The following is a 72,089-nucleotide window of genomic DNA, read 5'->3' as shown; positions in this document are numbered from 1 at the left end:
ACTTTTGATTGAGCAGATCTGAACACTCTTTCTGTTGAAAATGCAACTGGACATTTGGAGCGCTAAGAGCGTAGTAGTGGAAAAAGGAATATATTCAAATATAAACTACACAGAAGAATTCTGTGAAACTTCTTTCTGATCTGATCATACAGCTAACACAGTTAAACCATACTTTTGATTGAGCAGTTTTGAAACACTCTGTCTGTAGAAAATGCAACTGGACATTAGTAGCGCTAAGTGGGTAATAGTGGAAAAGAGAATATGTTCAAATATAAACTACACAGAAGCATTGTATGAAACTTCTTTCTGTTCTGTGCATTCAACTAACAGAGTTGAACCTTACTTTTGATTGAGCCGTTCTGAAACAGTCTTTCTGTAGAAACTGCAATTGGACATTCTGAGCGCTAAGAGGCCTATATTGGGAAAAAGAATGTCTACAAATAAAAACTACACAGAAGAATTGTGTGAAACTTCTTTCTGTTCTGTTTGTTCAACTAAAAGAGTTGAACCTTAGTTTTGATTGAGCCATTCTGAAACACTCTTTCTGTAGAAAATGCAAGTGGAGATTCGGAGCGCTAAGAGGGTAATAGTGGAAAAAGGAATGTCTCCAAATATAAACTACACAGAATCATTCTGTGAAACTTCTTTCTGATCTGTGCATTCAGCTAACAGAGTTAAACCATACTTTTGATTGAGCAGATCTGAACACTCTTTCTGTAGAAAATGCAACAGGACATTTGGAGCGCTACGAGAGTAGTAGTGGAAAAAGGAATATATTCAAATATAAACTACACAGAAGCATTCTGTGAAACTTCTTTCTGATCTGAGCATTCAGCTAACAGAGTTAAACCATACTTTTGATTGAGCAGTTTTGAAACACTCTGTCTGTAGAAAATGCAACTGGACATTCGTAGCGCTAAGTGGGTAATAGTGGAAAAAAGAATATGTTCAAATATAAACTACACAGAAGCATTGTATGAAACTTCTTTCTGTTCTGTGCATTCAACTAACAGAGTTGAACCTTACTTTTTATTGAGCCTTTCTGAAACACTCTTTCTGTAGAAACTGCAATTGGACATTCTGAGCGCTAAGAGGCCTCTATTGGGAAAAATAATATCTTCAAATAAAAACTACACAGAAGCATTGTTTGAAACTTATTTCTGATATGTTCATTAAGCTAACAGAGTTAAACCATACTTTTGATTGCGCAGTTCTGAACACTCTTTCTGTAGAAAATGCAAGTGGACATTCGGAGCGCTAAGAGGGTAATAGTGGAAAAAGGAATATATTCAAATATAAATTACACAGTAGCATTCTGTGAAAATTCTTTCTGTTCTGTGCATTCAACTAACAGAGTTGAACCTTACTTTTGATTGAGCCGTTCTGAAACACTCTTTCTGTAGAAAGTGCAATTGGACATGCTAAGCGCTAAGAGGCCTACATTGGGAAAAAGAATATCTTCAAATAAAACTACACAGATGCATTCTGTGAAACTTATTTCTGATCTGTAAATTCAGTTAACAGAGATAAAACATATTTTTGATTGAGCAGTTATGAAACACTCTTTTTGTAGAAAATGCAAGTTGAGATTCGGAGCGCTAAGAGGGTAATAGTGGAAAAAGGAATGTCTTCAAATATAAACTACACAGAATCATTCGGTGAAACTTCTTTCTGATCTGTGCATTCAGCTAACAGAGTTAAATCATACTTTTCATTGAGCAGATCTGAACACTCTTTCTGTAGAAAATGCAACTGGACATTTGGAGCGCTAGGAGCGTAGTAGTGGAAAAAGGAATATATTCAAATATAAACTACACAGAAGCATTCTGTGAAACTTCTTTCTGATCTGAGCATTCAGCTAACAGAGTTAAACCATACTTTTGATTGAGCAGTTTTGAAACACTCTGTCTGTAGAAAATGCAACTGGACATTCGTAGCGCTAAGTGGGTAATAGTGGAAAAAAGAATATGTTGAAATATAAACTACACAGAAGCATTGTATGAAACTTCGTTCTGTTCTGTGCATTCAACTAACAGAGTTGAACCTTACTTTTGATTGAGCCTTTCTGAAACACTCTTTCTGTAGAAACTGCAATTGGACATTCTGAGCGCTAAGAGGCCTATATTGGGAAAAAGAATGTCTACAAATAAAAACTACACAGAAGAATTGTGTGAAACTTCTTTCTGTTCTGTTTGTTCAACTAAAAGAGTTGAACCTTAGTTTTGATTGAGCCGTTCTGAAACACTCTTTCTGTAGAAAATGCAAGTGGAGATTCGGAGCGCTAAGAGGGTAATAGTGGAAAAAGGAATGTCTCCAAATATAAACTACACAGAATCATTCTGTGAAACTTCTTTCTGATCTGTGCATTCAGCTAACAGTGTTAAACCATACTTTTGATTGAGCAGATCTGAACACTCTTTCTGTAGAAAATGCAACTGGACATTTGGAGCGCTAAGAGAGTAGTAGTGGAAAAAGGAATACATTCAAATATAAACTACACAGAAGCATTCTGTGAAACTTCTTTCTGATCTGAGCATTCAGCTAACACAGTTAAACCATACTTATGATTGAGCAGTTTTGAAACACTCTGTCTGTAGAAAATGCAACTGGACATTCGTAGCGTTAAGTGGGTAATAGTGGAAAAAGTAATATTTTCAAATATAAACTACACAGAAGCATTGTGTGAAGCTTATTTCTGATATGTTCATTAAGCTAACAGAGTTAAACCATACTTTTGATTGCGCAGTTCTGAACACTCTTTCTGTAGAAAATGCAAGTGGACATTCGGAGTGCTAAGAGGGTAATAGTGGAAAAAGGAATATATTCAAATATAAACTACACAGTAGCATTCTGTGAAAATTCTTTCTGTTCTGTGCATTCAACTAACAGAGTTGAACCTTACTTTTGATTGAGCCGTTCTGAACCACTCTTTCTGTAGAAACTGCAATTGGACATGCTAAGCGCTAAGAGGCCTACATTGGGAAAAAGAATATCTTCAAATAAAAACTACACAGATGCATTCTGTGAAACTTATTTCTGATCTGTAAATTCAGTTAACAGAGATAAAACATATTTTTGATTGAGCAGTTATGAAACACTCTTTTTGTAGAAAATGCAAGTGGAGATTCGGAGCGCTAAGAGGGTAATAGTGGAAAAAGGAATGTCTTCAAATATAAACTACACAGAATCATTCGGTGAAACTTCTTTCTGTTCTGTGCATTCAGCTAACAGAGTTAAACCATACTTTTGATTGAGCAGATCTGAACACTCTTTCTGTTGAAAATGCAACTGGACATTTGGAGCGCTAAGAGCGTAGTAGTGGAAAAAGGAATATATTCAAATATAAACTACACAGAAGCATTCTGTGAAACTTCTTTCTGATCTGAGCATTCAGCTAACAGATTTAAACCATACTTTTGATTGAGCAGTTTTGAAACCCTCTGTCTGTAGAAAATGCAACTGGACATTCGTAGCGCTAAGTGGGTAATAGTGGAAAAAAGAATATGTTCAAATATAAACTACACAGAAGCATTGCATGAAACTTTTTTCTGTTCTGTGCATTCAACTAACAGAGTTGAACCTTACTTTTGATTGAGCCTTTCTGAAACACTCTTTATGTAGAAACTGCAATTGGACATTCTGAGCGCTAAGAGGCCTCTATTGGGAAAAATAATATCTTCAAATAAAAACTACACAGAAGCATTGTGTGAAACTTATTTCTGATATGTTCATTAAGCTAACAGAGTTAAAACATACTTTTGATTGCGCAGTTCTGAACACTCTTTCTGTAGAAAATGCAAGTGGACATTCGGAGCGCTAAGAGGGTAATAGTGGAAAAAGGGATATATTCAAATATAAACTACACAGTAGCATTCTGTGAAAATTCTTTCTGTTCTGTGCATTCAACTAACAGAGTTGAACCTTACTTTTGATTGAGCCGTTCTGAAACACTGTTTCTGTAGAAACTGCAATTGGACATGCTAAGCGCTAAGAGGCCTACATTGGGAAAAAGAATATCTTCAAATAAAAACTACACAGATGCATTCTGTGAAACTTATTTCTGATCTGTAAATTCAGTTAACAGAGATAAAACATATTTTTGATTGAGCAGTTATGAAACACTCTTTTTGTAGAAAATGCAAGTGGAGATTCGGAGCGCTAAGAGGGTAATAGTGGAAAAAGGAATGTCTTCAAATATAAACTACACAGAATCATTCGGTGAAACTTCTTTCTGATCTGTGCATTCAGCTAACAGAGTTAAACCATACTTTTGATTGAGCAGATCTGAACACTCTTTCTGTTGAAAATGCAACTAGACATTTGGAGCGCTAAGAGCGTAGTAGTGGAAAAAGGAATATATTCAAATATAAACTACACAGAAGCATTCTGTGAAACTTCTTTCTGATCTGAGCATTCAGCTAACAGAGTTAAACCATACTTTTGATTGAGCAGTTTTGAAACACTCTGTCTGTAGAAAATGCAACTGGACATTCGTAGCGCTAAGTGGGTAATAGTGGAAAAAAGAATATGTTCAAATATAAACTACACAAAAGCATTGTATGAAACTTCTTTCTGTTCTGTGCATTCAAATAACAGAGTTGAACCTTACTTTTGATTGAGCCGTTCTGAAACACTCTTTCTGTAGAAACTGCAATTGGACATTCTGAGCGCTAAGAGGCCTATATTGGGAAAAAGAATGTCTACAAATAAAAACTACACAGAAGAATTGTGTGAAACTTCTTTCTGTTCTGTTTGTTCAACTAAAAGAGTTGAACCTTAGTTTTGATTGAGTCGTTCTGAAACACTCTTTCTGTAGAAAATGCAAGTGGAGATTCGGAGCGCTAAGAGGGTAATAGTGGAAAAAGGAATGTCTCCAAATATAAACTACACAGAATCATTCTGTGAAACTTCTTTCTGATCTGTGCATTCAGCTAACAGAGTTAAACCATACTTTTGATTGAGCAGATCTGAACACTCTTTCTGTAGAAAATGCAACTGGACATTTGGAGCGCTAAGAGAGTAGTAGTGGAAAAAGGAATATATTCAAATATAAACTACACAGAAGCATTCTGTGAAACTTCTTTCTGATCTGAGCATTCAGCTAACAGAGTTAAACCATACTTTTGATTGAGCAGTTTTGAAACTCTCTGTCTGTAGAAAATGCAACTGGACATTCGTAGCGCTAAGTGGGTAATAGTGGAAAAAAGAATATGTTCAAATATAAACTACAAAGAAGCATTGTATGAAACTTCTTTCTGTTCTGTGCATTCAACTAACAGAGTTGAACCTTACTTTTGATTGAGCCTTTCTGAAACACTCTTTCTGTAGAAACTGCAATTGGACATTCTGAGCGCTAAGAGGCCTATATTGGGAAAAATAATATCTTCAAATAAAAACTACACAGAAGCATTGTGTGAAACTTATTTCTGATATGTTCATTAAGCAAACAGAGTTAAACCATACTTTTGATTGCGCAGTTCTGAACACTCTTTCTGTAGAAAATGCAAGTGGACATTCGGAGCGCTAAGAGGGTAATAGTGGAAAAAGGAATATATACAAATATAAACTACACAGTAGCATTCTGTGAAAATTCTTTCTGTTCTGTGCATTCAACTAACAGAGTTGAACCTTATTTTTGATTGAGCCGTTCTGAAACACTCTTTCTGTAGAAACTGCAATTGGACATGCTAAGCGCTAAGAGGCCTACATTGGGAAAAAGAATATCTTCAAATAAAAATTACACAGATGCATTCTGTGAAACTTATTTCTGATCTGTAAATTCAGTTAACAGAGATAAAACATATTTTTGATTGAGCAGTTATGAAACACTCTTTTCGTAGAAAATGCAAGTGGAGATTCGGAGCGCTAAGAGGGTAATAGTGGTAAAAGGAATGTCTTCAAATATAAACTACACAGAATCATTCGGTGAAACTTCTTTCTGATCTGTGCATTCAGCTAACAGAGTTAAACCATAGTTTTGATTGAGCAGATCTGAACACTCTTTCTGTTGAAAATGCAACTGGACATTTGGAGCGCTAAGAGCGAAGTAGTGGAAAAAGGAATATATTCAAATATAAACTACACAGAAGCATTATGTGAAACTTCTTTCTGATCTGAGCTTACAGCTAACAGAGTTAAACCATACTTTTGATTGAGCAGTTTTGAAACACTCTGTCTGTAGAAAATGCAACTGGACATTCGTAGCGCTAAGTGGGTAATAGTGGAAAAAAGAATATGTTCAAATATAAACTACACAGAAGCATTGTATGAAACTTCTTTCTGTTCTGTGCATTCAACTAACAGAGTTGAACCTTACTTTTGATTGAGCCGTTCTGAAACACTCTTTCTGTAGAAACTGCAATTGGACATTCTGAGCGCTAAGAGGCCTATATTGGGAAAAAGAATGTCTACAAATAAAAACTACACAGAAGAATTTTGTGAAACTTCTTTCTGTTCTGTTTGTTCAACTAAAAGAGTTGAACCTTAGTTTTGATTAAGCCGTTCTGAAACACTCTTTCTGTAGAAAATGCAAGTGGAGATTCGGAGCGCTAAGAGGGTAATAGTGGAAAAAGGAATGTCTCCAAATATAAACTACACAGAATCATTCTGTGAAACTTTTTTCTGATCTCTGCATTCAGCTAACAGAGTTAAACCATACTTTTGATTGAGCAGATCTGAACACTCTTTCTGTAGAAAATGCAACTGGACATTTGGAGCGCTAAGAGAGTAGTAGTGGAAAAAGGAATATATTCAAATATAAACTACACAGAAGCATTCTGTGAAACTTCTTTCTGATCTGAGCATTCAGCTAACAGAGTTAAACCATACATTTGATTGAGCAGTTTTGAAACACTCTGTCTGTAGAAAATGCAACTGGACATTCGTAGTGTTAAGTGGGTAAGAGTGGAAAAAAGTATATGTTAAAATATAAACTACACAGAAGCATTGTATGAAACTTCTTTCTGTTCTGTGCATTCAACCAACAGAGTTGAACCTTATTTTGATTGAGCCGTTCTGAAACACTCTTTCTGTAGAAATTGCAATTGGACATTCTGAGCGCTAAGAGGCCTATATTGGGAAAAAGAATGCCTACAAATAAAAACTAAACAGAAGAATTGTGTGAAACTTCTTTCTGTTCTGTTTGTTCAACTAAAAGAGTTGAACCTTAGTTTTGATTGAGCCGTTCTGAAACACTCTCTCTGTAGAAAATGCAAGTGGAGATTCGGAGCTCTAAGAGGGTAATAGTGGAAAAAGGAATGTCTCCAAATATAAACTACACAGAATCATTCTGTGAAACTTCTTTCTGATCTGTGCATTCAGCTAACAGAGTTAAACCATACTTTGATTGAGCAGATCTGAACACTCTTTCTGTAGAAAATGCAACTGGACATTTGGAGCGCTAAGAGAGTAGTAGTGGAAAAAGGAATATATTCAAATATAAACTACACAGAAGCATTCTGTGAAACTTCTTTCTGATCTGAGCATTCAGCTAACAGAATTAAACAATACTTTTGATTGAGCAGTTTTGAAACACTCTGTCTGTAGAAAATGCAACTGGACATTCGTAGCGCTAAGTGGGTAATAGTGGAAAAAAGAATATGTTCAAATATAAATTACACAGAAGCATTGTATGAAACTTCTTTCTGTTCTCTGCATTCAACTAACAGAGTTGAACCTTACTTTTGATTGAGCCTTTCTGAAACACTCTTTCTGTAGAAACTGCAATTGGACATTCTGAGCGCTAAGAGGACTCTATTGGGAAAAATAATATCTTCAAATAAAAACTACACAGAAGCATTGTGTGAAACTTATTTCTGATATGTTCATTAAGCTAACAGAGTTAAACCATACTTTTGATTGCGCATTTCTGAACACTCTTTCTGTAGAAAATGCAAGTTTACATTCCGAGCGATAAGAGGGTAATAGTGGAAAAAGGAATATATTCAAATATAAACTACACAGTAGCATTCTGTGAAAATTCTTTCTGTTCTCTGCATTCAACTAACAGAGTTGAACCTTACTTTTGATTGAGCCGTTCTGAAACACTCTTTCTGTAGAAACTGCAATTGGACATGCTAAGCGCTAAGAGGCCTACATTGGGAAAAAGAATATCTTCAAATAAAAACTACACAGATGCATTCTGTGAAACTTATTTCTGATCTGTAAATTCAGTTAACAGAGATAAAACATATTTTTGATTGAGCAGTTATGAAACACTCTTTTTCTAGAAAATGCAAGTGGAGATTCGGAGCGCTAAGAGGGTAATAGTGGAAAAAGGAATGTCTTCCAATATAAACTACACAGAATCATTCGGTGAAACTTCTTTCTGATCTGTGCATTCAGCTAACAGAGTTAAACCATACCTTTGATTGAGCAGATCTGAACACTCTTTCTGTGGAAAATGCAACTGGACATTTGGAGCGCTAAGAGCGTAGTAGTGGAAAAAGGAATATATTCAAATATAAACTACACAGAAGCATTCTGTGAAACTTCTTTCTGATCTGAGCATACAGCTAACAGAGTTAAACCATACTTTTGATTGAGCAGTTTTGAAACACTCTGTCTGTAGAAAATGCAACTGGACATTCGTAGCGCTAAGTGGGTAATAGTGGAAAAAAGAATATGTTCAAATATAAACTACACAGAAGCATTGTATGAAACATCTTTCTGTTCTGTGCGTTCAACTAACAGAGTTGAACCTTACTTTTGATTGAGCCGTTCTGAAACACTCTTTCTGTAGAAACTGCAATTGGACATTCTGAGCGCTAAGAGGCCTATATTGGGAAAAAGAATGTCTACAAATAAAAACTACACAGAAGAATTGTGTGAAACTTCTTTCTGTTCTGTTTGTTCAACTAAAAGAGTTGAACCTTAGTTTTGATTGAGCCGTTCTGAAACACTCTCTCTGTAGAAAATGCAAGTGGAGATTCGGAGCGCTAAGAGGGTAATAGTGGAAAAAGAAATGTCTCCAAATATAAACTACACAGAATCATTCTGTGAAACTTCTTTCTGATCTGTGCATTCAGCTAACAGAGTTAAACCATACTTTTGATTGAGGAGATCTGAACACTCTTTCTGTAGAAAATGCAACTGGACATTTGGAGCGCTAAGAGAGTAGTAGTGGAAAATGGAATATATTCAAAAATAAACTACACCGAAGCATTCTGTGAAACTTCTTTCTGATCTGAGCATTCAGCCAACAGAGTTAAACCATACTTTTGATTGAGCAGTTTTGAAACACTCTGTCTGTAGAAAATGCAATTGGACATTCGTAGCGCTAAGTGGGTAATAGTGGAAAAAAGAATATGTTCAAATATTAACTACACAGAAGCATTGTATGAAACTTCTTTCTGTTCTGTGCATTCAACTAACAGAGTTGAACCTTACTTTTGATTGAGCCTTTCTGAAACACTCTTTCTGTAGAAACTGCAATTGGACATTCTGAGCGCTAAGAGGCCTCTATTGGGAAAAATAATATCTTCAAATAAAAACTACACAGAAGCATTGTGTGAAACTTATTTCTGATATGTTCATTAAGCTAACAGAGTTAAACCATACTTTTGATTGCGCAGTTCTGAACACTCTTTCTGTAGAAAATGCAAGTGGACATTCGGAGCGCTAAGAGGGTAATAGTGGAAAAAGGAATATATTCAAATACAAACTACACAGTAGCATTCTGTGAAAATTCTTTCTGTTCTCTGCATTCAACTAACAGAGTTGAACCTTACTTTTGATTGAGCCGTTCTGAAACACTCTTTGTGTAGAAACTGCAATTGGACATGCTAAGCGCTAAGAGGCCTACATTAGGAAAAAGAATATCTTCAAATAAAAACTACACAGATGCATTCTGTGAAACTTATTTCTGATCTGTAAATTCAGTTAACAGAGATAAAACATATTTTTGATTGAGCAGTTATGAAACACTCTTTTTGTAGAAAATGCAAGTGGAGATTCGGAGCGCTAAGAGGGTAATAGTGGAAAAAGGAATGTCTTCAAATATAAACTACACAGAATCATTCGGTGAAACTTCTTTCTGATCTGTGCATTCAGCTAACAGAGTTAAACCATACTTTAGATTGAGCACATCTGAACACTCTTTCTGTTGAAAATGCAACTGGACATTTGGAGCGCTAAGAGCGTAGTAGTGGAAAAAGGAATATATGCAAATATAAACTACACAGAAGCATTCTGTGAAACTTCTTTCTGATCTGAGCATACAGCTAACAGAGTTAAACCATACTTTTGATTGAGCAGTTTGAAACTCTCTGTCTGTAGAAAATGCAACTGGACATTCGTAGCGCAAAGTGGGTAATAGTGGAAAAAAGAATATGTTCAAATATAAACTACACAGAAGCATTGTATGAAACTTCTTTCTGTTCTGTGCATTCAACTAACAGAGTTGAACCTTACTTTTGATTGAGCCGTTCTGAAACACTCTTTCTGTAGAAACTGCAATTGGACATTCTGAGCGCTAAGAGGCCTATATTGGGAAAAAGAATGTCTAAAAATAAAAACTACACAGAAGAATTGTGTGAAACTACTTTCTGTTCTGTTTGTTCAACTAAAAGAGTTGAACCTTAGTTTTGATTGAGCCGTTCTGAAACACTCTTTCTGTAGAAAATGCAAGTGGAGATTCGGAGCGCTAAGAGGGTAATAGTGGAAAAAGGAATGTCTCCAAATATAAACTACACAGAATCATTCTGTGGAACTTCTTTCTGATCTGTGCATTCAGCTAACAGAGTTAAACCATACTTTTGATTCAGCAGTTCTGAACACTATTTCTGTAGAAAATGCAACTGGACATTTGGAGCGCTAAGAGAGTAGTAGTGGAAAAAGGAATATATTCAAATATAAACTACACAGCAGCATTCTGTGAAACTTCTTTCTGATCTGAGCATTCAGCTAACAGAGTTAAACCATACTTATGATTGAGCAGTTTTGAAACACTCTGTCTGTAGAAAATGCAATTGGACATTCGTAGCGCTAAGTGGGTAATAGTGGAAAAAAGAATATGTTCAAATATAAACTACACAGAAGCATTGTATGAAACTTCTTTCTGTTCTGTGCATTCAACTAACAGAGTTGAACCTTACTTTTGATTGAGCCTTTCTGAAACACTCTTTCTGTAGAAACTGCAATTGGACATTCTGAGCGCCAAGAGGCCTCTATTGGGAAAAATAATATCTTCAAATAAAAACTACACAGAAGCATTGTGTGAAACTTATTTCTGATATGTTCATTAAGCTAACAGAGTTAAACCATACTTTTGATTGCGCAGTTCTGAACACTCTTTCTGTAGAAAATGCAAGTGGACATTCGGAGCGCTACGAGGGTAATAGTGGAAAAAGGAATATATTCAAATATAAACTACACAGTAGCATTCTGTGAAAATTCTTTCTGTTCTGTGCATTCAACTAACAGAGTTGAACCTTACTTTTGATTGAGCCGTTCTGAAACACTCTTTCTGTAGAAACTGCAATTGGACATGCTAAGCGCTAAGAGGCCTACATTAGGAAAAAGAATATCTTCAAATAAAAACTACACAGATGCATTCTGTGAAACTAATTTCTGATCTGTAAATTCAGTTAACAGAGATAAAACATATTTTTGATTGAGCAGTTATGAAACACTCTTTTTGTAGAAAATGCAAGTGGAGATTCGGAGCGCTAAGAGGGTAATAGTGGAAAAAGGAATGTCTTCCAATATAAACTACACAGAATCATTCGGTGAAACTTCTTTCTGATCTGTGCATTCAGCTAACAGAGTTAAACCATACTTTTGATTGAGCACATCTGAACACTCTTTCTGTTGAAAATGCAACTGGACATTTGGAGCGCTAAGAGCGTAGTAGTGGAAAAAGGAATATATGCAAATATAAACTACACAGAAGCATTCTGTGAAACTTCTTTCTGATCCGAGCATACAGCTAACAGAGTTAAACCATACTATTGATTGAGCAGTTTTGAAACTCTCTGTCTGTAGAAAATGCAACTGGACATTCGTAGAGCTAAGTGGGTAATAGTGGAAAAAAGAATATGTTCAAATATAAACTACACAGAAGCATTGTATGAAACTTCTTTCTGTTCTGTGCATTCAACTAACAGAGTTGAACCTTCCTTTTGATTGAGCCGTTCTGAAACACTCTTTCTGTAGAAACTGCAATTGGACATTCTGAGCGCTAAGAGGCCTATATTGGGAAAAAGAATGTCTACAAATAAAAACTACACAGAAGAATTGTGTGAAACTACTTTCTGTTCTGTTTGTTCAACTAAAAGAGTTGAACCTTAGTTTTGATTGAGCCGTTCTGAAACACTCTTTCTGTAGAAAATGCAAGTGGAGATTCGGAGCGCTAAGAGGGTAATAGTGGAAAAAGGAATGTCTCCAAATATAAACTACACAGAATCATTCTGTGAAACTTCTTTCTGATCTGTGCATTCAGCTAACAGAGTTAAACCATACTTTTGATTGAGCAGATCTGAACACTCTTTCTGTAGAAAATGCAACTGGACATTTGGAGCGCTAAGAGAGTAGTAGTGGAAAAAGGAATATATTCAAATATAAACTACACAGAAGCATTCTGTGAAACTTCTTTCTGATCTGAGCATTCAGCTAACAGAGTTAAACCATACTTATGATTGAGCAGTTTTGAAACACTCTGTCTGTAGAAAATGCAACTGGACATTCGTAGCGCTAAGTGGGTAATAGTGGAAAAAAGAATATTTTCAAATATAAACTACACAGAAGGATTGTATGAAACTTCTTTCTGTTCTGTGCATTCAACTAACAGAGTTGAACCTTACTTTTGATTGAGCCTTTCTGAAACACTCTTTCTGTAGAAACTGCAATTGGACATTGTGAGCGCTAAGAGGCCTATATTGGGAAAAATAATATCTTCAAATAAAAACTACACAGAAGCATTGTGTGAAACTTATTTCTGATATGTTCATTAAGCTAACAGAGTTAAACCATACTTTTGATTGCGCAGTTCTGAACACTCTTTCTGTAGAAAATGCAAGTGGACATTCGGAGCGCTAAGAGGGTAATAGTGGAAAAAGGAATATATTCAAATGTAAACTACACAGTAGCATTCTGTGAAAATTCTTTCTGTTCTGTGCATTCAACTAACAGAGTTGAACCTTACTTTTGATTGAGCCGTTCTGAAACACTGTTTCTGTAGAAACTGCAATTGGACATGCTAAGCGCTAAGAGGCCTACATTGGGAAAAAGAATATCTTCAAATAAAAACTACACAGATGCATTCTGTGAAACTTATTTCTGATATGTAAATTCAGTTAACAGAGATAAAACATATTTTTGATTGAGCAGTTATGAAACACTCTTTTTGTAGAAAATGCAAGTGGAGATTCGGAGCGCTAAGAGTGTAATAGTGGAAAAAGGAATGTCTTCAAATATAAACTACACAGAATCATTCGGTGAAACTTCTTTCTGATCTGTGCATTCAGCTAACAGAGTTAAACTATACTTTTGATTGAGCAGATCTGAACACTCTTTCTGTTGAAAATGCAACTGGACATTTGGAGCGCTAAGAGCGTAGTAGTGGAAAAAGGAATATATTCAAATATAAACTACACAGAAGCATTCTGTGAAACTTCTTTCTGATCTGAGCATTCAGCTAACAGAGTTAAACCATACTTTTGATTGAGCAGTTTTGAAACACTCTGTCTGTAGAAAATGCAACTGGACATTCGTAGCGCTAAGTGGGTAATAGTGGAAAAAAGAATATGTTCAAATATAAACTACACAGAAGCATTGTATGAAACTTCTTTCTGTTCTGTGCATTCAAATAACAGAGTTGAACCTTACTTTTGATTGAGCCGTTCTGAAACACTCTTTCTGTAGAAACTGCAATTGGACATTCTGAGCGCTAAGAGGCCTATATTGGGAAAAAGAATGTCTACAAATAAAAACTACACAGAAGAATTGTGTGAAACTTCTTTCTGTTCTGTTTGTTCAACTAAAAGAGTTGAACCTTAGTTTTGATTGAGTCGTTCTGAAACACTCTTTCTGTAGAAAATGCAAGTGGAGATTCGGAGCGCTAAGAGGGTAATAGTGGAAAAAGGAATGTCTCCAAATATAAACTACACAGAATCATTCTGTGAAACTTCTTTCTGATCTGTGCATTCAGCTAACAGAGTTAAACCATACTTTTGATTGAGCAGATCTGAACACTCTTTCTGTAGAAAATGCAACTGGACATTTGGAGCGCTAAGAGAGTAGTAGTGGAAAAAGGAATATATTCAAATATAAACTACACAGAAGCATTCTGTGAAACTTCTTTCTGATCTGAGCATTCAGCTAACAGAGTTAAACCATACTTTTGATTGAGCAGTTTTGAAACTCTCTGTCTGTAGAAAATGCAACTGGACATTCGTAGCGCTAAGTGGGTAATAGTGGAAAAAAGAATATGTTCAAATATAAACTACAAAGAAGCATTGTATGAAACTTCTTTCTGTTCTGTGCATTCAACTAACAGAGTTGAACCTTACTTTTGATTGAGCCTTTCTGAAACACTCTTTCTGTAGAAACTGCAATTGGACATTCTGAGCGCTAAGAGGCCTATATTGGGAAAAATAATATCTTCAAATAAAAACTACACAGAAGCATTGTGTGAAACTTATTTCTGATATGTTCATTAAGCAAACAGAGTTAAACCATACTTTTGATTGCGCAGTTCTGAACACTCTTTCTGTAGAAAATGCAAGTGGACATTCGGAGCGCTAAGAGGGTAATAGTGGAAAAAGGAATATATTCAAATATAAACTACACAGTAGCATTCTGTGAAAATTCTTTCTGTTCTGTGCATTCAACTAACAGAGTTGAACCTTACTTTTGATTGAGCCGTTCTGAAACACTCTTTCTGTAGAAACTGCAATTGGACATGCTAAGCGCTAAGAGGCCTATATTGGGAAAAAGAATATCTTCAAATAAAAACTACACAGATGCATTCTGTGAAACTTATTTCTGATCTGTAAATTCAGTTAACAGAGATAAAACATATTTTTGATTGAGCAGTTATGAAACACTCTTTTCGTAGAAAATGCAAGTGGAGATTCGGAGCGCTAAGAGGGTTATAGTGGTAAAAGGAATGTCTCCAAATATAAACTACACAGAATCATTCGGTGAAACTTCTTTCTGATCTGTGCATTCAGCTAACAGAGTTAAACCATAGTTTTGATTGAGCAGATCTGAACACTCTTTCTGTTGAAAATGCAACTGGACATTTGGAGCGCTAAGAGCGTAGTAGTGGAAAAAGGAATATATTCAAATATAAACTACACAGAAGCATTATGTGAAACTTCTTTCTGATCTGAGCTTACAGCTAACAGAGTTAAACCATACTTTTGATTGAGCAGTTTTGAAACACTCTGTCTGTAGAAAATGCAACTGGACATTCGTAGCGCTAAGTGGGTAATAGTGGAAAAAAGAATATGTTCAAATATAAACTACACAGCAGCATTGTATGAAACTTCTTTCTGTTCTGTGCATTCAACTAACAGAGTTGAACCTTACTTTTGATTGAGCCGTTCTGAAACACTCTTTCTGTAGAAACTGCAATTGGACATTCTGAGCGCTAAGAGGCCTATATTGGGAAAAAGAATGTCTACAAATAAAAACTACACAGAAGAATTTTGTGAAAATTCTTTCTGTTCTGTTTGTTCAACTAAAAGAGTTGAACCTTAGTTTTGATTAAGCCGTTCTGAAACACTCTTTCTGTAGAAAATGCAAGTGGAGATTCGGAGCGCTAAGAGGGTAATAGTGGAAAAAGGAATGTCTCCAAATATAAACTACACAGAATCATTCTGTGAAACTTTTTTCTGATCTGTGCATTCAGCTAACAGAGTTAAACCATACTTTTGATTGAGCAGATCTGAACACTCTTTCTGTAGAAAATGCAACTGGACATTTGGAGCGCTAAGAGAGTAGTAGTGGAAAAAGGAATATATTCAAATATAAACTACACAGAAGCATTCTGTGAAACTTCTTTCTGATCTGAGCATTCAGCTAACAGAGTTAAACCATACATTTGATTGAGCAGTTTTGAAACACTCTGTCTGTAGAAAATGCAACTGGACATTCGTAGTGTTAAGTGGGTAATAGTGGAAAAAAGTATATGTTAAAATATAAACTACACAGAAACATTGTATGAAACTTCTTTCTGTTCTGTGCATTCAACCAACAGAGTTGAACCTTATTTTGATTGAGCCGTTCTGAAACACTCTTTCTGTAGAAATTGCAATTGGACATTCTGAGCGCTAAGAGGCCTATATTGGGAAAAAGAATGCCTACAAATAAAAACTAAACAGAAGAATTGTGTGAAACTACTTTCTGTTCTGTTTGTTCAACTAAAAGAGTTGAACCTTAGTTTTGATTGAGCCGTTCTGAAACACTCTCTCTGTAGAAAATGCAAGTGGAGATTCGGAGCGCTAAGAGGGTAATAGTGGAAAAAGGAATGTCTCCAAATATAAACTACACAGAATCATTCTGTGAAACTTCTTTCTGATCTGTGCATTCAGCTAACAGAGTTAAACCATACTTTTGATTGAGCAGATCTGAACACTCTTTCTGTAGAAAATGCAACTGGACATTTGGAGCGCTAAGAGAGTAGTAGTGGAAAAAGGAATATATTCAAATATAAACTACACAGAAGCATTCTGTGAAACTTCTTTCTGATCTGAGCATTCAGCTAACAGAGTTAAACCATACTTATGATTGAGCAGTTTTGAAACACTCTGTCTGTAGAAAATGCAACTGGACATTCGTAGCGCTAAGTGGGTAATATTGGAAAAAAGAATATTTTCAAATATAAACTACACAGAAGGATTGTATGAAACTTCTTTCTGTTCTGTGCATTCAACTAACAGAGTTGAACCTTACTTTTGATTGAGCCTTTCTGAAACACTCTTTCTGTAGAAACTGCAATTGGACATTGTGAGCGCTAAGAGGCCTATATTGGGAAAAATAATATCTTCAAATAAAAACTACACGGAAGCATTGTGTGAAACTTATTTCTGATATGTTCATTAAGCTAACAGAGTTAAACCATACTTTTGATTGCGCAGTTCTGAACACTCTTTCTGTAGAAAATGCAAGTGGACATTCGGAGCGCTAAGAGGGTAATAGTGGAAAAAGGAATATATTCAAATGTAAACTACACAGTAGCATTCTGTGAAAATTCTTTCTGTTCTGTGCATTCAACTAACAGAGTTGAACCTTACTTTTGATTGAGCCGTTCTGAAACACTGTTTCTGTAGAAACTGCAATTGGACATGCTAAGCGCTAAGAGGCCTACATTGGGAAAAAGAATATCTTCAAATAAAAACTACACAGATGCATTCTGTGAAACTTATTTCTGATATGTAAATTCAGTTAACAGAGATAAAACATATTTTTGATTGAGCAGTTATGAAACACTCTTTTTGTAGAAAATGCAAGTGGAGATTCGGAGCGCTAAGAGTGTAATAGTGGAAAAAGGAATGTCTTCAAATATAAACTACACAGAATCATTCGGTGAAACTTCTTTCTGATCTGTGCATTCAGCTAACAGAGTTAAACTATACTTTTGATTGAGCAGATCTGAACACTCTTTCTGTTGAAAATGCAACTGGACATTTGGAGCGCTAAGAGCGTAGTAGTGGAAAAAGGAATATATTCAAATATAAACTACACAGAAGCATTCTGTGAAACTTCTTTCTGATCTGAGCATTCAGCTAACAGAGTTAAACCATACTTTTGATTGAGCAGTTTTGAAACACTCTGTCTGTAGAAAATGCAACTTGACATTCGTAGCGCTAAGTGGGTAATAGTGGAAAAAAGAATATGTTCAAATATAAACTACACAGAAGCATTGTATGAAACTTCTTTCTGTTCTGTGCATTCAAATAACAGAGTTGAACCCTACTTTTGATTGAGCCGTTCTGAAACACTCTTTCTGTAGAAACTGCAATTGGACATTCTGAGCGCTAAGAGGCCTATATTGGGAAAAAGAATGTCTACAAATAAAAACTACACAGAAGAATTGTGTGAAACTTCTTTCTGTTCTGTTTGTTCAACTAAAAGAGTTGAACCTTAGTTTTGATTGAGTCGTTCTGAAACACTCTTTCTGTAGAAAATGCAAGTGGAGATTCGGAGCGCTAAGAGGGTAATAGTGGAAAAAGGAATGTCTCCAAATATAAACTACACAGAATCATTCTGTGAAACTTCTTTCTGATCTGTGCATTCAGCTAACAAAGTTAAACCATACTTTTGATTGAGCAGATCTGAACACTCTTTCTGTAGAAAATGCAACTGGACATTTGGAGCGCTAAGAGAGTAGTAGTGGAAAAAGGAATATATTCAAATATAAACTACACAGAAGCATTCTGTGAAACTTCTTTCTGATCTGAGCATTCAGCTAACAGAGTTAAACCATACTTTTGATTGAGCAGTTTTGAAACTCTCTGTCTGTAGAAAAAGCAACTGGACATTCGTAGCGCTAAGTGGGTAATAGTGGAAAAAAGAATATGTTCAAATATAAACTACAAAGAAGCATTGTATGAAACTTCTTTCTGTTCTGTGCATTCAACTAACAGAGTTGAACCTTACTTTTGATTGAGCCTTTCTGAAACACTCTTTCTGTAGAAACTGCAATTGGACATTCTGAGCGCTAAGAGGCCTATATTGGGAAAAATAATATCTTCAAATAAAAACTACACAGAAGCATTGTGTGAAACTTATTTCTGATATGTTCATTAAGCAAACAGAGTTAAACCATACTTTTGATTGCGCAGCTCTGAACACTCTTTCTGTAGAAAATGCAAGTGGACATTCGGAGCGCTAAGAGGGTAATAGTGGAAAAAGGAATATATTCAAATATAAACTACACAGTAGCATTCTGTGAAAATTCTTTCTGTTCTGTGCATTCAACTAACAGAGTTGAACCTTACTTTTGATTGAGCCGTTCTGAAACACTCTTTCTGTAGAAACTGCAATTGGACATGCTAAGCGCTAAGAGGCCTATATTGGGAAAAAGAATATCTTCAAATAAAAACTACACAGATGCATTCTGTGAAACTTATTTCTGATCTGTAAATTCAGTTAACAGAGATAAAACATATTTTTGATTGAGCAGTTATGAAACACTCTTTTCGTAGAAAATGCAAGTGGAGATTCGGAGCGCTAAGAGGGTTATAGTGGTAAAAGGAATGTCTTCAAATATAAACTACACAGAATCATTCGGTGAAACTTCTTTCTGATCTGTGCATTCAGCTAACAGAGTTAAACCATAGTTTTGATTGAGCAGATCTGAACACTCTTTCTGTTAAAAATGCAACTGGACATTTGGAGCGCTAAGAGCGTAGTAGTGGAAAAAGGAATATATTCAAATATAAACTACACAGAAGCATTATGTGAAACTTCTTTCTGATCTGAGCTTACAGCTAACAGAGTTAAACCATACTTTTGATTGAGCAGTTTTGAAACACTCTGTCTGTAGAAAATGCAACTGGACATTCGTAGCGCTAAGTGGGTAATAGTGGAAAAAAGAATATGTTCAAATATAAACTACACAGCAGCATTGTATGAAACTTCTTTCTGTTCTGTGCATTCAACTAACAGAGTTGAACCTTACTTTTGATTGAGCCGTTCTGAAACACTCTTTCTGTAGAAACTGCAATTGGACATTCTGAGCGCTAAGAGGCCTATATTGGGAAAAAGAATGTCTACAAATAAAAACTACACAGAAGAATTTTGTGAAACTTCTTTCTGTTCTGTTTGTTCAACTAAAAGAGTTGAACCTTAGTTTTGATTAAGCCGTTCTGAAACACTCTTTCTGTAGAAAATTCAAGTGGAGATTCGGAGCGCTAAGAGGGTAATAGTGGAAAAAGGAATGTCTCCAAATATAAACTACACAGAATCATTCTGTGAAACTTTTTTCTGATCTGTGCATTCAGCTAACAGAGTTAAACCATACTTTTGATTGAGCAGATCTGAACACTCTTTCTGTAGAAAATGCAACTGGACATTTGGAGCGCTAAGAGAGTAGTAGTGGAAAAAGGAATATATTCAAATATAAACTACACAGAAGCATTCTGTGAAACTTCTTTCTGATCTGAGCATTCAGCTAACAGAGTTAAACCATACATTTGATTGAGCAGTTTTGAAACACTCTGTCTGTAGAAAATGCAACTGGACATTCGTAGTGTTAAGTGGGTAATAGTGGAAAAAAGTATATGTTAAAATATAAACTACACAGAAGCATTGTATGAAACTTCTTTCTGTTCTGTGCATTCAACCAACAGAGTTGAACCTTATTTTGATTGAGCCGTTCTGAAACACTCTTTCTGTAGAAATTGCAATTGGACATTCTGAGCGCTAAGAGGCCTATATTGGGAAAAACAATGCCTACAAATAAAAACTAAACAGAAGAATTGTGTGAAACTTCTTTCTGTTCTGTTTGTTCAACTAAAAGAGTTGAACCTTAGTTTTGATTGAGCCGTTCTGAAACACTCTCTCTGTAGAAAATGCAAGTGGAGATTCGGAGCGCTAAGAGGGTAATAGTGGAAAAAGGAATGTCTCCAAATATAAACTACACAGAATCATTCTGTGAAACTTCTTTCTGATCTGTGCATTCAGCTAACAGAGTTAAACCATAGTTTTGATTGAGCAGATCTGAACACTCTTTCTGTAGAAAATGCAACTGGACATTTGGAGCGCTAAGAGAGTAGTAGTGGAAAAAGGAATATATTCAAATATAAACTACACAGAAGCATTCTGTGAAACTTCTTTCTGATCTGAGCATTCAGCTAACAGAGTTAAACCATACTTATGATTGAGCAGTTTTGAAACACTCTGTCTGTAGAAAATGCAACTGGACATTCGTAGCGCTAAGTGGGTAATAGTGGAAAAAAGAATATTTTCAAATATAAACTACACAGAAGGATTGTATGAAACTTCTTTCTGTTCTGTGCATTCAACTAACAGAGTTGAACCTTACTTTTGATTGAGCCTTTCTGAAACACTCTTTCTGTTGAAACTGCAATTGGACATTGTGAGCGCTAAGAGGCCTATATTGGGAAAAATAATATCTTCAAATAAAAACTACACGGAAGCATTGTGTGAAACTTATTTCTGATATGTTCATTAAGCTAACAGAGTTAAACCATACTTTTGATTGCGCAGTTCTGAACACTCTTTCTGTAGAAAATGCAAGTGGACATTCGGAGCGATAAGAGGGTAATAGTGGAAAAAGGAATATATTCAAATATAAACTACACAGTAGCATTCTGTGAAAATTCTTTCTGTTCTCTGCATTCAACTAACAGAGTTGAACCTTACTTTTGATTGAGCCGTTCTGAAACACTCTTTCTGTAGAAACTGCAATTGGACATGCTAAGCGCTAAGAGGCCTACATTGGGAAAAAGAATATCTTCAAATAAAAACTACACAGATGCATTCTGTGAAACTTATTTCTGATATGTAAATTCAGTTAACAGAGATAAAACATATTTTTGATTGAGCAGTTATGAAACACTCTTTTTCTAGAAAATGCAAGTGGAGATTCGGAGCGCTAAGAGGGTAATAGTGGAAAAAGGAATGTCTTCCAATATAAACTACACAGAATCATTCGGTGAAACTTCTTTCTGATCTGTGCATTCAGCTAACAGAGTTAAACTATACTTTTGATTGAGCAGATCTGAACACTCTTTCTGTTGAAAATGCAACTGGACATTTGGAGCGCTAAGAGCGTAGTAGTGGAAAAAGGAATATATTCAAATATAAACTACACAGAAGCATTCTGTGAAACTTCTTTCTGATCTGAGCATTCAGCTAACAGAGTTAAACCATACTTTTGATTGAGCAGTTTTGAAACACTCTGTCTGTAGAAAATGCAACTTGACATTCGTAGCGCTAAGTGGGTAATAGTGGAAAAAAGAATATGTTCAAATATAAACTACACAGAAGCATTGTATGAAACTTCTTTCTGTTCTGTGCATTCAAATAACAGAGTTGAACCCTACTTTTGATTGAGCCGTTCTGAAACACTCTTTCTGTAGAAACTGCAATTGGACATTCTGAGCGCTAAGAGGCCTATATTGGGAAAAAGAATGTCTACAAATAAAAACTACACAGAAGAATTGTGTGAAACTTCTTTCTGTTCTGTTTGTTCAACTAAAAGAGTTGAACCTTAGTTTTGATTGAGTCGTTCTGAAACACTCTTTCTGTAGAAAATGCAAGTGGAGATTCGGAGCGCTAAGAGGGTAATAGTGGAAAAAGGAATGTCTCCAAATATAAACTACACAGAATCATTCTGTGAAACTTCTTTCTGATCTGTGCATTCAGCTAACAAAGTTAAACCATACTTTTGATTGAGCAGATCTGAACACTCTTTCTGTAGAAAATGCAACTGGACATTTGGAGCGCTAAGAGAGTAGTAGTGGAAAAAGGAATATATTCAAATATAAACTACACAGAAGCATTCTGTGAAACTTCTTTCTGATCTGAGCATTCAGCTAACAGAGTTAAACCATACTTTTGATTGAGCAGTTTTGAAACTCTCTGTCTGTAGAAAAAGCAACTGGACATTCGTAGCGCTAAGTGGGTAATAGTGGAAAAAAGAATATGTTCAAATATAAACTACAAAGAAGCATTGTATGAAACTTCTTTCTGTTCTGTGCATTCAACTAACAGAGTTGAACCTTACTTTTGATTGAGCCTTTCTGAAACACTCTTTCTGTAGAAACTGCAATTGGACATTCTGAGCGCTAAGAGGCCTATATTGGGAAAAATAATATCTTCAAATAAAAACTACACAGAAGCATTGTGTGAAACTTATTTCTGATATGTTCATTAAGCAAACAGAGTTAAACCATACTTTTGATTGCGCAGCTCTGAACACTCTTTCTGTAGAAAATGCAAGTGGACATTCGGAGCGCTAAGAGGGTAATAGTGGAAAAAGGAATATATTCAAATATAAACTACACAGTAGCATTCTGTGAAAATTCTTTCTGTTCTGTGCATTCAACTAACAGAGTTGAACCTTACTTTTGATTGAGCCGTTCTGAAACACTCTTTCTGTAGAAACTGCAATTGGACATGCTAAGCGCTAAGAGGCCTATATTGGGAAAAAGAATATCTTCAAATAAAAACTACACAGATGCATTCTGTGAAACTTATTTCTGATCTGTAAATTCAGTTAACAGAGATAAAACATATTTTTGATTGAGCAGTTATGAAACACTCTTTTCGTAGAAAATGCAAGTGGAGATTCGGAGCGCTAAGAGGGTTATAGTGGTAAAAGGAATGTCTTCAAATATAAACTACACAGAATCATTCGGTGAAACTTCTTTCTGATCTGTGCATTCAGCTAACAGAGTTAAACCATAGTTTTGATTGAGCAGATCTGAACACTCTTTCTGTTAAAAATGCAACTGGACATTTGGAGCGCTAAGAGCGTAGTAGTGGAAAAAGGAATATATTCAAATATAAACTACACAGAAGCATTATGTGAAACTTCTTTCTGATCTGAGCTTACAGCTAACAGAGTTAAACCATACTTTTGATTGAGCAGTTTTGAAACACTCTGTCTGTAGAAAATGCAACTGGACATTCGTAGCGCTAAGTGGGTAATAGTGGAAAAAAGAATATGTTCAAATATAAACTACACAGCAGCATTGTATGAAACTTCTTTCTGTTCTGTGCATTCAACTAACAGAGTTGAACCTTACTTTTGATTGAGCCGTTCTGAAACACTCTTTCTGTAGAAACTGCAATTGGACATTCTGAGCGCTAAGAGGCCTATATTGGGAAAAAGAATGTCTACAAATAAAAACTACACAGAAGAATTTTGTGAAACTTCTTTCTGTTCTGTTTGTTCAACTAAAAGAGTTGAACCTTAGTTTTGATTAAGCCGTTCTGAAACACTCTTTCTGTAGAAAATTCAAGTGGAGATTCGGAGCGCTAAGAGGGTAATAGTGGAAAAAGGAATGTCTCCAAATATAAACTACACAGAATCATTCTGTGAAACTTTTTTCTGATCTGTGCATTCAGCTAACAGAGTTAAACCATACTTTTGATTGAGCAGATCTGAACACTCTTTCTGTAGAAAATGCAACTGGACATTTGGAGCGCTAAGAGAGTAGTAGTGGAAAAAGGAATATATTCAAATATAAACTACACAGAAGCATTCTGTGAAACTTCTTTCTGATCTGAGCATTCAGCTAACAGAGTTAAACCATACATTTGATTGAGCAGTTTTGAAACACTCTGTCTGTAGAAAATGCAACTGGACATTCGTAGTGTTAAGTGGGTAATAGTGGAAAAAAGTATATGTTAAAATATAAACTACACAGAAGCATTGTATGAAACTTCTTTCTGTTCTGTGCATTCAACCAACAGAGTTGAACCTTATTTTGATTGAGCCGTTCTGAAACACTCTTTCTGTAGAAATTGCAATTGGACATTCTGAGCGCTAAGAGGCCTATATTGGGAAAAACAATGCCTACAAATAAAAACTAAACAGAAGAATTGTGTGAAACTTCTTTCTGTTCTGTTTGTTCAACTAAAAGAGTTGAACCTTAGTTTTGATTGAGCCGTTCTGAAACACTCTCTCTGTAGAAAATGCAAGTGGAGATTCGGAGCGCTAAGAGGGTAATAGTGGAAAAAGGAATGTCTCCAAATATAAACTACACAGAATCATTCTGTGAAACTTCTTTCTGATCTGTGCATTCAGCTAACAGAGTTAAACCATACTTTTGATTGAGCAGATCTGAACACTCTTTCTGTAGAAAATGCAACTGGACATTTGGAGCGCTAAGAGAGTAGTAGTGGAAAAAGGAATATATTCAAATATAAACTACACAGAAGCATTCTGTGAAACTTCTTTCTGATCTGAGCATTCAGCTAACAGAATTAAACAATACTTTTGATTGAGCAGTTTTGAAACACTCTGTCTGTAGAAAATGCAACTGGACATTCGTAGCGCTAAGTGGGTAATAGTGGAAAAAAGAATATGTTCAAATATAAATTACACAGAAGCATTGTATGAAACTTCTTTCTGTTCTCTGCATTCAACTAACAGAGTTGAACCTTACTTTTGATTGAGCCTTTCTGAAACACTCTTTCTGTTGAAACTGCAATTGGACATTCTGAGCGCTAAGAGGCCTCTATTGGGAAAAATAATATCTTCAAATAAAAACTACACAGAAGCATTGTGTGAAACTTATTTCTGATATGTTCATTAAGCTAACAGAGTTAAACCATACTTTTGATTGCGCAGTTCTGAACACTCTTTCTGTAGAAAATGCAAGTGGACATTCCGAGCGATAAGAGGGTAATAGTGGAAAAAGGAATATATTCAAATATAAACTACACAGTAGCATTCTGTGAAAATTCTTTCTGTTCTCTGCATTCAACTAACAGAGTTGAACCTTACTTTTGATTGAGCCGTTCTGAAACACTCTTTCTGTAGAAACTGCAATTGGACATGCTAAGCGCTAAGAGGCCTACATTGGGAAAAAGAATATCTTCAAATAAAAACTACACAGATGCATTCTGTGAAACTTATTTCTGATCTGTAAATTCAGTTAACAGAGATAAAACATATTTTTGATTGAGCAGTTATGAAACACTCTTTTTCTAGAAAATGCAAGTGGAGATTCGGAGCGCTAAGAGGGTAATAGTGGAAAAAGGAATGTCTTCCAATATAAACTACACAGAATCATTCGGTGAAACTTCTTTCTGATCTGTGCATTCAGCTAACAGAGTTAAACTATACTTTTGATTGAGCAGATCTGAACACTCTTTCTGTTGAAAATGCAACTGGACATTTGGAGCGCTAAGAGCGTAGTAGTGGAAAAAGGAATATATTCAAATATAAACTACACAGAAGCATTCTGTGAAACTTCTTTCTGATCTGAGCATTCAGCTAACAGAGTTAAACCATACTTTTGATTGAGCAGTTTTGAAACACTCTGTCTGTAGAAAATGCAACTTGACATTCGTAGCGCTAAGTGGGTAATAGTGGAAAAAAGAATATGTTCAAATATAAACTACACAGAAGCATTGTATGAAACTTCTTTCTGTTCTGTGCATTCAAATAACAGAGTTGAACCCTACTTTTGATTGAGCCGTTCTGAAACACTCTTTCTGTAGAAACTGCAATTGGACATTCTGAGCGCTAAGAGGCCTATATTGGGAAAAAGAATGTCTACAAATAAAAACTACACAGAAGAATTGTGTGAAACTTCTTTCTGTTCTGTTTGTTCAACTAAAAGAGTTGAACCTTAGTTTTGATTGAGTCGTTCTGAAACACTCTTTCTGTAGAAAATGCAAGTGGAGATTCGGAGCGCTAAGAGGGTAATAGTGGAAAAAGGAATGTCTCCAAATATAAACTACACAGAATCATTCTGTGAAACTTCTTTCTGATCTGTGCATTCAGCTAACAAAGTTAAACCATACTTTTGATTGAGCAGATCTGAACACTCTTTCTGTAGAAAATGCAACTGGACATTTGGAGCGCTAAGAGAGTAGTAGTGGAAAAAGGAATATATTCAAATATAAACTACACAGAAGCATTCTGTGAAACTTCTTTCTGATCTGAGCATTCAGCTAACAGAGTTAAACCATACTTTTGATTGAGCAGTTTTGAAACTCTCTGTCTGTAGAAAAAGCAACTGGACATTCGTAGCGCTAAGTGGGTAATAGTGGAAAAAAGAATATGTTCAAATATAAACTACAAAGAAGCATTGTATGAAACTTCTTTCTGTTCTGTGCATTCAACTAACAGAGTTGAACCTTACTTTTGATTGAGCATTTCTGAAACACTCTTTCTGTAGAAACTGCAATTGGACATTCTGAGCGCTAAGAGGCCTATATTGGGAAAAATAATATCTTCAAATAAAAACTACACAGAAGCATTGTGTGAAACTTATTTCTGATATGTTCATTAAGCAAACAGAGTTAAACCATACTTTTGATTGCGCAGCTCTGAACACTCTTTCTGTAGAAAATGCAAGTGGACATTCGGAGCGCTAAGAGGGTAATAATGGAAAAAGGAATATATTCAAATATAAACTACACAGTAGCATTCTGTGAAAATTCTTTCTGTTCTGTGCATTCAACTAACAGAGTTGAACCTTACTTTTGATTGAGCCGTTCTGAAACACTCTTTCTGTAGAAACTGCAATTGGACATGCTAAGCGCTAAGAGGCCTATATTGGGAAAAAGAATATCTTCAAATAAAAACTACACAGATGCATTCTGTGAAACTTATTTCTGATCTGTAAATTCAGTTAACAGAGATAAAACATATTTTTGATTGAGCAGTTATGAAACACTCTTTTCGTAGAAAATGCAAGTGGAGATTCGGAGCGCTAAGAGGGTTATAGTGGTAAAAGGAATGTCTTCAAATATAAACTACACAGAATCATTCGGTGAAACTTCTTTCTGATCTGTGCATTCAGCTAACAGAGTTAAACCATAGTTTTGATTGAGCAGATCTGAACACTCTTTCTGTTAAAAATGCAACTGGACATTTGGAGCGCTAAGAGCGTAGTAGTGGAAAAAGGAATATATTCAAATATAAACTACACAGAAGCATTATGTGAAACTTCTTTCTGATCTGAGCTTACAGCTAACAGAGTTAAACCATACTTTTGATTGAGCAGTTTTGAAACACTCTGTCTGTAGAAAATGCAACTGGACATTCGTAGCGCTAAGTGGGTAATAGTGGAAAAAAGAATATGTTCAAATATAAACTACACAGCAGCATTGTATGAAACTTCTTTCTGTTCTGTGCATTCAACTAACAGAGTTGAACCTTACTTTTGATTGAGCCGTTCTGAAACACTCTTTCTGTAGAAACTGCAATTGGACATTCTGAGCGCTAAGAGGCCTATATTGGGAAAAAGAATGTCTACAAATAAAAACTACACAGAAGAATTTTGTGAAACTTCTTTCTGTTCTGTTTGTTCAACTAAAAGAGTTGAACCTTAGTTTTGATTAAGCCGTTCTGAAACACTCTTTCTGTAGAAAATGCAAGTGGAGATTCGGAGCGCTAAGAGGGTAATAGTGGAAAAAGGAATGTCTCCAAATATAAACTACACAGAATCATTCTGTGAAACTTTTTTCTGATCTGTGCATTCAGCTAACAGAGTTAAACCATACTTTTGATTGAGCAGATCTGAACACTCTTTCTGTAGAAAATGCAACTGGACATTTGGAGCGCTAAGAGAGTAGTAGTGGAAAAAGGAATATATTCAAATATAAACTACACAGAAGCATTCTGTGAAACTTCTTTCTGATCTGAGCATTCAGCTAACAGAGTTAAACCATACATTTGATTGAGCAGTTTTGAAACACTCTGTCTGTAGAAAATGCAACTGGACATTCGTAGTGTTAAGTGGGTAATAGTGGAAAAAAGTATATGTTAAAATATAAACTACACAGAAGCATTGTATGAAACTTCTTTCTGTTCTGTGCATTCAACCAACAGAGTTGAACCTTATTTTGATTGAGCCGTTCTGAAACACTCTTTCTGTAGAAATTGCAATTGGACATTCTGAGCGCTAAGAGGCCTATATTGGGAAAAACAATGCCTACAAATAAAAACTAAACAGAAGAATTGTGTGAAACTTCTTTCTGTTCTGTTTGTTCAACTAAAAGAGTTGAACCTTAGTTTTGATTGAGCCGTTCTGAAACACTCTCTCTGTAGAAAATGCAAGTGGAGATTCGGAGCGCTAAGAGGGTAATAGTGGAAAAAGGAATGTCTCCAAATATAAACTACACAGAATCATTCTGTGAAACTTCTTTCTGATCTGTGCATTCAGCTAACAGAGTTAAACCATACTTTTGATTGAGCAGATCTGAACACTCTTTCTGTAGAAAATGCAACTGGACATTTGGAGCGCTAAGAGAGTAGTAGTGGAAAAAGGAATATATTCAAATATAAACTACACAGAAGCATTCTGTGAAACTTCTTTCTGATCTGAGCATTCAGCTAACAGAATTAAACAATACTTTTGATTGAGCAGTTTTGAAACACTCTGTCTGTAGAAAATGCAACTGGACATTCGTAGCGCTAAGTGGGTAATAGTGGAAAAAAGAATATGTTCAAATATAAATTACACAGAAGCATTGTATGAAACTTCTTTCTGTTCTCTGCATTCAACTAACAGAGTTGAACCTTACTTTTGATTGAGCCTTTCTGAAACACTCTTTCTGTTGAAACTGCAATTGGACATTCTGAGCGCTAAGAGGCCTCTATTGGGAAAAATAATATCTTCAAATAAAAACTACACAGAAGCATTGTGTGAAACTTATTTCTGATATGTTCATTAAGCTAACAGAGTTAAACCATACTTTTGATTGCGCAGTTCTGAACACTCTTTCTGTAGAAAATGCAAGTGGACATTCCGAGCGATAAGAGGGTAATAGTGGAAAAAGGAATATATTCAAATATAAACTACACAGTAGCATTCTGTGAAAATTCTTTCTGTTCTCTGCATTCAACTAACAGAGTTGAACCTTACTTTTGATTGAGCCGTTCTGAAACACTCTTTCTGTAGAAACTGCAATTGGACATGCTAAGCGCTAAGAGGCCTACATTGGGAAAAAGAATATCTTCAAATAAAAACTACACAGATGCATTCTGTGAAACTTATTTCTGATCTGTAAATTCAGTTAACAGAGATAAAACATATTTTTGATTGAGCAGTTATGAAACACTCTTTTTCTAGAAAATGCAAGTGGAGATTCGGAGCGCTAAGAGGGTAATAGTGGAAAAAGGAATGTCTTCCAATATAAACTACACAGAATCATTCGGTGAAACTTCTTTCTGATCTGTGCATTCAGCTAACAGAGTTAAACTATACTTTTGATTGAGCAGATCTGAACACTCTTTCTGTTGAAAATGCAACTGGACATTTGGAGCGCTAAGAGCGTAGTAGTGGAAAAAGGAATATATTCAAATATAAACTACACAGAAGCATTCTGTGAAACTTCTTTCTGATCTGAGCATTCAGCTAACAGAGTTAAACCATACTTTTGATTGAGCAGTTTTGAAACACTCTGTCTGTAGAAAATGCAACTTGACATTCGTAGCGCTAAGTGGGTAATAGTGGAAAAAAGAATATGTTCAAATATAAACTACACAGAAGCATTGTATGAAACTTCTTTCTGTTCTGTGCATTCAAATAACAGAGTTGAACCCTACTTTTGATTGAGCCGTTCTGAAACACTCTTTCTGTAGAAACTGCAATTGGACATTCTGAGCGCTAAGAGGCCTATATTGGGAAAAAGAATGTCTACAAATAAAAACTACACAGAAGAATTGTGTGAAACTTCTTTCTGTTCTGTTTGTTCAACTAAAAGAGTTGAACCTTAGTTTTGATTGAGTCGTTCTGAAACACTCTTTCTGTAGAAAATGCAAGTGGAGATTCGGAGCGCTAAGAGGGTAATAGTGGAAAAAGGAATGTCTCCAAATATAAACTACACAGAATCATTCTGTGAAACTTCTTTCTGATCTGTGCATTCAGCTAACAAAGTTAAACCATACTTTTGATTGAGCAGATCTGAACACTCTTTCTGTAGAAAATGCAACTGGACATTTGGAGCGCTAAGAGAGTAGTAGTGGAAAAAGGAATATATTCAAATATAAACTACACAGAAGCATTCTGTGAAACTTCTTTCTGATCTGAGCATTCAGCTAACAGAGTTAAACCATACTTTTGATTGAGCAGTTTTGAAACTCTCTGTCTGTAGAAAAAGCAACTGGACATTCGTAGCGCTAAGTGGGTAATAGTGGAAAAAAGAATATGTTCAAATATAAACTACAAAGAAGCATTGTATGAAACTTCTTTCTGTTCTGTGCATTCAACTAACAGAGTTGAACCTTACTTTTGATTGAGCATTTCTGAAACACTCTTTCTGTAGAAACTGCAATTGGACATTCTGAGCGCTAAGAGGCCTATATTGGGAAAAATAATATCTTCAAATAAAAACTACACAGAAGCATTGTGTGAAACTTATTTCTGATATGTTCATTAAGCTAACAGAGTTAAACCATACTTTTGATTGCGCAGTTCTGAACACTCTTTCTGTAGAAAATGCAAGTGGACATTCGGAGCGCTAAGAGGGTAATAGTGGAAAAAGGAATATATTCAAATACAAACTACACAGTAGCATTCTGTGAAAATTCTTTCTGTTCTCTGCATTCAACTAACAGAGTTGAACCTTACTTTTGATTGAGCCGTTCTGAAACACTCTTTGTGTAGAAACTGCAATTGGACATGCTAAGCGCTAAGAGGCCTACATTAGGAGAAAGAATATCTTCAAATAAAAACTACACAGATGCATTCTGTGAAACTTATTTCTGATCTGTAAATTCAGTTAACAGAGATAAAACATATTTTTGATTGAGCAGTTATGAAACACTCTTTTTGTAGAAAATGCAAGTGGAGATTCGGAGCGCTAAGAGGGTAATAGTGGAAAAAGGAATGTCTTCAAATATAAACTACACAGAATCATTCGGTGAAACTTCTTTCTGATCTGTGCATTCAGCTAACAGAGTTAAACCATACTTTAGATTGAGCACATCTGAACACTCTTTCTGTTGAAAATGCAACTGGACATATGGAGCGCTAAGAGCGTAGTAGTGGAAAAAGGAATATATGCAAATATAAACTACACAGAAGCATTCTGTGAAACTTCTTTCTGATCTGAGCATACAGCTAACAGAGTTAAACCATACTTTTGATTGAGCAGTTTTGAAACTCTCTGTCTGTAGAAAATGCAACTGGACATTCGTAGCGCAAAGTGGGTAATAGTGGAAAAAAGAATATGTTCAAATATAAACTACACAGAAGCATTGTATGAAACTTCTTTCTGTTCTGTGCATTCAACTAACAGAGTTGAACCTTACTTTTGATTGAGCCGTTCTGAAACACTCTTTCTGTAGAAACTGCAATTGGACATTCTGAGCGCTAAGAGGCCTATATTGGGAAAAAGAATGTCTACAAATAAAAACTACACAGAAGAATTGTGTGAAACTACTTTCTGTTCTGTTTGTTCAACTAAAAGAGTTGAACCTTAGTTTTGATTGAGCCGTTCTGAAACACTCTTTCTGTAGAAAATGCAAGTGGAGATTCGGAGCGCTAAGAGGGTAATAGTGGAAAAAGGAATGTCTCCAAATATAAACTACACAGAATCATTCTGTGGAACTTCTTTCTGATCTGTGCATTCAGCTAACAGAGTTAAACCATACTTTTGATTCAGCAGTTCTGAACACTCTTTCTGTAGAAAATGCAACTGGACATTTGGAGCGCTAAGAGAGTAGTAGTGGAAAAAGGAATATATTCAAATATAAACTACACAGCAGCATTCTGTGAAACTTCTTTGTGATCTGAGCATTCAGCTAACAGAGTTAAACCATACTTATGATTGAGCAGTTTTGAAACACTCTGTCTGTAGAAAATGCAATTGGACATTCGTAGCGCTAAGTGGGTAATAGTGGAAAAAAGAATATGTTCAAATATAAACTACACAGAAGCATTGTATGAAACATCTTTCTGTTCTGTGCATTCAACTAACAGAGTTGAACCTTACTTTTGATTGAGCCTTTCTGAAACACTCTTTCTGTAGAAACTGCAATTGGACATTCTGAGCGCTAAGAGGCCTCTATTGGGAAAAATAATATCTTCAAATAAAAACTACACAGAAGCATTGTGTGAAACTTATTTCTGATATGTTCATTAAGCTAACAGAGTTAAACCATACTTTTGATTGCGCAGTTCTGAACACTCTTTCTGTAGAAAATGCAAGTGGACATTCGGAGAGCTAAGAGGGTAATAGTGGAAAAAGGAATATATTCAAATATAAACTACACAGTAGCATTCTGTGAAAATTCTTTCTGTTCTGTGCATTCAACTAACAGAGTTGAACCTTAATTTTGATTGAGCCGTTCTGAAACACTCTTTCTGTAGTAATTGCAATTGGACATGCTAAGCGCTAAGAGGCAAACATTGGGAAAAAGAATATCTTCAAATAAAAACTACACAGATGCATTCTGTGAAACTTATTTCTGATCTGTAAATTCAGTTAACAGATATAAAACATATTTTTGATTGAGCAGTTATGAAACACTCTTTTTGTAGAAAATGCAAGTGGAGATTCGGAGCGCTAAGAGGATAACAGTGGAAAAAGGAATGTCTTCAAATATAAACTACACAGAATCATTCGGTGAAACTTCTTTCTGATCTGTGCATTCAGCTAACAGAGTTAAACCATACTTTTGATTGAGCAGATCTGAACACTTTTTCTGTAGAAAATGCAACTGGACATTTGGAGCGCTTAGAGCGTAGTAGTGGAAAAAGGAATATATTCAAATATAAACTACACAGAAGCATTCTGTGAAACTTCTTTCTGATCTGAGCATTCAGCTAACAGATTTAAACCATACTTTTGATTGAGCAGTTTTGAAACACTCTGTCTGTAGAAAATGAAACTGGACATTCGTAGCGCTAAGTGGGTAATAGTGGAAAAAAGAATATGTTCAAATATAAACTACACAAAAGCATGGTATGAAACTTCTTTCTGTTCTGTGCATTCAACTAACAGAGTTGAACCTTACTTTTGATTGAGCCGTTCTGAAACACTCTTTCTGTAGAAACTGCAATTGGACATTCTGAGCGCTAAGAGGACTATATTGGGAAAAAGAATGTCTACAAATAAAACCTACACAGAAGAATTGTGTGAAACTTCTTTCTGTTCTGTTTGTTCAACTAAAAGAGTTGAACCTTAGTTTTGATTGAGCCGTTCTGAAACACTCTTTCTGTAGAAAATGCAAGTGGAGATTCGGAGCGCTAAGAGGGTAATAGTGGAAAAAGGAATGTCTTCAAATATAAACTACACAGAATCATTCTGTGAAACTTCTTTCTGATCTGTGCATTCAGCTAACAGAGTTAAACCATACTTTTGATTGAGCAGATCTGAACACTCTTTCTGTAGAAAATGCAACTGGAAATTTGGAGCGCTAAGAGAGTAGTAGTGGAAAAAGGAATATATTCAAATATAAACTACACAGAAGCATTCTGTGAAACTTCTTTCTGATCTGAGCATTCAGCTAACAGAGTTAAACCATACTTTTGATTGAGCAGTTTTGAAACACTCTGTCTGTAGAAAATGCAACTGGACATTCGTAGCGCTAAGTGGGTAATAGTGGAAAAAAGAATATGTTCAAATATAAACTACACAGAAGCATTGTATGAAACTTCTTTCTGTTCTGTGCATTCAACTAACAGAGTTGAACCTTACTTTTGATTGAGCCTTTCTGAAACACTTTTTCTGTAGAAACTGCAATTGGACATTCTGAGCGCTAAGAGGCCTCTATTGGGAAAAATAATATCTTCAAATAAAAACTACACAGAAGCATTGTGTGAAACTTATTTCTGATATGTTCATTAAGCTAACAGAGTTAAACCATACTTTTGATTGCGCAGGTCTGAACACTCTTTCTGTAGAAAATGCAAGTGGACATTTGGAGCGCTAAGAGGGTAATAGTGGAAAAAGGAATATATTCAAATATAAACTACACAGTAGCATTCTGTGAAAATTCTTTCTGTTCTGTGCATTCAACTAACAGAGTTGAACCTTACTTTTGATTGAGCCGTTCTGAAACACTCTTTCTGTAGTAACTGCAATTGGACATGCTAAGCGCTAAGAGGCCTACATTGGGAAAAAGAATATCTTCAAATAAAAACTACACAGATGCATTCTGTGAAACTTATTTCTGATCTGTAAATTCAGTTAACAGATATAAAACATATTTTTGATTGAGCAGTTATGAAACACTCTTTTTGTAGAAAATGCAAGTGGAGATTCGGAGCGCTAAGAGGGTAACAGTGGAAAAAGGAATGTCTTCAAATATAAACTACACAGAATCATTCCGTGAAACTTCTTTCTGATCTGTGCATTCAGCTAACAGAGTTAAACCATACTTTTGATTGAGCAGATCTGAACTCGCTTTCTGTAGAAAATGCAACGGGACATTTGGAGCGCTAAGAGAGTAGTAGTGGAAAAAGGAATATATTCAAATATAAACTACACAGAAGCATTCTGTGAAACTTCTTTCTGATCTGAGCATTCAGCTAACAGAGTTAAACCATACATTTGATTGAGCAGTTTTGAAACACTCTGTCTGTAGAAAATGCAACTGGACATTCGTAGCGCCAAGTGGGTAATAGTGGAAAAAAGAATATGTTCAAATATAAACTACACAGAAGCATTGTATGAAACTTCTTTCTGTTCTGTGCATTCAACTAACAGAGTTGAACCTTACTTTTGATTGAGCCGTTCTGAAACACTCTTTCTGTAGAAACTGCAATTGGACATTCTGAGCGCTAAGAGGCCTATATTGGGAAAAAGAATGTCTACAAATAAAAACTACACAGAAGAATTGTGTGAAACTTCTTTCTGTTCTGTTTGTTCAACTAAAAGAGTTGAACCTTAGTTTTGATTGAGCCGTTCTGAAACACACTTTCTGTAGAAAATGCAAGTGGAGATTCGGAGCGCTAAGAGGGTAATAGTGGAAAAAGGAATGTCTCCAAATATAAACTACACAGAATCATTCTGTGAAACTTCTTTCTGATCTGTGCATTCAGCTAACAGAGTTAAACCATACTTTTGATTGAGCAGATCTGAACACTCTTTCTGTTGAAAATGCAACTGGACATTTGGAGCGCTAAGAGCGTAGTAGTGGAAAAAGGAATATATTCAAATATAAACTACACAGAAGCATTCTGTGAAACTTCTTTCTGATCTGAGCATTCAGCTAACAGAGTTAAACCATACTTTTGATTGAGCAGTTTTGAAACACTCTGTCTGTAGAAAATGCAACTGGACATTCGTAGCGCTAAGTGGGTAATAGTGGAAAAAAGAATATGTTCAAATATAAACTACACAGAAGCATTGTATGAAACTTCTTTCTGTTCTGTGCATTCAACTAACAGAGTTGAACCTTACTTTTGATTGAGCCGTTCTGAAACACTCTTTCTGTAGAAACTGCAATTGGACATTCTGAGCGCTAAGAGGCCTATATTGGGAAATAGAATGTCTACAAATAAAAACTACACAGAATAATTGTGTGAAACTTCTTTCTGTTCTGTTTGTTCAACTAAAAGAGTTGAACCTTAGTTTTGATTGAGCCGTTCTGTAACAGTCTTTCTGTAGAAAATGCAAGTGGAGATTCGGAGCGCTAAGACGGTAATAGTGGAAAAAGGAATGTCTCCAAATATAAACTACACAGAATCATTCTGTGAAACTTCTTTCTGATCTGTGCATTCAGCTAACAGAGTTAAACCATACTTTTGATTGAGCAGATCTGAACACTCTTTCTGTAGAAAATGCAACTGGACATTTGGAGCGCTAAGAGAGTAGTAGTGGAAAAAGGAATATATTCAAATATAAACTACACAGAAGCATTCTGTGAAACTTCTTTCTGATCTGAGCATTCAGCTAACAGAGTTAAACCATAATTTTGATTGAGCAGTTTTGAAACACTCTGTCTGTAGAAAATGCAACTGGACATTCGTAGCGCTAAGTGGGTAATAGTGGAAAAAAGAATATGTTCAAATATAAACTACACAGAAGCATTGTATGAAACTTCTTTCTGTTCTGTGCATTCAACTAACAGAGTTGAACCTTACTTTTGATTGAGCCTTTCTGAAACACTCTTTCTGTAGAAACTGCAATTGGACATTCTGAGCGCTAAGAGGCCTCTATTGGGAAAAATAATATCTTCAAATAAAAACTACACAGAAGCATTGTGTGAAACTTATTTCTGATATGTTCATTAAGCTAACAGAGTTAAACCATACTTTTGATTGCGCAGTTCTGAACACTCTTTCTGTAGAAAATGCAAGTGGACATTCGGAGCGCTAAGAGGGTAATAGTGGAAAAAGGAATATATTCAAATATAAACTACACAGTAGCATTCTGTGAAAATTCTTTCTGTTCTGTGCATTCAACTAACAGAGTTGAACCTTACTTTTGATTGAGCCGTTCTGAAACACTCTTTCTGTAGTAATTGCAATTGGACATGCTAAGCGCTAAGAGGCCTACATTGGGAAAAAGAATATCTTCAAATAAAAACTACACAGATGCATTCTGTGAAACTTATTTCTGATCTGTAAATTCAGTTAACAGATATAAAACATATTTTTGATTGAGCAGTTATGAAACACTCTTTTTGTAGAAAATGCAAGTGGAGATTCGGAGCGCTAAGAGGGTAACAGTGGAAAAAGGAATGTCTTCAAATATAAACTACACAGAATCATTCGGTGAAACTTCTTTCTGATCTGTGCATTCAGCTAACAGAGTTAAACCATACTTTTGATTGAGCAGATCTGAACACTCTTTCTGTAGAAAATGCAACTGGACATTTGGAGCGCTAAGAGCGTAGTAGTGGAAAAAGGAATATATTCAAATATAAACTACACAGAAGCATTCTGTGAAACTTCTTTCTGATCTGAGCCTTCAGCTAACAGAGTTAAACCATACTTTTGATTGAGCAGTTTTGAAACACTCTGTCTGTAGAAAATGCAACAGGACATTCGTAGCGCTAAGTGGGTAATAGTGGAAAAAAGAATATGTTCAAATATAAACTACACAGAAGCCTTGTATGAAACTTCTTTCTGTTCTGTGCATTCAACTAACAGAGTTGAACCTTACTTTTGGTTGAGCCTTTCTGAAACACTCTTTCTGTAGAAACTGCAATTGGACATTCTGAGCGCTAAGAGGCCTCTATTGGGAAAAATAATATCTTCAAATAAAAACTACACAGAAGCATTGTGTGAAACTTATTTCTGATATGTTCATTAAGCTAACAGAGTTAAACCATACTTTTGATTGCGCAGTTCTGAACACTCTTTCTGTAGAAAATGCAAGTGGACATTCGGAGCGCTAAGAGGGTAATAGTGGAAAAAGGAATATATTCAAATATAAACTACACAGTAGCATTCTGTGAAAATTCTTTCTGTTCTGTGCATTCAACTAACAGAGTTGAACCTTACTTTTGATTGAGCCGTTCTGAAACACTCTTTCTGTAGTAACTGCAATTGGACATGCTAAGCGCTAAGAGGCCTACATTGGGAAAATGAATATCTTCAAATAAAAACTACACAGATGCATTCTGTGAAACTTATTTCTGATCTGTAAATTCAGTTAACAGATATAAAACATATTTTTGATTGAGCAGTTATGAAACACTCTTTTTGTAGAAAATGCAAGTGGAGATTCGGAGCGCTAAGTGGGTAACAGTGGAAAAAGGGATGTCTTCAAATATAAACTACACAGAATCATTCGGTGAAACTTCTTTCTGATCTGTGCATTCAGCTAACAGAGTTAAACCATACTTTTGATTGAGCAGAACTGAACACTCTTTCTGTAGAAAATGCAACTGGACATTTGGAGCGCTAAGAGCGTAGTAGTGGAAAAAGGAATATATTCAAATATAAACTACACAGAAGCATTCTGTGAAACTTCTTTCTGATCTGAGCATTCAGCTAACAGAGTTAAACCATACTTTTGATTGAGCAGTTGTGAAACACTCTGTCTGTAGAAAATGCAACTGGACATTCGTAGCGCTAAGTGGGTAATAGTGGAAAAAAGAATATGTTCAAATATAAACTACACAGAAGCATTGTATGAAACTTCTTTCTGTTCTGTGCATTCAACTAACAGAGTTGAACCTTACTTTTGATTGAGCCGTTCTGAAACACTCTTTCTGTAGAAACTGCAATTGGACATTCTGAGCGCTAAGAGGCCTATATTGGGAAAAAGAATGTCTACAAATAAAAACTACACAGAAGAATTGTGTGAAACTTCTTTCTGTTCTGTTTGTTCAACTAAAAGAGTTGAACCTTAGTTTTGATTGAGCCGTTCTGAAACACACTTTCTGTAGAAAATGCAAGTGGAGATTCGGAGCGCTAAGAGGGTAATAGTGGAAAAAGAATGTCTCCAAATATAAACTACACAGAATCATTCTGTGAAACTTCTTTCTGATCTGTGCATTCAGCTAACAGAGTTAAACCATACTTTTGATTGAGCAGATCTGAACACTCTTTCTGTAGAAAATGCAACTGGACATTTGGAGCGCTAAGAGAGTAGTAGTGGAAAAAGGAATATATTCAAATATAAACTACACAGAAGCATTCTGTGAAACTTCTTTCTGATCTGAGCATTCAGCTAACAGAGTTAAACCATACTTTTGATTGAGCAGTTTTGAAACACTCTGTCTGTAGAAAATGCAACTGGACATTCGTAGCGCTAAGTGGGTAATAGTGGAAAAAAGAATATGTTCAAATATAAACTACACAGAAGCATTGTATGAAACTTCTTTCTGTTCTGTGCATTCAACTAACAGAGTTGAACCTTACTTTTGATTGAGCCTTTCTGAAACACTCTTTCTGTAGAAACTGCAATTGGACATTCTGAGCGCTAAGAGGCCTCTATTGGGAAAAATAATATCTTCAAATAAAAACTACACAGAAGCATTGTGTGAAACTTATTTCTGATATGTTCATTAAGCTAACAGAGTTAAACCATACTTTTGATTGCGCAGTTCTGAACACTCTTTCTGTAGGAAATGCAAGTGGACATTCGGAGCGCTAAGAGGGTAATAGTGGAAAAAGGAATATATTCAAATATAAACTACACAGTAGCATTCTGTGAAAATTCTTTCTGTTCTGTGCATTCAACTAACAGAGTTGAACCTTACTTTTGATTGAGCCGTTCTGAAACACTCTTTCTGTAGTAACTGCAATTGGACATGCTAAGCGCTAAGAGGCCTACATTGGGAAAAAGAATATCTTCAAATAAAAACTACACAGATGCATTCTGTGAAACTTATTTCTGATCTGTAAATTCAGTTAACAGATATAAAACATATTTTTGATTGAGCAGTTATGAAACACACTTTTTGTAGAAAATGCAAGTGGAGATTCGGAGCGCTAAGAGGGTAACAGTGGAAAAAGAAATGTCTTCAAATATAAACTACACAGAATCATTCGGTGAAACTTCTTTCTGATCTGTGCATTCAGCTAACAGAGTTAAACCATACTTTTGATTGAGCAGATCTGAACACTCTTTCTGTAGAAAATGCAACTGGACATTTGGAGCGCTAAGAGCGTAGTAGTGGAAAAAGGAATATATTCAAATATAAACTACACAGAAGCATTCTGTGAAACTTCTTTCTGATCTGAGCATTGAGCTAACAGAGTTAAACCATACTTTTGATTGAGCAGTTTTGAAACACTCTGTCTGTAGAAAATGCAACTGTACATTCGTAGCGCTAAGTGGGTAATAGTGGAAAAAAGAATATGTTCAAATATAAACTACACAGAAGCATTGTATGAAACTTCTTTCTGTTCTGTGCATTCAACTAACAGAGTTGAACCTTACTTTTGGTTGAGCCTTTCTGAATCACTCTTTCTGTAGAAACTGCAATTGGACATTCTGAGCGCTAAGAGGCCTCTATTGGGAAAAATAATATCTTCAAATAAAAACTACACAGAAGCATTGTGTGAAACTTATTTCTGATATGTTCATTAAGCTAACAGAGTTAAACCATACTTTTGATTGCGCAGTTCTGAACACTCTTTCTGTAGAAAATGCAAGTGGACATTCGGAGCGCTAAGAGGGTAATAGTGGAAAAAGGAATATATTCAAATATAAACTACACAGTAGCATTCTGTGAAAATTCTTTCTGTTCTGTGCATTCAACTAACAGAGTTGAACCTTACTTTTGATTGAGCCGTTCTGAAACACTCTTTCTGTAGTAACTGCAATTGGACATGCTAAGCGCTAAGAGGCCTACATTGGGAAAAAGAATATCTTCAAATAAAAACTACACAGATGCATTCTGTGAAACTTATTTCTGATCTGTAAATTCAGTTAACAGATATAAAACATATTTTTGATTGAGCAGTTATGAAACACTCTTTTTGTAGAAAATGCAAGTGGAGATTCGGAGCGCTAAGAGGGTAACAGTGGAAAAAGGGATGTCTTCAAATATAAACTACACAGAATCATTCGGTGAAACTTCTTTCTGATCTGTGCATTCAGCTAACAGAGTTAAACCATACTTTTGATTGAGCAGAACTGAACACTCTTTCTGTAGAAAATGCAACTGGACATTTGGAGCGCTAAGAGCGTAGTAGTGGAAAAAGGAATATATTCAAATATAAACTACACAGAAGCATTCTGTGAAACTTCTTTCTGATCTGAGCATTCAGCTAACAGAGTTAAACCATACTTTTGATTGAGCAGTTTTGAAACAATCTGTCTGTAGAAAATGCAACTGGACATTCGTAGCGCTAAGTGGGTAATAGTGGAAAAAAGAATATGTTCAAATATAAACTACACAGAAGCATTGTATGAAACTTCTTTCTGTTCTGTGCATTCAACTAACAGAGTTGAACCTTACTTTTGATTGAGCCGTTCTGAAACACTCTTTCTGTAGAAACTGCAATTGGACATTCTGAGCGCTAAGAGGCCTATATTGGGAAAAAGAATGTCTACAAATAAAAACTACACAGAAGAATTGTGTGAAACTTCTTTCTGTTCTGTTTGTTCATCTAAAAGAGTTGAACCTTAGTTTTGATTGAGCCGTTCTGAAACACACTTTCTGTAGAAAATGCAAGTGGAGATTCGGAGCGCTAAGAGGGTAATAGTGGAAAAAGGAATGTCTCCAAATATAAACTACACAGAATCATTCTGTGAAACTTCTTTCTGATCTGTGCATTCAGCTAACAGAGTTAAACCATACTTTTGATTGAGCAGATCTGAACACTCTTTCTGTAGAAAATGCAACTGGACATTTGGAGCGCTAAGAGAGTAGTAGTGGAAAAAGGAATATATTCAAATATAAACTACACAGAAGCATTCTGTGAAACTTCTTTCTGATCTGAGCATTCAGCTAACAGAGTTAAACCATACTTTTGATTGAGCAGTTTTGAAACACTCTGTCTGTAGAAAATGCAACTGGACATTCGTAGCGCTAAGTGGGTAATAGTGGAAAAAAGAATATGTTCAAATATAAACTACACAGAAGCATTGTATGAAACTTCTTTCTGTTCTGTGCATTCAACTAACAGAGTTGAACCTTACTTTTGATTGAGCCTTTCTGAAACACTCTTTCTGTAGAAACTGCAATTGGACATTCTGAGCGCTAAGAGGCCTCTATTGGGAAAAATAATATCTTCAAATAAAAACTACACAGAAGCATTGTGTGAAACTTATTTCTGATATGTTCATTAAGCTAACAGAGTTAAACCATACTTTTGATTGCGCAGTTCTGAACACTCTTTCTGTAGGAAATGCAAGTGGACATTCGGAGCGCTAAGAGGGTAATAGTGGAAAAAGGAATATATACAAATATAAACTACACAGTAGCATTCTGTGAAAATTCTTTCTGTTCTGTGCATTCAATTAACAGAGTTGAACCTTACTTTTGATTGAGCCGTTCTGAAACACTCTTTCTGTAGTAACTGCAATTGGACATGCTAAGCGCTAAGAGGCCTACATTGGGAAAAAGAATATCTTCAAATAAAAACTACACAGATGCATTCTGTGAAACTTATTTCTGATCTGTAAATTCAGTTAACAGATATAAAACATATTTTTGATTGAGCAGTTATGAAACACACTTTTTGTAGAAAATGCAAGTGGAGATTCGGAGCGCTAAGAGGGTAACAGTGGAAAAAGGAATGTCTTCAAATATAAACTACACAGAATCATTCGGTGAAACTTCTTTCTGATCTGTGCATTCAGCTAACAGAGTTAAACCATACTTTTGATTGAGCAGATCTGAACACTCTTTCTGTAGAAAATGCAACTGGACATTTGGAGCGCTAAGAGCGTAGTAGTGGAAAAAGGAATATATTCAAATATAAACTACACAGAAGCATTCTGTGAAACTTCTTTCTGATCTGAGCATTCAGCTAACAGAGTTAAACCATACTTTTGATTGAGCAGTTTTGAAACACTCTGTCTGTAGAAAATGCAACTGGACATTCGTAGCGCTAAGTGGGTAATAGTGGAAAAAAGAATATGTTCAAATATAAACTACACAGAAGCATTGTATGAAACTTCTTTCTGTTCTGTGCATTCAACTAACAGAGTTGAACCTTACTTTTGATTGACCCGTTCTGAAACACTCTTTCTGTAGAAACTGCAATTGGACATTCTGAGCGCTAGGAGGCCTATATTGGGAAAAAGAATGTCTACAAATAAAAACTACACAGAAGAATTGTGTGAAACTTCTTTCTGTTCTGTTTGTTCAACTAAAAGAGTTGAACCTTAGTTTTGATTGAGTCGTTCTGAAACACTCTTTCTGTAGAAAATGCAAGTGGAGATTCGGAGCACTAAGAGGGTAATAGTGGAAAAAGGATTGTCTCCAAATATAAACTACACAGAATCATTCTGTGAAACTTCTTTCTGATCTGTGCATTCAGTTAACAGAGTTAAACCATACTTTTGATTGAGCAGATCTGAACACTCTTTCTGTAGAAAATGCAACTGGATATTTGGAGCGCTAAGAGAGTAGTAATGGAAAAAGGAATATATTCAAATATAAACTACACAGAAGCATTCTGTGAAACTTCTTTCTGATCTGAGCATTCAGCTAACAGAGTTAAACCATACTTTTGATTGAGCAGTTTTGAAACACTCTGTCCGTAGAAAATGCAACTGGACATTCGTAGCGCTAAGTGGGTAATAGTGGAAAAAAGAATATGTTCAAATATAAACTACACAGAAGCATTGTATGAAACTTCTTTCTGTTCTGTGCATTCAACTAACAGAGTTGAATCTTACTTTTGGTTGAGCCTTTCTGAAACACTCTTTCTGTAGAAACTGCAATTGGACATTCTGAGCGCTAAGAGGCCTCTATTGGGAAAAATAATATCTTCAAATAAAAACTACACAGAAGCATTGTGTGAAACTTATTTCTGATATGTTCATTAAGCTAACAGAGTTAAACCATACTTTTGATTGCGCAGTTCTGAACACTCTTTCTGTAGAAAATGCAAGTGGACATTCGGAGCGCTAAGAGGGTAATAGTGGAAAAAGGAATATATTCAAATATAAACTACACAGTAGCATTCTGTGAAAATTCTTTCTGTTCTGTGCATTCAACTAACAGAGTTGAACCTTACTTTTGATTGAGCCGTTCTGAAACACTCTTTCTGTAGTAACTGCAATTGGACATGCTAAGCGCTAAGAGGCCTACATTGGGAAAAAGAATATCTTCAAATAAAAACTACACAGATGCATTCTGTGAAACTTATTTCTGATCTGTAAATTCAGTTAACAGATATAAAACATATTTTTGATTGAGCAGTTATGAAACACTCTTTTTGTAGAAAATGCAAGTGGAGATTCGGAGCGCTAAGAGGGTAACAGTGGAAAAAGGAATGTCTTCAAATATAAACTACACAGAATCATTCGGTGAAACTTCTTTCTGATCTGTGCATTCAGCTAACAGAGTTAAACCATACTTTTGATTGAGCAGAACTGAACACTCTTTCTGTAGAAAATGCAACTGGACATTTGGAGCGCTAAGAGCGTAGTAGTGGAAAAAGGAATATATTCAAATATAAACTACACAGAAGCATTCTGTGAAACTTCTTTCTGATCTGAGCATTCAGCTAACTGAGTTAAACCATACTTTTGATTGAGCAGTTTTGAAACACTCTGTCTGTAGAAAATGCAACTGGACATTCGTAGCGCTAAGTGGGTAATAGTGGAAAAAAGAATATGTTCAAATATAAACTACACAGAAGCATTGTATGAAACTTCTTTCTGTTCTGTGCATTCAACTAACAGAGTTGAACCTTACTTTTGATTGAGCCGTTCTGAAACACTCTTTCTGTAGAAACTGCAATTGGACATTCTGAGCGCTAAGAGGCCTATATTGGGAAAAAGAATGTCTACAAATAAAAACTACACAGAAGAATTGTGTGAAACTTCTTTCTGTTCTGTTTGTTCAACTAAAAGAGTTGAACCTTAGTTTTGATTGAGCCGTTCTGAAACACACTTTCTGTAGAAAATGCAAGTGGAGATTCGGAGCGCTAAGAGGGTAATAGTGGAAAAAGGAATGTCTCCAAATATAAACTACACAGAATCATTCTGTGAAACTTCTTTCTGATCTGTGCATTCAGCTAACAGAGTTAAACCATACTTTTGATTGAGCAGATCTGAACACTCTTTCTGTAGAAAATGCAACTGGACATTTGGAGCGCTAAGAGAGTAGTAGTGGAAAAAGGAATATATTCAAATATAAACTACACAGAAGCATTCTGTGAAACTTCTTTCTGATCTGAGCATTCAGCTAACAGAGTTAAACCATACTTTTGATTGAGCAGTTTTGAAACACTCTGTCTGTAGAAAATGCAACTGGACATTCGTAGCGCTAAGTGGGTAATAGTGGAAAAAAGAATATGTTCAAATATAAACTACACAGAAGCATTGTATGAAACTTCTTTCTGTTCTGTGCATTCAACTAACAGAGTTGAACCTTACTTTTGATTGAGCCTTTCTGAAACACTCTTTCTGTAGAAACTGCAATTGGACATTCTGAGCGCTAAGAGGCCTCTATTGGGAAAAATAATATCTTCAAATAAAAACTACACAGAAGCATTGTGTGAAACTTATTTCTGATATGTTCATTAAGCTAACAGAGTTAAACCATACTTTTGATTGCGCAGTTCTGAACACTCTTTCTGTAGGAAATGCAAGTGGACATTCGGAGCGCTAAGAGGGTAATAGTGGAAAAAGGAATATATTCAAATATAAACTACACAGTAGCATTCTGTGAAAATTCTTTCTGTTCTGTGCATTCAACTAACAGAGTTGAACCTTACTTTTGATTGAGCCGTTCTGAAACACTCTTTCTGTAGTAACTGCAATTGGACATGCTAAGCGCTAAGAGGCCTACATTGGGAAAAAGAATATCTTCAAATAAAAACTACACAGATGCATTCTGTGAAACTTATTTCTGATCTGTAAATTCAGTTAACAGATATAAAACATATTTTTGATTGAGCAGTTATGAAACACACTTTTTGTAGAAAATGCAAGTGGAGATTCGGAGCGCTAAGAGGGTAACAGTGGAAAAAGGAATGTCTTCAAATATAAACTACACAGAATCATTCGGTGAAACTTCTTTCTGATCTGTGCATTCAGCTAACAGAGTTAAACCACACTTTTGATTGAGCAGATCTGAACACTCTTTCTGTAGAAAATGCAACTGGACATTTGGAGCGCTAAGAGCGTAGTAGTGGAAAAAGGAATATATTCAAATATAAACTACACAGAAGCATTCTGTGAAACTTCTTTCTGATCTGAGCATTCAGCTAACAGAGTTAAACCATACTTTTGATTGAGCAGTTTTGAAACACTCTGTCTGTAGAAAATGCAACTGGACATTCGTAGCGCTAAGTGGGTAATAGTGGAAAAAAGAATATGTTCAAATATAAACTACACAGAAGCATTGTATGAAACTTCTTTCTGTTCTGTGCATTCAACTAACAGAGTTGAACCTTACTTTTGATTGACCCGTTCTGAAACACTCTTTCTGTAGAAACTGCAATTGGACATTCTGAGCGCTAGGAGGCCTATATTGGGAAAAAGAATGTCTACAAATAAAAACTACACAGAAGAATTGTGTGAAACTTCTTTCTGTTCTGTTTGTTCAACTAAAAGAGTTGAACCTTAGTTTTGATTGAGTCGTTCTGAAACACTCTTTCTGTAGAAAATGCAAGTGGAGATTCGGAGCACTAAGAGGGTAATAGTTGAAAAAGGATTGTCTCCAAATATAAACTACACAGAATCATTCTGTGAAACTTCTTTCTGATCTGTGCATTCAGTTAACAGAGTTAAACCATACTTTTGATTGAGCAGATCTGAACACTCTTTCTGTAGAAAATGCAACTGGACATTTGGAGCGCTAAGAGAGTAGTAATGGAAAAAGGAATATATTCAAATATAAACTACACAGAAGCATTCTGTGAAACTTCTTTCTGATCTGAGCATTCAGCTAACAGAGTTAAACCATACTTTTGATTGAGCAGTTTTGAAACACTCTGTCCGTAGAAAATGCAACTGGACATTCGTAGCGCTAAGTGGGTAATAGTGGAAAAAAGAATATGTTCAAATATAAACTACACAGAAGCATTGTATGAAACTTCTTTCTGTTCTGTGCATTCAACTAACAGAGTTGAATCTTACTTTTGGTTGAGCCTTTCTGAAACACTCTTTCTGTAGAAACTGCAATTGGACATTCTGAGCGCTAAGAGGCCTCTATTGGGAAAAATAATATCTTCAAATAAAAACTACACAGAAGCATTGTGTGAAACTTATTTCTGATATGTTCATTAAGCTAACAGAGTTAAACCATACTTTTGATTGCGCAGTTCTGAACACTCTTTCTGTAGAAAATGCAAGTGGACATTCGGAGCGCTAAGAGGGTAATAGTGGAAAAAGGAATATATTCAAATATAAACTACACAGTAGCATTCTGTGAAAATTCTTTCTGTTCTGTGCATTCAACTAACAGAGTTGAACCTTACTTTTGATTGAGCCGTTCTGAAACACTCTTTCTGTAGTAACTGCAATTGGACATGCTAAGCGCTAAGAGGCCTACATTGGGAAAAAGAATATCTTCAAATAAAAACTACACAGATGCATTCTGTGAAACTTATTTCTGATCTGTAAATTCAGTTAACAGATATAAAACATATTTTTGATTGAGCAGTTATGAAACACTCTTTTTGTAGAAAATGCAAGTGGAGATTCGGAGCGCTAAGAGGGTAACAGTGGAAAAAGGAATGTCTTCAAATATAAACTACACAGAATCATTCGGTGAAACTTCTTTCTGATCTGTGCATTCAGCTAACAGAGTTAAACCATACTTTTGATTGAGCAGAACTGAACACTCTTTCTGTAGAAAATGCAACTGGACATTTGGAGCGCTAAGAGCGTAGTAGTGGAAAAAGGAATATATTCAAATATAAACTACACAGAAGCATTCTGTGAAACTTCTTTCTGATCTGAGCATTCAGCTAACAGAGTTAAACCATACTTTTGATTGAGCAGTTTTGAAACACTCTGTCTGTAGAAAATGCAACTGGACATTCGTAGCGCTAAGTGGGTAATAGTGGAAAAAAAATATGTTCAAATATAAACTACACAGAAGCATTGTATGAAACTTCTTTCTGTTCTGTGCATTCAACTAACAGAGTTGAACCTTACTTTTGATTGAGCCGTTCTGAAACACTCTTTCTGTAGAAACTGCAATTGGACATTCTGAGCGCTAAGAGGCCTATATTGGGAAAAAGAATGTCTACAAATAAAAACTACACAGAAGAATTGTGTGAAACTTCTTTCTGTTCTGTTTGTTCAACTAAAAGAGTTGAACCTTAGTTTTGATTGAGCCGTTCTGAAACACACTTTCTGTAGAAAATGCAAGTGGAGATTCGGAGCGCTAAGAGGGTAATAGTGGAAAAAGGAATGTCTCCAAATATAAACTACACAGAATCATTCTGTGAAACTTCTTTCTGATCTGTGCATTCAGCTAACAGAGTTAAACCATACTTTTGATTGAGCAGATCTGAACACTCTTTCTGTAGAAAATGCAACTGGACATTTGGAGCGCTAAGAGAGTAGTAGTGGAAAAAGGAATATATTCAAATATAAACTACACAGAAGCATTCTGTGAAACTTCTTTCTGATCTGAGCATTCAGCTAACAGAGTTAAACCATACTTTTGATTGAGCAGTTTTGAAACACTCTGTCTGTAGAAAATGCAACTGGACATTCGTAGCGCTAAGTGGGTAATAGTGGAAAAAAGAATATGTTCAAATATAAACTACACAGAAGCATTGTATGAAACTTCTTTCTGTTCTGTGCATTCAACTAACAGAGTTGAACCTTACTTTTGATTGAGCCTTTCTGAAACACTCTTTCTGTAGAAACTGCAATTGGACATTCTGAGCGCTAAGAGGCCTCTATTGGGAAAAATAATATCTTCAAATAAAAACTACACAGAAGCATTGTGTGAAACTTATTTCTGATATGTTCATTAAGCTAACAGAGTTAAACCATACTTTTGATTGCGCAGTTCTGAACACTCTTTCTGTAGGAAATGCAAGTGGACATTCGGAGCGCTAAGAGGGTAATAGTGGAAAAAGGAATATATTCAAATATAAACTACACAGTAGCATTCTGTGAAAATTCTTTCTGTTCTGTGCATTCAAATAACAGAGTTGAACCTTACTTTTGATTGAGCCGTTCTGAAACACTCTTTCTGTAGTAACTGCAATTGGACATGCTAAGCGCTAAGAGGCCTACATTGGGAAAAAGAATATCTTCAAATAAAAACTACACAGATGCATTCTGTGAAACTTATTTCTGATCTGTAAATTCAGTTAACAGATATAAAACATATTTTTGATTGAGCAGTTATGAAACACTCTTTTTGTAGAAAATGCAAGTGCAGATTCGGAGCGCTAAGAGGGTAACAGTGGAAAAAGGAATGTCTTCAAATATAAACTACACAGAATCATTCGGTGAAAATTCTTTCTGATCTGTGCATTCAGCTAACAGAGTTAAACCATACTTTTGATTGAGCAGATCTGAACACTCTTTCTGTAGAAAATGCAACTGGACATTTGGAGCGCTAAGAGCGTAGTAGTGGAAAAAGGAATATATTCAAATATAAACTACACAGAAGCATTCTGTGAAACTTCTTTCTGATCTGAGCATTCAGCTAACAGAGTTAAACCATACTTTTGATTGAGCAGTTTTGAAACACTCTGTAGAAAATGCAACTGGACATTCGTAGCGCTAAGTGGGTAATAGTGGAAAAAAGAATATGTTCAAATATAAACTACACAGAAGCATTGTATGAAACTTCTTTCTGTTCTGTGCATTCAACTAACAGAGTTGAACCTTACTTTTGATTGACCCGTTCTGAAACACTCTTTCTGTAGAAACTGCAATTGGACATTCTGAGCGCTAGGAGGCCTATATTGGGAAAAAGAATGTCTACAAATAAAAACTACACAGAAGAATTGTGTGAAACTTCTTTCTGTTCTGTTTGTTCAACTAAAAGAGTTGAACCTTAGTTTTGATTGAGTCGTTCTGAAACACTCTTTCTGTAGAAAATGCAAGTGGAGATTCGGAGCACTAAGAGGGTAATAGTGGAAAAAGGATTGTCTCCAAATATAAACTACACAGAATCATTCTGTGAAACTTCTTTCTGATCTGTGCATTCAGCTAACAGAGTTAAAGCATACTTTTGATTGAGCAGATCTGAACACTCTTTCTGTAGAAAATGCAACTGGACATTTGGAGCGCTAAGAGAGTAGTAGTGGAAAAAGGAATATATTCAAATATAAACTACACAGAAGCATTCTGTGAAACTTCTTTCTGATCTGAGCATTCAGCTAACAGAGTTAAACCATACTTTTGATTGAGCAGTTTTGAAACACTCTGTCTGTAGAAAATGCAACTGGACATTCGTATCGCTAAGTGGGTAATAGTGGAAAAAAGAATATGTTCAAATATAAACTACACAGAAGCATTGTATGAAACTTCTTTCTGTTCTGTGCATTCAACTAACAGAGTTGAACCTTACTTTTGATTGAGCCTTTCTGAAACACTCTTTCTGTAGAAACTGCAATTGGACATTCTGAGCGCTAAGAGGCCTCTATTGGGAAAAATAATATCTTCAAATAAAAACTACACAGAAGCATTGTGTGAAACTTATTTCTGATATGTTCATTAAGCTAACAGAGTTAAACCATACTTTTGATTGCGCAGTTCTGAACACTCTTTCTGTAGGAAATGCAAGTGGACATTCGGAGCGCTAAGAGGGTAATAGTGGAAAAAGGAATATATTCAAATATAAACTACACAGTAGCATTCTGTGAAAAATCTTTCTGTTCTGTGCATTCAACTAACAGAGTTGAACCTTACTTTTGATTGAGCCGTTCTGAAACACTCTTTCTGTAGAAACTGCAATTGGACATGCTAAGCGCTAAGAGGCCTACATTGGGAAAAAGAATATCTTCAAATAAAAACTACACAGATGCACTCTGTGAAACTAATTTCTGATCTGTAAATTCAGTTAACAGAGATAAAACATATTTTTGATTGAGCAGTTATGAAACACTCTTTTTGTAGAAAATGCAAGTGGAGATTCGGAGCGCTAAGAGGTTAATAGTGGAAAAAGGAATGTCTTCAAATATAAACTACACAGAATCATTCGGTGAAACTTCTTTCTGATCTGTGCATTCAGTTAACAGAGTTAAACCATACTTTTGATTGAGCAGATCTGAACACTCTTTCTGTTGAAAATGCAACTGGACATTTGGAGCGGTAAGAGCGTAGTAGTGGAAAAAGGAATATATTCAAATATAAACTACACAGAAGCATTCTGTGAAACTTCTTTCTGATCTGAGCATTCAGCTAACAGAGTTAAACCATACTTTTGATTGAGCAGTTTTGAAACACTCTGTCTGTAGAAAATGCAACTGGACATTCGTAGCGCTAAGTGTGTAATAGTGGAAAAAAGAATATGTTCAAATATAAACTACACAGAAGCATTGTATGAAACTTCTTTCTGTTCTGTGCATTCAACTAACAGAGTTGAACCTTACTTTTGATTGAGCCGTTCTGAAACACTCTTTCTGTAGAAACTGCAATTGGACATTCTGAGCGCTAAGAGGCCTATATTGGGAAAAAGAATGTCTACAAATAAAAACTACACAGAAGAATTGTGTGAAACTTCTTTCTGTTCTGTTTGTTCAACTAAAAGAGTTGAACCTTAGTTTTGATTGAGCCGTTCTGAAACACTCTTTCTGTAGAAAATGCAAGTGGAGATTCGGAGCGCTAAGAGGGTAATAGTGGAAAAAGGAATGTCTCCAAATATAAACTACACAGAATCATTCTGTGAAACTTCTTTCTGATCTGTGCATTCAGCTAACAGAGTTAAACCATACTTTTGATTGAGCAGATCTGAACACTCTTTCTGTAGAAAATGCAACTGGACATTTGGAGCGCTAAGAGAGTAGTAGTGGAAAAAGGAATATATTCAAATATAAACTACACAGAAGCATTCTGTGAAACTTCTTTCTGATATGAGCATTCAGCTAACAGAGTTAAACCATACTTTTGATTGAGCAGTTTTGAAACACTCTGTCTGTAGAAAATGCAACTGGACATTCGTAGCGCTAAATGGGTAATAGTGGAAAAAAGAATATGTTCAAATATAAACTACACAGAAGCATTGTATGAAACTTCTTTCTGTTCTGTGCATTCAACTAACAGAGTTGAACCTTACTTTTGATTGAGCCTTTCTGAAACACTCTTTCTGTAGAAACTGCAATTGGACATTCTGAGCGCTAAGAGGCCTCTATTGGGAAAAATAATATCTTCAAATAAAAACTACACAGAAGCATTGTGTGAAACTTATTTCTGATATGTTCATTAAGCTAACAGAGTTAAACCATACTTTTGATTGCGCAGTTCTGAACACTCTTTCTGTAGGAAATGCAAGTGGACATTCGGAGCGCTAAGAGGGTAATAGTGGAAAAAGGAATATATTCAAATATAAACTACACAGTAGCATTCTGTGAAAATTCTTTCTGTTCTGTGCATTCAACTAACAGAGTTGAACCTTACTTTTGATTGAGCCGTTCTGAAACACTCTTTCTGTAGTAACTGCAATTGGACATGCTAAGCGCTAAGAGTCCTACATTGGGAAAAAGAATATCTTCAAATAAAAACTACACAGATGCATTCTGTGAAACTTATTTCTGATCTGTAAATTCAGTTAACAGATATAAAACATATTTTTGATTGAGCAGTTATGAAACACACTTTTTGTAGAAAATGCAAGTGGAGATTCGGAGCGATAAGAGGGTAACAGTGGAAAAAGGAATGTCTTCAAATATAAACTACACAGAATCATTCGGTGAAACTTCTTTCTGATCTGTGCATTCAGCTAACAGAGTTAAACCATACTTTTGATTGAGCAGATCTGAACACTCTTTCTGTAGAAAATGCAACTGGACATTTGGAGCGGTAAGAGCGTAGTAGTGGAAAAAGGAATATATTCAAATATAAACTACACAGAAGCATTCTGTGAAACTTCTTTCTGATCTGAGCATTCAGCTAACAGAGTTAAACCATACTTTTGATTGAGCAGTTTTGAAACACTCTGTCTGTAGAAAATGCAACTGGACATTCGTAGCGCTAAGTGGGTAATAGTGGAAAAAAGAATATGTTCAAATATAAACTACACAGAAGCATTGTATGAAACTTCTTTCTGTTCTGTGCATTCAACTAACAGAGTTGAACCTTACTTTTGATTGACCCGTTCTGAAACACTCTTTCTGTAGAAACTGCAATTGGACATTCTGAGCGCTAGGAGGCCTATATTGGGAAAAAGAATGTCTACAAATAAAAACTACACAGAAGAATTGTGTGAAACTTCTTTCTGTTCTGTTTGTTCAACTAAAAGAGTTGAACCTTAGTTTTGATTGAGTCGTTCTGAAACACTCTTTCTGTAGAAAATGCAAGTGGAGATTCGGAGCACTAAGAGGGTAATAGTGGAAAAAGGATTGTCTCCAAATATAAACTACACAGAATCATTCTGTGAAACTTCTTTCTGATCTGTGCATTCAGTTAACAGAGTTAAACCATACTTTTGATTGAGCAGATCTGAACACTCTTTCTGTAGATAATGCAACTGGACATTTGGAGCGCTAAGAGAGTAGTAATGGAAAAAGGAATATATTCAAATATAAACTACACTGAAGCATTCTGTGAAACTTCTTTCTGATCTGAGCATTCAGCTAACAGAGTTAAACCATACTTTTGATTGAGCAGTTTTGAAACACTCTGTCCGTAGAAAATGCAACTGGACATTCGTAGCGCTAAGTGGGTAATAGTGGAAAAAAGAATATGTTCAAATATAAACTACACAGAAGCATTGTATGAAACTTCTTTCTGTTCTGTGCATTCAACTAACAGAGTTGAACCTTACTTTGATTGAGCCTTTCTGAAACACTCTTTCTGTAGAAACTGCAATTGGACATTCTGAGCGCTAAGAGGCCTCTATTGGGAAAAATAATATCTTCAAATAAAAACTACACAGAAGCATTGTGTGAAACTTATATCTGATATGTTCATTAAGCTAACAGAGTTAAACCATACTTTTGATTGCGCAGTTCTGAACACTCTTTCTGTAGAAAATGCAACTGGACATTCGTAGCGCTAAGTGGGTAATAGTGGAAAAAAGAATATATTCAAATATAAACTACACAGAAGCATTGTATGAAACATCTTTCTGTTCTGTGCATTCAACTAACAGAGTTGAACCTTACTTTTGATTGAGCCTTTCTGAAACACTCTTTCTGTAGAAACTGCAATTGGACATTCTGAGCGCTAAGAGGCCTCTATTGGGAAAAATAATATCTTCAAATAAAAACTACACAGAAGCATTGTGTGAAACTTATATCTGATATGTTCATTAAGCTAACAGAGTTAAACCATACTTTTGATTGCGCAGTTCTGAACACTCTTTCTGTAGAAAATGCAAGTGGACATTCGGAGCGCTAAGAGGGTAATATTGGAAAAGGAATATATTCAAATATAAACTACACAGTAGCATTCTGTGAAAATACTTTCTGTTCTGTGCATTCAACTAACAGAGTTGAACCTTACTTTTGATTGAGCCGTTCTGAAACACTCTTTCTGTAGAAACTGCAATTGGACATGCTAAGCGCTAAGAGGCCTACATTGGGAAAAAGAATATCTTCAAATAAAAACTACACAGATGCATTCTGTGAAACTTATTTCTGATCTGTACATTCAGTTAACAGAGATAAAACATATTTTTGATTGAGCAGTTATGAAACACTCTTTTTGTAGAAAATGGAAGTGGAGATTCGGAACACTAAGAGGGTAATAGTGGAAAAAAGAATATGTTCAAATATAAACTACACAGAAGCATTGTATGAAACTTCTTTCTGTTCTGTGCATTCAACTAACAGAGTTGAACCTTACTTTTGATTGAGCCTTTCTGAAACACTCTTTCTGTAGAAACTGCAATTGGACATTCTGAGCGCTAAGAGGCCTCTATTGGGAAAAATAATATCTTCAAATAAAAACTACACAGAAGCATTGTGTGAAACTTATTTCTGATATGTTCATTAAGCTAACAGAGTTAAACCATACTTTTGATTGCGCAGTTCTGAACACTCTTTCTGTAGAAAATGCAAGTGGACATTCGGAGCGCTAAGAGGGTAATAGTGGAAAAAGGAATATATTCAAATATAAACTACACAGTAGCATTCTGTGAAAATTCTTTCTGTTCTGTGCATTCAACTAACAGAGTTGAACCTTACTTTTGATTGAGCCGTTCTGAAACACTCTTTCTGTAGTAACTGAAATTGGACATGCTAAGCGCTAAGAGGCCTACATTGGGAAAAAGAATATCTTCAAATAAAAACTACACAGATGCATTCTGTGAAACTTATTTCTGATCTGTAAATTCAGTTAACAGATATAAAACATATTTTTGATTGAGCAGTTATGAAACACTCTTTTTGTAGAAAATGCAAGTGGAGATTCGGAGCGCTAAGAGGGTAACAGTGGAAAAAGGAATGACTTGAAATATAAACTACATAGAATCATTCGGTGAAACTTCTTTCTGATCTGTGCATTCAGCTAACAGAGTTAAACCATACTTTTGATTGAGCAGATCTGAACACTCTTTCTGTAGAAAATGCAACTGGACATTTGGAGTGCTAAGAGCGTAGTAGTGGAAAAAGGAATATATTCAAATATAAACTACACAGAAGCATTCTGTGAAACTTCTTTCTGATCTGAGCATTCAGCTAACAGAGTTAAACCATACTTTTGATTGAGCAGTTTTGAAACACTCTGTCTGTAGAAAATGCAACTGGACATTCGTAGCGCTAAGTGGGTAATAGTGGAAAAAAGAATATGTTCAAATATAAACTACACAGAAGCATTGTATGAAACTTCTTTCTGTTCTGTGCATTCAACTAACAGAGTTGAACCTTACTTTTGATTGACCCGTTCTGAAACACTCTTTCTGTAGAAACTGCAATTGGACATTCTGAGCGCTAGGAGGCCTATATTGGGAAAAAGAATGTCTACAAATAAAAACTACACAGAAGAATTGTGTGAAACTTCTTTCTGTTCTGTTTGTTCAACTAAAAGAGTTGAACCTTAGTTTTGATTGAGTCGTTCTGAAACACTCTTTCTGTAGAAAATGCAAGTGGAGATTCGGAGCACTAAGAGGGTAATAGTGGAAAAAGGATTGTCTCCAAATATAAACTACACAGAATCATTCTGTGAAACTTCTTTCTGATCTGTGCATTCAGCTAACAGAGTTAAAGCATACTTTTGATTGAGCAGATCTGAACACTCTTTCTGTAGAAAATGCAACTGGACATTTGGAGCGCTAAGAGAGTAGTAGTGGAAAAAGGAATATATTCAAATATAAACTACACAGAAGCATTCTGTGAAACTTCTTTCTGATCTGAGCATTCAGCTAACAGAGTTAAACCATACTTTTGATTGAGCAGTTTTGAAACACTCTGTCTGTAGAAAATGCAACTGGACATTCGTATCGCTAAGTGGGTAATAGTGGAAAAAAGAATATGTTCAAATATAAACTACACAGAAGCATTGTATGAAACTTCTTTCTGTTCTGTGCATTCAACTAACAGAGTTGAACCTTACTTTTGATTGAGCCTTTCTGAAACACTCTTTCTGTAGAAACTGCAATTGGACATTCTGAGCGCTAAGAGGCCTCTATTGGGAAAAATAATATCTTCAAATAAAAACTACACAGAAGCATTGTGTGAAACTTATTTCTGATATGTTCATTAAGCTAACAGAGTTAAACCATACTTTTGATTGCGCAGTTCTGAACACTCTTTCTGTAGGAAATGCAAGTGGACATTCGGAGCGCTAAGAGGGTAATAGTGGAAAAAGGAATATATTCAAATATAAACTACACAGTAGCATTCTGTGAAAAATCTTTCTGTTCTGTGCATTCAACTAACAGAGTTGAACCTTACTTTTGATTGAGCCGTTCTGAAACACTCTTTCTGTAGAAACTGCAATTGGACATGCTAAGCGCTAAGAGGCCTACATTGGGAAAAAGAATATCTTCAAATAAAAACTACACAGATGCACTCTGTGAAACTAATTTCTGATCTGTAAATTCAGTTAACAGAGATAAAACATATTTTTGATTGAGCAGTTATGAAACACTCTTTTTGTAGAAAATGCAAGTGGAGATTCGGAGCGCTAAGAGGTTAATAGTGGAAAAAGGAATGTCTTCAAATATAAACTACACAGAATCATTCGGTGAAACTTCTTTCTGATCTGTGCATTCAGTTAACAGAGTTAAACCATACTTTTGATTGAGCAGATCTGAACACTCTTTCTGTTGAAAATGCAACTGGACATTTGGAGCGGTAAGAGCGTAGTAGTGGAAAAAGGAATATATTCAAATATAAACTACACAGAAGCATTCTGTGAAACTTCTTTCTGATCTGAGCATTCAGCTAACAGAGTTAAACCATACTTTTGATTGAGCAGTTTTGAAACACTCTGTCTGTAGAAAATGCAACTGGACATTCGTAGCGCTAAGTGTGTAATAGTGGAAAAAAGAATATGTTCAAATATAAACTACACAGAAGCATTGTATGAAACTTCTTTCTGTTCTGTGCATTCAACTAACAGAGTTGAACCTTACTTTTGATTGAGCCGTTCTGAAACACTCTTTCTGTAGAAACTGCAATTGGACATTCTGAGCGCTAAGAGGCCTATATTGGGAAAAAGAATGTCTACAAATAAAAACTACACAGAAGAATTGTGTGAAACTTCTTTCTGTTCTGTTTGTTCAACTAAAAGAGTTGAACCTTAGTTTTGATTGAGCCGTTCTGAAACACTCTTTCTGTAGAAAATGCAAGTGGAGATTCGGAGCGCTAAGAGGGTAATAGTGGAAAAAGGAATGTCTCCAAATATAAACTACACAGAATCATTCTGTGAAACTTCTTTCTGATCTGTGCATTCAGCTAACAGAGTTAAACCATACTTTTGATTGAGCAGATCTGAACACTCTTTCTGTAGAAAATGCAACTGGACATTTGGAGCGCTAAGAGAGTAGTAGTGGAAAAAGGAATATATTCAAATATAAACTACACAGAAGCATTCTGTGAAACTTCTTTCTGATATGAGCATTCAGCTAACAGAGTTAAACCATACTTTTGATTGAGCAGTTTTGAAACACTCTGTCTGTAGAAAATGCAACTGGACATTCGTAGCGCTAAGTGGGTAATAGTGGAAAAAAGAATATGTTCAAATATAAACTACACAGAAGCATTGTATGAAACTTCTTTCTGTTCTGTGCATTCAACTAACAGAGTTGAACCTTACTTTTGATTGAGCCTTTCTGAAACACTCTTTCTGTAGAAACTGCAATTGGACATTCTGAGCGCTAAGAGGCCTCTATTGGGAAAAATAATATCTTCAAATAAAAACTACACAGAAGCATTGTGTGAAACTTATTTCTGATATGTTCATTAAGCTAACAGAGTTAAACCATACTTTTGATTGCGCAGTTCTGAACACTCTTTCTGTAGGAAATGCAAGTGGACATTCGGAGCGCTAAGAGGGTAATAGTGGAAAAAGGAATATATTCAAATATAAACTACACAGTAGCATTCTGTGAAAATTCTTTCTGTTCTGTGCATTCAACTAACAGAGTTGAACCTTACTTTTGATTGAGCCGTTCTGAAACACTCTTTCTGTAGTAACTGCAATTGGACATGCTAAGCGCTAAGAGTCCTACATTGGGAAAAAGAATATCTTCAAATAAAAACTACACAGATGCATTCTGTGAAACTTATTTCTGATCTGTAAATTCAGTTAACAGATATAAAACATATTTTTGATTGAGCAGTTATGAAACACACTTTTTGTAGAAAATGCAAGTGGAGATTCGGAGCGATAAGAGGGTAACAGTGGAAAAAGGAATGTCTTCAAATATAAACTACACAGAATCATTCGGTGAAACTTCTTTCTGATCTGTGCATTCAGCTAACAGAGTTAAACCATACTTTTGATTGAGCAGATCTGAACACTCTTTCTGTAGAAAATGCAACTGGACATTTGGAGCGGTAAGAGCGTAGTAGTGGAAAAAGGAATATATTCAAATATAAACTACACAGAAGCATTCTGTGAAACTTCTTTCTGATCTGAGCATTCAGCTAACAGAGTTAAACCATACTTTTGATTGAGCAGTTTTGAAACACTCTGTCTGTAGAAAATGCAACTGGACATTCGTAGCGCTAAGTGGGTAATAGTGGAAAAAAGAATATGTTCAAATATAAACTACACAGAAGCATTGTATGAAACTTCTTTCTGTTCTGTGCATTCAACTAACAGAGTTGAACCTTACTTTTGATTGACCCGTTCTGAAACACTCTTTCTGTAGAAACTGCAATTGGACATTCTGAGCGCTAGGAGGCCTATATTGGGAAAAAGAATGTCTACAAATAAAAACTACACAGAAGAATTGTGTGAAACTTCTTTCTGTTCTGTTTGTTCAACTAAAAGAGTTGAACCTTAGTTTTGATTGAGTCGTTCTGAAACACTCTTTCTGTAGAAAATGCAAGTGGAGATTCGGAGCACTAAGAGGGTAATAGTGGAAAAAGGATTGTCTCCAAATATAAACTACACAGAATCATTCTGTGAAACTTCTTTCTGATCTGTGCATTCAGTTAACAGAGTTAAACCATACTTTTGATTGAGCAGATCTGAACACTCTTTCTGTAGAAAATGCAACTGGACATTTGGAGCGCTAAGAGAGTAGTAATGGAAAAAGGAATATATTCAAATATAAACTACACTGAAGCATTCTGTGAAACTTCTTTCTGATCTGAGCATTCAGCTAACAGAGTTAAACCATACTTTTGATTGAGCAGTTTTGAAACACTCTGTCCGTAGAAAATGCAACTGGACATTCGTAGCGCTAAGTGGGTAATAGTGGAAAAAAGAATATGTTCAAATATAAACTACACAGAAGCATTGTATGAAACTTCTTTCTGTTCTGTGCATTCAACTAACAGAGTTGAACCTTACTTTGATTGAGCCTTTCTGAAACACTCTTTCTGTAGAAACTGCAATTGGACATTCTGAGCGCTAAGAGGCCTCTATTGGGAAAAATAATATCTTCAAATAAAAACTACACAGAAGCATTGTGTGAAACTTATATCTGATATGTTCATTAAGCTAACAGAGTTAAACCATACTTTTGATTGCGCAGTTCTGAACACTCTTTCTGTAGAAAATGCAACTGGACATTCGTAGCGCTAAGTGGGTAATAGTGGAAAAAAGAATATATTCAAATATAAACTACACAGAAGCATTGTATGAAACATCTTTCTGTTCTGTGCATTCAACTAACAGAGTTGAACCTTACTTTTGATTGAGCCTTTCTGAAACACTCTTTCTGTAGAAACTGCAATTGGACATTCTGAGCGCTAAGAGGCCTCTATTGGGAAAAATAATATCTTCAAATAAAAACTACACAGAAGCATTGTGTGAAACTTATATCTGATATGTTCATTAAGCTAACAGAGTTAAACCATACTTTTGATTGCGCAGTTCTGAACACTCTTTCTGTAGAAAATGCAAGTGGACATTCGGAGCGCTAAGAGGGTAATATTGGAAAAGGAATATATTCAAATATAAACTACACAGTAGCATTCTGTGAAAATACTTTCTGTTCTGTGCATTCAACTAACAGAGTTGAACCTTACTTTTGATTGAGCCGTTCTGAAACACTCTTTCTGTAGAAACTGCAATTGGACATGCTAAGCGCTAAGAGGCCTACATTGGGAAAAAGAATATCTTCAAATAAAAACTACACAGATGCATTCTGTGAAACTTATTTCTGATCTGTACATTCAGTTAACAGAGATAAAACATATTTTTGATTGAGCAGTTATGAAACACTCTTTTTGTAGAAAATGGAAGTGGAGATTCGGAACACTAAGAGGGTAATAGTGGAAAAAAGAATATGTTCAAATATAAACTACACAGAAGCATTGTATGAAACTTCTTTCTGTTCTGTGCATTCAACTAACAGAGTTGAACCTTACTTTTGATTGAGCCTTTCTGAAACACTCTTTCTGTAGAAACTGCAATTGGACATTCTGAGCGCTAAGAGGCCTCTATTGGGAAAAATAATATCTTCAAATAAAAACTACACAGAAGCATTGTGTGAAACTTATTTCTGATATGTTCATTAAGCTAACAGAGTTAAACCATACTTTTGATTGCGCAGTTCTGAACACTCTTTCTGTAGAAAATGCAAGTGGACATTCGGAGCGCTAAGAGGGTAATAGTGGAAAAAGGAATATATTCAAATATAAACTACACAGTAGCATTCTGTGAAAATTCTTTCTGTTCTGTGCATTCAACTAACAGAGTTGAACCTTACTTTTGATTGAGCCGTTCTGAAACACTCTTTCTGTAGTAACTGAAATTGGACATGCTAAGCGCTAAGAGGCCTACATTGGGAAAAAGAATATCTTCAAATAAAAACTACACAGATGCATTCTGTGAAACTTATTTCTGATCTGTAAATTCAGTTAACAGATATAAAACATATTTTTGATTGAGCAGTTATGAAACACTCTTTTTGTAGAAAATGCAAGTGGAGATTCGGAGCGCTAAGAGGGTAACAGTGGAAAAAGGAATGACTTGAAATATAAACTACATAGAATCATTCGGTGAAACTTCTTTCTGATCTGTGCATTCAGCTAACAGAGTTAAACCATACTTTTGATTGAGCAGATCTGAACACTCTTTCTGTAGAAAATGCAACTGGACATTTGGAGTGCTAAGAGCGTAGTAGTGGAAAAAGGAATATATTCAAATATAAACTACACAGAAGCATTCTGTGAAACTTCTTTCTGATCTGAGCATTCAGCTAACAGAGTTAAACCATACTTTTGATTGAGCAGTTTTGAAACACTCTGTCTGTAGAAAATGCAACTGGACATTCGTAGCGCTAAGTGGGTAATAGTGGAAAAAAGAATATGTTCAAATATAAACTACACAGAAGCATTGTATGAAACTACTTTCTGTTCTGTGCATTCAAATAACAGAGTTGAACCTTACTTTTGATTGAGCCGTTCTGAAACACTCTTTCTGTAGAAACTGCAATTGGACATTCTGAGCGCTAAGAGGCCTATATTGGGAAAAAGAATGTCTACAAATAAAAACTACACAGAAGAATTGTGTGAAACTTCTTTCTGTTCTGTTTGTTCAACTAAAAGATTTGCACCTTAGTTTTGATTGAGCCGTTCTGAAACACTCTTTCTGTAGAAAATGCAAGTGGAGATTCGGAGCGCTAAGAGGGTAATAGTGGAAAAAGGAATGTCTCCAAATATAAACTACACAGAATCATTCTGTGAAACTTCTTTCTGATCTGTGCATTCAGCTAACAGAGTTAAAACATACTTTTGATTGAGCAGATCTGAAAACTCTTTATGTAGATAATGCAACTGGACATTTGGAGCGCTAAGAGAGTAGTAGTGGAAAAAGGAATATATTCAAATATAAACTACACAGAAGCATTCTGTGAAACTTCTTTCTGATCTGAGCATTCAGCTAACAGAGTTAAACCATACTTTTGATTGAGCAGTTTTGAAACACTCTGTCTGTAGAAAATGCAACTGGACATTCGTAGCGCTAAGTGGGTAATAGTGGAAAAAAGAATATGTTCAAATATAAACTACACAGAAGCATTGTATGAAACTTCTTTCTGTTCTGTGCATTCAACTAACAGAGTTGAACCTTACTTTTGATTGAGCCTTTCTGAAACACTCTTTCTGTAGAAACTGCAATTGGACATTCTGAGCGCTAAGAGGCCTCTATTGGGAAAAATAATATCTTCAAATAAAAACTACACAGAAGCATTGTGTGAAACTTATTTCTGATATGTTCATTAAGCTAACAGAGTTAAACCATACTTTTGATTGCGCAGTTCTGAACACTCTTTCTGTAGAAAATGCAAGTGGACATTCGGAGCGCTAAGAGGGTAATAGTGGAAAAAGGAATATATTCAAATATAAACTACACAGTAGCATTCTGTGAAAATTCTTTCTGTTCTGTGCATTCAACTGAGTTGAACCTTACTTTTGATTGAGCCGTTCTGAAACACTCTTTCTGTAGAAACTGCAATTGGACATGCTAAGCGCTAAGAGGCCTACATTGGGAAAAAGAATATCTTCAAATAAAAACTACACAGATGCACTCTGTGAAACTTATTTCTGACCTGTAAATTCAGTTAACAGAGATAAAACATATTTTTGATTGAGCAGTTATGAAACACTCTTTTTGTAGAAAATGCAAGTGGAGATTCGGAGCGCTAAGAGGGTAATAGTGGAAAAAGGAATGTCTTCAAATATAAACTACACAGAATCATTCGGTGAAACTTCTTTCTGATCTGTGCATTCAGCTAACAGAGTTAAACCATACTTTTGATTGAGCAGATCTGAACACTCTTTCTGTTGAAAATGCAACTGGACATTTGGAGCGGTAAGAGCCTAGTAGTGGAAAAAGGAATATATTCAAATATAAACTACACAGAAGCATTCTGTGAAACTTCTTTCTGATCTGAGCATTCAGCTAACAGAGTTAAACCATACTTTTGATTGAGCAGTTTTGAAACACTCTGTCTGTAGAAAATGCAACTGGACATTCGTAGCGCTAAGTGGGTAATAGTGGAAAAAAGAATATGTTCAAATATAAACTACACAGAAGCACTGTATGAAACTTCATTCTGTTCTGTGCATTCAACTAACAGAGTTGAACCTTACTTTTGATTGAGCCTTTCTGAAACACTCTTTCTGTAGAAACTGCAATTGGACATTCTGAGCGCTAAGAGTCCTATATTGGGAAAAATAATATCTTCAAATAAAAACTACACAGAAGCATTTTGTGAAACTTATTTCTGATATGTTCATTAAGCTAACAGAGTTAAACCATACTTTTGATTGCGCAGTTCTGAACACTCTTTCTGTAGAAAATGCAAGTGGACATTCGGAGCGCTAAGAGGGTAATAGTGGAAAAGGAATATATTCAAATATAAACTACACAGTAGCATTCTGTGAAAATACTTTCTGTTCTGTGCATTCAACTAACAGAGTTGAACCTTACTTTTGATTGAGCCGTTCTGAAACACTCTTTCTGTAGAAACTGCAATTGGACATGCTAAGCGCTAAGAGGCCTACATTGGGAAAAAGAATATCTTCAAATAAAAACTACACAGATGCATTCTGTGAAACTTATTTCTGATCTGTACATTCAGTTAACAGAGATAAAACATATTTTTGATTGAGCAGTTATGAAACACTCTTTTTGTAGAAAATGCAAGTGGAGATTCGGAACACTAAGATGGTAATAGTGGAAAAAAGAATATGTTCAAATATAAACTACACAGAAGCATTGTATGAAACTTCTTTCTGTTCTGTGCATTCAACTAACAGAGTTGAACCTTACTTTTGATTGAGCCTTTCTGAAACACTCTTTCTGTAGAAACTGCAATTGGACATTCTGAGCGCTAAGAGGCCTCTATTGGGAAAAATAATATCTTCAAATAAAAACTACACAGAAGCATTGTGTGAAACTTATTTCTGATATGTTCATTAAGCTAACAGAGTTAAACCATACTTTTGATTGCGCAGTTCTGAACACTCTTTCTGTAGAAAATGCAAGTGGACATTCGGAGCGCTAAGAGGGTAATAGTGGAAAAAGGAATATATTCAAATATAAACTACACAGTAGCATTCTGTGAAAATTCTTTCTGTTCTGTGCATTCAACTAACAGAGTTGAACCTTACTTTTGATTGAGCCGTTCTGAAACACTCTTTCTGTAGTAACTGCAATTGGACATGCTAAGCGCTAAGAGGCCTACATTGGGAAAAAGAATATCTTCAAATAAAAACTACACAGATGCATTCTGTGAAACTTATTTCTGATCTGTAAATTCAGTTAACAGATATAAAACATATTTTTGATTGAGCAGTTATGAAACACTCTTTTTGTAGAAAATGCAAGTGGAGATTCGGAGCGCTAAGAGGGTAACAGTGGAAAAAGGAATGTCTTCAAATATAAACTACATAGAATCATTCGGTGAAACTTCTTTCTGATCTGTGCATTCAGCTAACAGAGTTAAACCATACTTTTGATTGAGCAGATCTGAACACTCTTTCTGTAGAAAATGCAACTCGACATTTGGAGTGCTAAGAGCGTAGTAGTGGAAAAAGGAATATATTCAAATATAAACTACACAGAAGCATTCTGTGAAACTTCTTTCTGATCTGAGCATTCAGCTAACAGAGTTAAACCATACTTTTGATTGAGCAGTTTTGAAACACTCTGTCTGTAGAAAATGCAACTGGACATTCGTAGCGCTAAGTGGGTAATAGTGGAAAAAAGAATATGTTCAAATATAAACTACACAGAAGCATTGTATGAAACTTCTTTCTGTTCTGTGCATTCAACTAACAGAGTTGAATCTTACTTTTGATTGAGCCGTTCTGAAACACTCTTTCTGTAGAAACTGCAATTGGACATTCTGAGCGCTAAGAGGCCTATATTGGGAAAAAGAATGTCTACAAATAAAAACTACACAGAAGAATTGTGTGAAACTTCTTTCTGTTCTGTTTGTTCAACTAAAAGAGTTGAACCGTAGTTTTGATTGAGCCGTTCTGAAACACACTTTCTGTAGAAAATGCAAGTGGAGATTCGGAGCGCTAAGAGGGTAATAGTGGAAAAAGGAATGTCTCCAAATATAAACTACACAGAATCATTCTGTGAAACTTCTTTCTGATCTGTGCATTCAGCTAACAGAGTTAAAACATACTTTTGATTGAGCAGATCTGAACACTCTTTCTGTAGAAAATGCAACTGGACATTTGGAGCGCTAAGAGAGTAGTAGTGGAAAAAGGAATATATTCAAATATAAACTACACAGAAGCATTCTGTGAAACTTCTTTCTGATCTGAGCATTCAGCTAACAGAGTTAAACCATACTTTTGATTGAGCAGTTTTGAAACACTCTGTCTGTAGAAAATGCAACTGGACATTCGTAGCGCTAAGTGGGTAATAGTGGAAAAAAGAATATGTTCAAATATAAACTACACAGAAGCATTGTATGAAACTTCTTTCTGTTCTGTGCATTCAACTAACAGAGTTGAACCTTACTTTTGATTGAGCCTTTCTGAAACACTCTTTCTGTAGAAACTGCAATTGGACATTCTGAGCGCTAAGAGGCCTCTATTGGGAAAAATAATATCTTCAAATAAAAACTACACAGAAGCATTTTGTGAAACTTATTTCTGATATGTTCATTAAGCTAACAGAGTTAAAACATACTTTTGATTGCGCAGTTCTGAACACTCTTTCTGTAGGAAATGCAAGTGGACATTCGGAGCGCTAAGAGGGTAATAGTGGAAAAAGGAATATATTCAAATATAAACTACACAGTAGCATTCTGTGAAAATTCTTTCTGTTCTGTGCATTCAACTAACAGAGTTGAACCTTACTTTTGATTGAGCCGTTCTGAAACACTCCTTCTGTAGAAACTGCAATTGGACATGCTAAGCGCTAAGAGGCCTACATTGGGAAAAAGAATATCTTCAAATAAAAACTACACAGATGCATTCTGTGAAACTTATTTCTGATCTGTAAATTCAGTTAACAGATATAAAACATATTTTTGATTGAGCAGTTATGAAACACTCTTTTTGTAGAAAATGCAAGTGGAGATTCGGAGCGCTAAGAGGGTAACAGTGGAAAAAGGAATGTCTTCAAATATAAACTACACAGAATCATTCGGTGAAACTTCTTTCTGATCTGTGCATTCAGCTAACAGAGTTAAACCATACTATTGATTGAGCAGATCTGAACACTCTTTCTGTAGAAAATGCAACTGGACATTTGGAGCGCTAAGAGCGTAGTAGTGGAAAAAGGAATATATTCAAATATAAACTACACAGAAGCATTCTGTGAAACTTCTTTCTGATCTGAGCATTCAGCTAACAGAGTTAAACCATACTTTTGATTGCGCAGTTTTGAAACACTCTGTCTGTAGAAAATGCAACTGGACATTCGTAGCGCTAAGTGGGTAATAGTGGAAAAAAGAATATGTTCAAATATAAACTACACAGAAGCTTTGTATGAAACTACTTTCTGTTCTGTGCATTCAAATAACAGAGTTGAACCTTACTTTTGATTGAGCCGTTCTGAAACACTCTTTCTGTAGAAACTGCAATTGGACATTCTGAGCGCTAAGAGGCCTATATTGGGAAAAAGAATGTCTACAAATAAAAACTACACAGAAGAATTGTGTGAAACTTCTTTCTGTTCTGTTTGTTCAACTAAAAGATTTGCACCTTAGTTTTGATTGAGCCGTTCTGAAACACTCTTTCTGTAGAAAATGCAAGTGGAGATTCGGAGAGCTAAGAGGGTAATAGTGGAAAAAGGAATGTCTCCAAATATAAACTACACAGAATCATTCTGTGAAACTTCTTTCTGATCTGTGCATTCAGCTAACAGAGTTAAACCATACTTTTGATTGAGCAGATCTGAACACTCTTTATGTAGATAATGCAACTGGACATTTGGAGCGCTAAGAGAGTAGTAGTGGAAAAAGGAATATATTCAAATATAAACTACACAGAAGCATTCTGTGAAACTTCTTTCTGATCTGAGCATTCAGCTAACAGAGTTAAACCATACTTTTGATTGAGCAGTTTTGAAACACTCTGTCCGTAGAAAATGCAACTGGACATTCGTAGCGCTAAGTGGGTAATAGTGGAAAAAAGAATATGTTCAAATATAAACTACACAGAAGCATTGTATGAAACTTCTTTCTGTTCTGTGCATTCAACTAACAGAGTTGAATCTTACTTTTGGTTGAGCCTTTCTGAAACACTCTTTCTGTAGAAACTGCAATTGGACATTCTGAGCGCTAAGAGGCCTCTATTGGGAAAAATAATATCTTCAAATAAAAACTACACAGAAGCATTGTGTGAAACTTATTTCTGATATGTTCATTAAGCTAACAGAGTTAAACCATACTTTTGATTGCGCAGTTCTGAACACTCTTTCTGTAGAAAATGCAAGTGGACATTCGGAGCGCTAAGAGGGTAATAGTGGAAAAAGGAATATATTCAAATATAAACTACACAGTAGCATTCTGTGAAAATTCTTTCTGTTCTGTGCATTCAACTAACAGAGTTGAACCTTACTTTTGATTGAGCCGTTCTGAAACACTCTTTCTGTAGTAACTGCAATTGGACATGCTAAGCGCTAAGAGGCCTACATTGGGAAAAAGAATATCTTCAAATAAAAACTACACAGATGCATTCTGTGAAACTTATTTCTGATCTGTAAATTCAGTTAACAGATATAAAACATATTTTTGATTGAGCAGTTATGAAACACTCTTTTTGTAGAAAATGCAAGTGGAGATTCGGAGCGCTAAGAGGGTAACAGTGGAAAAAGGAATGTCTTCAAATATAAACTACACAGAATCATTCGGTGAAACTTCTTTCTGATCTGTGCATTCAGCTAACAGAGTTAAACCATACTTTTGATTGAGCAGAACTGAACACTCTTTCTGTAGAAAATGCAACTGGACATTTGGAGCGCTAAGAGCGTAGTAGTGGAAAAAGGAATATATTCAAATATAAACTACACAGAAGCATTCTGTGAAACTTCTTTCTGATCTGAGCATTCAGCTAACAGAGTTAAACCATACTTTTGATTGAGCAGTTTTGAAACACTCTGTCTGTAGAAAATGCAACTGGACATTCGTAGCGCTAAGTGGGTAATAGTGGAAAAAAAATATGTTCAAATATAAACTACACAGAAGCATTGTATGAAACTTCTTTCTGTTCTGTGCATTCAACTAACAGAGTTGAACCTTACTTTTGATTGAGCCGTTCTGAAACACTCTTTCTGTAGAAACTGCAATTGGACATTCTGAGCGCTAAGAGGCCTATATTGGGAAAAAGAATGTCTACAAATAAAAACTACACAGAAGAATTGTGTGAAACTTCTTTCTGTTCTGTTTGTTCAACTAAAAGAGTTGAACCTTAGTTTTGATTGAGCCGTTCTGAAACACACTTTCTGTAGAAAATGCAAGTGGAGATTCGGAGCGCTAAGAGGGTAATAGTGGAAAAAGGAATGTCTCCAAATATAAACTACACAGAATCATTCTGTGAAACTTCTTTCTGATCTGTGCATTCAGCTAACAGAGTTAAACCATACTTTTGATTGAGCAGATCTGAACACTCTTTCTGTAGAAAATGCAACTGGACATTTGGAGCGCTAAGAGAGTAGTAGTGGAAAAAGGAATATATTCAAATATAAACTACACAGAAGCATTCTGTGAAACTTCTTTCTGATCTGAGCATTCAGCTAACAGAGTTAAACCATACTTTTGATTGAGCAGTTTTGAAACACTCTGTCTGTAGAAAATGCAACTGGACATTCGTAGCGCTAAGTGGGTAATAGTGGAAAAAAGAATATGTTCAAATATAAACTACACAGAAGCATTGTATGAAACTTCTTTCTGTTCTGTGCATTCAACTAACAGAGTTGAACCTTACTTTTGATTGAGCCTTTCTGAAACACTCTTTCTGTAGAAACTGCAATTGGACATTCTGAGCGCTAAGAGGCCTCTATTGGGAAAAATAATATCTTCAAATAAAAACTACACAGAAGCATTGTGTGAAACTTATTTCTGATATGTTCATTAAGCTAACAGAGTTAAACCATACTTTTGATTGCGCAGTTCTGAACACTCTTTCTGTAGGAAATGCAAGTGGACATTCGGAGCGCTAAGAGGGTAATAGTGGAAAAAGGAATATATTCAAATATAAACTACACAGTAGCATTCTGTGAAAATTCTTTCTGTTCTGTGCATTCAAATAACAGAGTTGAACCTTACTTTTGATTGAGCCGTTCTGAAACACTCTTTCTGTAGTAACTGCAATTGGACATGCTAAGCGCTAAGAGGCCTACATTGGGAAAAAGAATATCTTCAAATAAAAACTACACAGATGCATTCTGTGAAACTTATTTCTGATCTGTAAATTCAGTTAACAGATATAAAACATATTTTTGATTGAGCAGTTATGAAACACTCTTTTTGTAGAAAATGCAAGTGCAGATTCGGAGCGCTAAGAGGGTAACAGTGGAAAAAGGAATGTCTTCAAATATAAACTACACAGAATCATTCGGTGAAAATTCTTTCTGATCTGTGCATTCAGCTAACAGAGTTAAACCATACTTTTGATTGAGCAGATCTGAACACTCTTTCTGTAGAAAATGCAACTGGACATTTGGAGCGCTAAGAGCGTAGTAGTGGAAAAAGAAATATATTCAAATATAAACTACACAGAAGCATTCTGTGAAACTTCTTTCTGATCTGAGCATTCAGCTAACAGAGTTAAACCATACTTTTGATTGAGCAGTTTTGAAACACTCTGTCTGTAGAAAATGCAACTGGACATTCGTAGCGCTAAGTGGGTAATAGTGGAAAAAAGAATATGTTCAAATATAAACTACACAGAAGCATTGTATGAAACTTCTTTCTGTTCTGTGCATTCAACTAACAGAGTTGAACCTTACTTTTGATTGACCCGTTCTGAAACACTCTTTCTGTAGAAACTGCAATTGGACATTCTGAGCGCTAGGAGGCCTATATTGGGAAAAAGAATGTCTACAAATAAAAACTACACAGAAGAATTGTGTGAAACTTCTTTCTGTTCTGTTTGTTCAACTAAAAGAGTTGAACCTTAGTTTTGATTGAGTCGTTCTGAAACACTCTTTCTGTAGAAAATGCAAGTGGAGATTCGGAGCACTAAGAGGGTAATAGTGGAAAAAGGATTGTCTCCAAATATAAACTACACAGAATCATTCTGTGAAACTTCTTTCTGATCTGTGCATTCAGCTAACAGAGTTAAAGCATACTTTTGATTGAGCAGATCTGAACACTCTTTCTGTAGAAAATGCAACTGGACATTTGGAGCGCTAAGAGAGTAGTAGTGGAAAAAGGAATATATTCAAATATAAACTACACAGAAGCATTCTGTGAAACTTCTTTCTGATCTGAGCATTCAGCTAACAGAGTTAAACCATACTTTTGATTGAGCAGTTTTGAAACACTCTGTCTGTAGAAAATGCAACTGGACATTCGTATCGCTAAGTGGGTAATAGTGGAAAAAAGAATATGTTCAAATATAAACTACACAGAAGCATTGTATGAAACTTCTTTCTGTTCTGTGCATTCAACTAACAGAGTTGAACCTTACTTTTGATTGAGCCTTTCTGAAACACTCTTTCTGTAGAAACTGCAATTGGACATTCTGAGCGCTAAGAGGCCTCTATTGGGAAAAATAATATCTTCAAATAAAAACTACACAGAAGCATTGTGTGAAACTTATTTCTGATATGTTCATTAAGCTAACAGAGTTAAACCATACTTTTGATTGCGCAGTTCTGAACACTCTTTCTGTAGGAAATGCAAGTGGACATTCGGAGCGCTAAGAGGGTAATAGTGGAAAAAGGAATATATTCAAATATAAACTACACAGTAGCATTCTGTGAAAAATCTTTCTGTTCTGTGCATTCAACTAACAGAGTTGAACCTTACTTTTGATTGAGCCGTTCTGAAACACTCTTTCTGTAGAAACTGCAATTGGACATGCTAAGCGCTAAGAGGCCTACATTGGGAAAAAGAATATCTTCAAATAAAAACTACACAGATGCACTCTGTGAAACTAATTTCTGATCTGTAAATTCAGTTAACAGAGATAAAACATATTTTTGATTGAGCAGTTATGAAACACTCTTTTTGTAGAAAATGCAAGTGGAGATTCGGAGCGCTAAGAGGTTAATAG

Source organism: Symphalangus syndactylus, chromosome 14 (assembly GCF_028878055.3).
Source record: "Symphalangus syndactylus isolate Jambi chromosome 14, NHGRI_mSymSyn1-v2.1_pri, whole genome shotgun sequence".
Classification (NCBI taxonomy): Eukaryota; Metazoa; Chordata; class Mammalia; order Primates; family Hylobatidae; genus Symphalangus; species Symphalangus syndactylus.
Note: the sequence above shows the minus strand (reverse complement) of the source record.